The sequence below is a fragment of the Scomber japonicus genome, chromosome 21 (genome assembly GCF_027409825.1).
Source record: "Scomber japonicus isolate fScoJap1 chromosome 21, fScoJap1.pri, whole genome shotgun sequence".
In the NCBI taxonomy this organism is placed as follows: domain Eukaryota; kingdom Metazoa; phylum Chordata; class Actinopteri; order Scombriformes; family Scombridae; genus Scomber; species Scomber japonicus.
This window is the reverse complement of record NC_070598.1, coordinates 28226946-28299034: the sequence shown is the minus strand read 5'-3', so window position 1 is coordinate 28299034 and position 72089 is coordinate 28226946. Positions and strand designations below refer to the sequence as shown.

Below are 72089 nucleotides of genomic sequence, written 5' to 3'. Positions count from 1 at the left end.
GGGCAACACACTGAGTGGGTCTAAATCAAACACACAAAATCTCTGTTATAAATGATTAAATACAATAAAGTATGCACTATAAACAAAGGGATGAATGTGTTTCTTAAAATCAGTTTGGAAAAAAGAAACATGGTTGAAATTGAAATACCTACTTCATGGAGGAGTTTCTCCAGTTTGTTCTGGAGCTCTATGAAGAACTGAGGACAGATCAATTCTCTCTGGACAGTAGTCTCACAGTCCATAGACAGCTCCACCAGCTGCCTCTGGATGAACTTCAGAGCATATGAAGCTTGGAGCAGACCGCTATCACTAAACTCTGCTACTGTGTTCATTTTCACTGAGACTGAACAAGGATGGAAGAAAGAATTTAAAATCAGGATCATTATTTCTGTTTTAAGCACCAGTTAAAAATGAAAGACTGTACAAGATACATGAGACAATTTGAAAATATGAAACCTTAAAAAGTCTGAAAATGTTTTAAGTTTAGTTTTTGATATTGAAGGTCTAAAAATGTCTTAAAATGTCTGATATTGTAGGAGTTAAGGTCTTAAATTTGTTTTGAGTGTAATTATATTTGGTCAGTTATTTACGTTATTTATCATTAATATCATTATTTTCTGATTATTTTACATAAAGAAAGAAAGAAATACTTACTACTGATAGCTGCTGCTGAGGTCTCAAGATAGAGTTCAACTCGCTAAAGTTTGTCTTTTTAGCTTTGAACACACACACACACACACACACACACACACACACACACACACACACACACACACACAGAGTTACATTCATTTTCTGCAGACTTACTCTAACCATAATCACTTTTTACCAAAACTTAACCTTTACATTAACTTGAACTATTGACCCAAAGATCAGCATTTTACCACTTCTACCACCAACCTTTCAATAAATGCATCACACTACTGTATGTGTAATATTAATTTATTTTCAACCCATATATTTCTCCATAAACTCTACTTATAATTGCAATAACCCTGTTTTCACACACAGCTGTGAGGTCATGAGGTCATGTCTCTAAAATCATATTTTCTCGTCTCCTCTTTCCTCAAGTGGTTTCCTTGCATCTCTCCAGGCATCCATGATGGTAGGGACTAAGACATAAGGGAAATATGCAATTTAAGAGATTTAAGAGACACCTTAGGAGACATGAGATGTATCCAGCATCACCAAATTTAGCACAAAAAAAGCCAGAGCAGCAACAATGTAATCACTCAAAAATGGTCTGCAGTAGTCCTGTACAGATTCTAATATGCCCGGCGCCCCCTGGTGGCCGGAGTCTTCTTTTTTGTTTTAAAAAAGATAGATAAATAGAACTCTGTAACACAATATCAATAAATACAAACTAACTCAATAAACATAAGAAATGTAAATCCACAAACATATAGTCTCAGTGTACTGCTGTCAGAGACAGAACAATGACCTGATATACATATATAATCTCAAATAGACTTTGTTCTTAAGATAAAAAATAAGCTTCAGTTAACAGTTATTAGCAAAGGAAACAGAATGAAAACATTTCATAGTAATGAGATGTATTTAAAAACATGTTGAATGAAGGATTGAGAGATGAGTTACAGAAGCTGGTGGAACAGAGGATAGTCAGGACTTTGCTCCTCCATACACTGTGTGTGTGTGTATTACGCGGGAACACACCGAAGCCGCACTTTGCCGCCACCGTCGCTAGTTTCCATAGAGATTACATAGCAACTCGCCGCTCTTCGGTGTGTTCCCATTATGGGAGATTGTTAACTGGTGTTAGATCCCATTTTATAGCCAGCAGAGGGCACTCTTCGTCTTTGAGTGCATTTTCTTGTGCAAGTTAGTCTGTGCTTTGTGTGTCTTAGTACAGATATAAAGCAGTAGCAGCTGCAACATGAACTATGTACATTGCTTTCTGAACCTCTATTAAGTATTAATAATAAATAAAGGTTACAAGGGTGCGATATATATTGATACATCTATAAGCTAATACTGTATTGATCTAATAAGGGCATTTAATACAAAATTGGATGCAATTGTTCAATTCCATATTAATGTGGGCATTTATAAGTATAAAACTATACAGGGTATCTATTTAAAGCTGCTAACAGCTTGCATTGAGACATTTTTATAATCCATTCATTGATTATGATTTTTGTAGGTTGGAAAATGCAGAAGAGAGTCTACACACTGTAGCTCCCAGTGTAGATGTAGTTGTAGTGGGATAATAAATTATGATTTGAGCACATTGCTCTTCTTCAGATGGTCACCATCTTAAATGATGTGTCAATCCCATTCCATATTTACAGGTGTACATATAAGTGTAAAGAAGATAATGCAACACATAATAGTGTATACTTTAAAACAAAAGAAAAGATGACATATGATCTAAGAGATCCATACACATATCATAACATCAACATGACTAGATTTTTTTTAAAGAAAAAAAAAGAAAGGCACCACTATATTCTAAAATTGATTTTCAATATTTAGAACATGATATAAATCCACAATACAAAAGGACCCAAACAATGTAAGGAGAACCATGTGACTGATAGGAAAGATGATGTGGATCAGGAACGCAGTCTATCTGACAACAACAGTAAGTTGAAAGTCACAGGAATGATCTCACAATGACCCTTAATGATATTCCCTTTCCATCTTTATAAAACCAGTGTGGAAGTGTTGGAATGGCCTGCTGGTCTCAGCAATTCAACAAGCATGCGTTAAAATGTGACACCTGCTATACTATGTATCATATTTATTACATGTTCATGCAGTCACACAAGGAATGTTTGCCTCACATCAGTACACCGCCTGCCTGTGTGTGATTAAAGTAGATGTGTGACAGCGAGGGGTTTGTGGGATGGAATGAAAGCTCTTATGTACAATATGCACATGGGGGTGGATGAAGGGATTCGTGTTTTATGAATACAGCAGTTAAAAAAGCTCCTGATTTGTATTTCTGATCATTTAAATACCTCTTTCTGTTCAGACAATAACATACCATGCTCTGTAGTTGGTTGATTAATTTTAATATGATTTAGTAGATTTTGATGTTTCCAATTATATGTATATATATGTTGGTGGACAGAGTCACTAATTCTTCCCATTTTCACCTGAATAATAAACTGGGGATCAGTGCTCCGGGTGGATCCACATGGAGAGCCAGTGATAACTGCGACTAACACTCCACTATGTAATTTCACATTGGTGTGGGTATCTGTATGATGCATCACTAAATGTTTCATGTCAATGCTCCTCTGGGATAAAATGAATTTGTTGAATACAGAGGCTGAATGACTGGCTGTGGACTTGTTGAACATAACTGTAAGGAAGAGAAGATCTGGCTGGGTGCTAGTTCTGATTGTATTACTAGGTTCACACACGAGTGTTGGCCAGAACACCACTTAAGGCCATTTCCAGAGTATGGAGGAATAAAGGACAGAGAGGCTGATCTGCAGTTTACTCTCTTTACTTCTTCTTCTTCTTCTTTGCAGCAAACATACAGAGCTTCCAGAACAGCTGGATATTACAGTTGAGATTGTGTTTTTTTCTATAAAGAAAGAATAACAAATACAACTCAATAAAGGATAACCACATATGCATACATTAATCTTACACATATGAATATAAATAATATTACCAACCTAATTGGGGGAGGTGTTTGCAGCGTCTGACCAATCACAAACATGGAGAAACCCCAGAGCAGACTACTTTACCATGGAGGAGCAGACAATTATTCTTCAACAATATGAAGAATTCAATCACATCATCCAGGCCAAAAGCAACTCTGATGCAGCAAAAACCAGGAAGGAATGCTGGCAGAAAATTGCCGAGTAAATTCATGAGATCATACAACACAGCACAGACGTTTGGGGCAGAGCGCTTCCTCAGTGCCCTTCCTTTCATAAGAGACATTAAGTTAGTTTAATATTCAACATTCAAAATACAAACCTATTATGCGCTTCAACCATTTGAGTGAATGATTTCAAACCAACTGTATAACATACAGAATAATATCCCCCACGTGCCTCAATGATTATTTTTTAAATATATATTTTCGTCAATTTTTTACAATTACAATAAATAAATACAGTTATTATGCTCCCTGACACTTTGATCTCAAGATGTCAAACCTACAGAATAATATCTCTCACGTGCCTCAATGATTATTTTTTAAATATATATTTTGGCCAATTAAAAAATTGCATCTATCCCTAAAAGCTCTTTCTCTCCTAAGCGCTCCTCTCGCGATCCGCGCACCAATGTTGACAGGATCTGTTAAGAATGGGCAGGTCATTTTCTAAGAGAACTGATTGGTCAGGAGGTGGTGCTTTTATACTCATTGATCTCTTATCCAGAACATAACCTGCTCCGGAGCAGGTTAGCCGTTCAGCATAAGTTACCATGGTGATTTACCCCGGTAAGAAGTGAACCAGCTTTGTAGGACGGAAAACCCAGAGTTAACCCTGAAGTTACCTCGATAAGAGAAAATCCAGCTTCGTAGTACAGGCCTCCGGTGTCTAATCAGCCTTAGCTTTCATTTCGGCATGGAAACGACACCCTACATCAAACAATCTGTACCCCAGCGCAATCACAAAACACACGTAACAGCACTACAATAGGTAACACATGTATAAACATAGTACGGACTCTACATGATATATTCTGACCCGATGTGCAAGGTCTGGTTAGCCAGGCTGTTAGCTAGCGTGCATGGCGGGTAATTAAACTCCAACTTCTTCTCCACATTAACTAATAAACTTATCCACAGTTACATCAACATAACGAGACGGAAGAAAAGGAGATATACTATAACCACATACCATACATACATGGTATGTGCTCCCAAACGCTGTGGGTGTGCCCATCTGCCGGCGGACACACCCACAGCGCTTGGGAGCAGAGAAAGAGGCTGATTTTTACACAACTTTGAAACCTAATTACATATATTTGGTGATTTTTTTTATCATTCAAATTTGGCAGGGTGGTTAACAACACACTTTTCTGTAGTATGTCAAACTCAGAACACATATTTATTCTTATTTTACACACACTTTAAGTAATCAAGTAATTATCTTACAAATACAACACTAGTAATGTAGCAGATAAAATACTCTTCATTCACGCACAGATCACTGGTACTGAAGCCATTGCACCACACACCGTAGTCCAACTGAAGCGCACACCCCTCCTCACTGTGTACCGCCACCCCAGATACAACCCCATCACATGGGCTGGCCCACCTCAACAATATCACCAAACTGAATGAACAACAAACCGAACACAAAAAGCACACATGACAACAAGAATAAACTCTCAATAAACCTGTAACGTTGGGGCCTTTTCTACAATAACCCTTCAGATGAACTTGGTAAACATGAAAATGGAAGATGTTGATGATCTGCTGATTCAGAACCAGAGTGAGGGAACTTTTTTTTGTCAGGTTCCTATTATGTGCTATATAGAGCTTACTGTAGCCTATAAACAGGCCCATCGCAACAGCACAGGCAAACCAAGCAATTGCCAGACAACGACTGGTTCTGAATTGAATGCAACGACAAACTGTGTGCGCGTCCCTTTAAATGCTGTGATGGTCAATGCAGGAAAGTGCAGCGACACTGTTATCGGAATCCCCCTCAAGGGGGCCCCCCACACCGTACCTATGTTCCCCGGGTCCTATGTTCCTAGTTGCTAGCTCAGCGGCTAACTCCGCTGTTAGCTCGACGGCTAACTCGGCTGCTAGCTCGGCGGCTAATTCGGCAGCTAGCTCGGCGGCTAGCTTGCTAGCTCGGCGGCTAACTCATCTGCTAACTCGGCTGCTAGCTCGGCTGCTAACTCGGCGGCTAACTGAGCTAACAGAGCTAACAGACTAACTGTAGACGGGATCATCCCTATGTTCCCCGGTCACATACAAAGCAGGGAACATAGGACCCGGGGGAACATAGGGATGATCCCTGTTTATGTTAGCTACCTACTGACTCTCCCTGTGACTGTGGCCTCAGGTGAGAGGAGCTTTTCAGCTTTGAAGCTGATAAAGACATATATGAGGTCCACCATGAGCCAAGAGAGGCTCACAGGACTGGCCGTTACGTCAATTGAGCATGATGTTCGCCGGTCTTTGGACATGGAGGACATTGTGGTTGCCTTTGCTGAAGCCAAGGCTCGCAAACAGCAGATGTAGACAATTTGCATATTTTTTAAAGGTTAATCTTATATGTGTGTGTGTGTGTGTACTTTTATCTATGTTGGATTTTATATTTAATACCGAATTTGCAGTTTGTTTATATGTTGATTGCAAATGTTCAAATAAAATAAGTAAACATACTTTGTGTGCAGTAGCCTATATGCAACATTTGTAAGCAGTATTTGCACTATTAAGAAATATTTTATTGATATAATGTGTGGTTGAACTCCTGTAGGCTTTGGGCGGGGGCGGGGTGGGATGGTGAGGCGTAGGTTTTTTTGCTGTGGTCCAGGCGGTGTCGGCGTCGGCTGGCGGTGGTGGTGGGGGGGCCTCCAAGTCCATTTTGCTTGGGGCCCCCAAATTCCTTGAAATGGCCCTGCCTATAAAACACTGTTGATGTTAAAAAAAGCAACAACATGTGAAGTATAACCATGGGCTAGCCTCACTTACACTGAAGCCTAACTCCAGCTCACCCACTCTCATTTCAAGAACACATGAGCTGACGTTTGCTCAGGATGAAAGTAGAAAAAACTGATGGACATTTAGCATTCAGAACGGTAGCCAACTTTTTACTCACAGAGATTCCTTCTACATATTTACATCATTAATTAACCACTTTAAGCTCTAACCTTTAAGCAACTTTATGTCTGAAAATAAGGGGAAGTATAATAGGTCCTAATTAGGCTATTACCTTTGGTGATCATATGACTCCAACAATTTACTCCAACAAAAAAATCCTTTGACTGGGGCATAGCTCAGCGGGTAGAGCCCCATGTGTTGAGGCTATAGTCCTCGTTGCAGGCGACCCCGGTTCGAATCCTGCGCCGAGCGGTCTTATCCTGCGTGTCATTCCCCCTCTCTCTGCCTCCTGTTTCCTGTCTATCTCTACTGTCCTGTACATTAAAGGCAAAAAAGCCCCAAAAAATATACTTTAAAAAAAAAATCCCTTGACATGGGCTTTTGTTGTAACAATAAGGGGTAACAATAGACCCCCTCCAATCCACCTTCAGTTATTTGGACAGCTAACCTAGAACACAATAAAGGAGGGCTAGCAGCTATAGCGCAGATAGTGAGATGATTGTTGATGACATCACTGCATAAAACAGTAACTAATCTGATAGATGATGGTCACCTAGCAAAGCTTACATTACACTTGTAACATTAAATCCATGTGTAAATACATTTTCTTCACCAGTATTGTTTATTTTTATTGAGAGACAAATAAAATGGGAAATAATTATTTTTTATTATAAGTATAATGATATAGACAAGTCTTGAACTCCATGAGGACATCATCCCCCCGCTGCATTGACAACCTGGAATTAAGTGTGCATGCAAGAGAGAGTAAACTGGAGTTAGCACCACTGTGTCCATTCTGAGAAGAGCGTCTTCCTGGCTGATCTTTCACTAAGCTTCATTTAACTATTTAAACACAGTTTTAGTACAGTGTGCTGTGCTTCCTCCCAGTGTGCTGTGAGCTGGACTGTGTCTGTAGTGGATCTGGATACATGTTCAGCTTACTAATAAATGAGAATTGCCATTTAGGCGGTAGAGTAGGGCCATACTACCTCAAAGCTAAGCTCTTGATGACAACTGATAATGGCTATTTAATGGGCTCATAACATTTGTAGCGGGTGGAAAACTCAGGTCTTTCTCCTCCTACTGCCAGACAGAGCTGCATGGAGCTATTAATGTGCCAGCAGCAGCTTGATGTTCGGCTGTGTTCAGTTGAAGAACAGATCACCCATCTGCTGCTCTTCTATTCATCCTCCACTCTTGACCATTTCTCCATCTATCTGTTCATCAGTGTATCCTTCAACTATGCTCTTGGCTGAACAAACCTTTGGATTTTCTACAATGAGGCAACTGGCTCAACATATTGTGTTTCATCCTTCACAGTTATTCACTTTATAATTGAGTTTGACAGGATTTCTTGAGGCTAGTTATTTTTGTATTAACCTTACCTTACTGATTCATCTAATAACACCATTGTGCCTATTAGATGTGTTCTACACTCTGACCCGGTGTGCTGTTATGTATGATGTATCTGTTTTCATCACATAGAAATATTGTGTGATTACTGTGAGAGAGGAGACAGGAGGAGCCACATTTGTCTTCACTGTCTAGTGTAAATATCAGATTGGAAGCTTGTTAGATAATAAAATAATCTGTAACTATAATATACAATAATGTTAGACAAGATAACAGAACGGCTGTTTTATACACTTTGTACATGGAAAATCGAATTATTTTTTTTAATGCAAATTTGTGCAGTTGATGTATTTTGTGTTGTAGTTTTAATCAGATGATGAGTATGGTCTCTCTGGTCTCTGTAGATAAGGAGCGGGGCTTCTGTCCATGTGATTGTATTGTTTCTTCTGGTTCAAATGTCTCCAAATGTATGCTTTTAGTTCAGATCATAATTTAGGTATTGGTTAGAAATGGTCTCTCAGGAGTTCTGGTCAATCTCCATTTTGTCAAAGTGTTTAAATTACATCAGTGTCATATTGTTAACCCCCTAACCCTAACCCAACTTCAGAAAAAAAATGTCATTTTGGGAGAGTCAGCTATATCTGTAGAATTCACTTCACACCTAAAATTAGGGGGGTTGTTTTTTTCTCATGTAATTAAAGAAAAAGCTGCAAAGTGTTCAACACATGCCTTGTTGTCCCTACACCTCAATAGCACTGCTATAAACACACCGTCTGCCTAATGTAGTATCATTACAAGTCTGTTCACTTTGTCATTATCAAACTCTTCTTTTGATAAGCAAATATATTTTTAAAATGAATTTCATGATACCTACAGTGTCAAAAATGTTTCTTATACTAATTGGTTGAGGGATGTGTGGAGCAAACACTGCATTAAGAAATGCTCTCTGTAAAAGTTACACACCAAGTCAAAAGAAAAAAGTTGTATTTGGACAGGCACATACTGGGAGAGGCAGATGTTTAGAATTTTGAGCACATTTTCTGCCAGCAGGACCTGTTCCACCCTGTTCCAGAACAAAATGACTTTGGGTACATCTGAAATTAGTGGGGGTGCATTGGTAGCTACAGTGCAGGCTGGCAACAGCAATGAAAAATAGTGTAGGTGTTGCAAGCATGGTCCCTGATGAACAGATTAAACTGGAAAAACAGCTGCAAAATGTTGTAATGTAAGCAATAGTTTGCTGTATGAGCCAGAATGGCACACATACCATCAAACTAAATAACTACCACCTGACATAAAAGAGCATAACATGACATGAAAAGGACAACCTGAACAATACTACACCCCAAATTTGTCTTTGTCCCTTTCTTTAAAGCAGTGCAGTGTGTAGAATATAGTGATATCTAGCAGAAAGGACTTCGTAAAAACTGAATATAATATTCATAAGTATGTTTTAATCCCTGTCTAATCAGTTGAAGATACGGGCTGTTGTGTTTGTGTTATTTGAGAAATAGCATTTTAATCTACATACGAGGGGGTTGGCGTTCACGGAGGATGTCATGCTGCTCCACCATGATGGCCTACAGTAGCCCTGAACAGACAACTTATGCTGGCTCTAATAAAAACTGTTTCTACATTCAAATGTAGTAGGCGCATGACCATAGTCACTACTAGACAGGTCAGAGTAATGACTTAGTGTGAAAGATAAGCTGAGGAGAAGTCTGCTCATCACAGTTAATAACTTCTGTGAATATTTTTCAGTGATCCGTAACTTCTTTGTGCTGCTATTTTTATGATTTAGAATCACATACATTGGGGGGAAAGTTATTTACTCAAACACAAATACAAAACACATTTTCATCATTTCTATGTTGAGCAATATGTCAATGCATATATAACAAAATTTCAATTTTACATTTATCAGTCAACATTTCTGTCGTTTCTTTTGGTAATGTTATATTTATCCAGGTGAGCCAGGTAATTGATACACATGTATTTGCCTTTGTAGTATATTAACTTCCCCTGTAACTCCCACTTTGGATAAACAGCACTATTTTCACATGTATAACTGCATAAAAACTAGTCAACTAACTTCCTGTGTAATGTCACTGTCTTCAACAGAAGCAGTTTTCTAGAAGCTGCTCTCTTACACACAGCTCCTGGACCAGATGAGGAGGAGCACTCAGTGAATAACGGGTTCCTACTCAGGCAGGCCTGAAGTAAACAGGACAGCAGAGAAACTGTACTTTCTGGCTGTGGGTCACTTCCTGCTCCTCCAGTGCTTCATGTCTACCATGGCCAACATCTAATACAAGGAGATCTTCAAAGAAAGAGACCAGCTCACTCAGACCATCTTCATCCAGAACAGTAGACTTGATACCTTCGGTGAGGTATATAATGGTCAGAGACAACATCTACTCCCTGGGTCTCATCAAAATATTTGTCTTTTATTGTGCAGACTGTTAAAGGATGTCCAAACATGTTTATGTCAAATAAACATTTATATTACAAATATGGTTATTCTTATTATCTGTTTTCATTTTCTACATTTCATAATATTTTTTTTGTTCAAACTAGTGAATTACAGCTTGCATAACAGGTGGTAATAATACTGATCTTGTAGGGAATTACTGGTTTATGTTAATATGCATGTCATTGTAATAATTGCAGCATGTCCATCTGATCTGATTTTAATTGAACAAATGTGAAATATAAACAAAATGTAAACATTATCTAGCAAATATATATAATAATAATACGTAGATACAATGATTTGATGCCTTCATGATGAACACACAGGTGTGTGTGTGTACTTCAGGTACTGTGTGAACATTTCAGAGGGTCTGGAAGGAAACTCGGAGGCCAGGTGTGAAACCAGTGTACTCCACAGCAGCTGGGGATGGCAAAGCAGTGCCTACAGAAACATGCTGTCAACAGATGAAATGTCTATAAGTAGCATAACGGTACTCCAGTTGTCATCCCTTTATTGTCTGTTAATGCACAAAAAGCTTCTAGGCAGTATTAGGTCCACACAATGTGCATGTCACAGCATTTCCTCTCCTGGTCTGTCCACACAGTTACTGTAAGTACACCATGACACTCCTGACACTCCAGTGAAAGGTGAGGTACAATGTCTACACTGATGCATCATCATGGCATCAAAAATTAATCCTGGCTGAGTTCACCAGTGAGCTGCCTGTGCTTAACCCAAGATCATCCCTTGAAGAAGTGTCGGTAAAGATAACACAAAGGAGAAACACAGATAAGGTATCCTCAGTTATAAGTTTCATGATATTATATTGGAAATATGGTAATATCACTTCATAAGGCCCTGCCTGCGGCTGCACCTCTACCTGTCCCTCTTCCTCTCCCTCTAACCTCCGATACTTCACTCTGCAGACGGATAATAAAACGTGTATCCTACCAACACTATCTCATTATCAACAACACAAAACCTTACAATAAAATTAACCGTTTGCTTTGTTTAGCATTATAAGTTAACTGTGCTGGAGGCTGGACTGCCGTGTGGCTGCTGCCAGTAACTGCTTGTTAGCCTAGCCTAGCTGATGAGCCTTAGGCTAGCTCAGTTCGGCGCGGTTCAGTGGGCAAGATCTCGGCCGGCTGACCCCTCCTGACCCCGGCTGATCCGTAGAGTTACCACCTCTCCTCCAAATATGGAAAGTACACGCCCACTAAAATCCGAGATGGCGCAGTCCAAATGCCCATAGTAGAGGCACAAAACAGACTCCCCCAAACCAAGGGGTGACGTCACGGGTGCTACGTCCATTCTTTTTACAATCTATGTTCAGAACACAATTAAAATAAATTATTATTTTTTAACAACCAGCTGTAACATAGTCCCTTAATGAACTGACTTTTAAAATTTTCTTTATATCACCTTTCAAATACATATGCTGCATTTTTTAACCCTTTACATTATCTTACGTGAGATATAACTTTTATAAGCATTATAAGCATTATACACTAAATAGCTAAATACATCTTTACCTCATCACTTAGAGATGCTAGAAGCCTGAGCATCTCTCATGCTCATCCATGGGCTCCTACCTTTAACAAATAGCTTCTTGTCCCCAAAGGCCACCGTAGCTTCAAAGAGTTTTGGGAAAGGGAGGGGTTAGTGGCAGTGCTGCAATCTAGAATTTCCCCGCTGGATACCGCTAAAAACAACACATGGTACCTTTAAGACATACAGAAAATAACTTTTTATATTAATTATTTAATTCATAAAATCCACTGTGTTGAACCAGGCTGCTACAGAATAACCATACACACTTCTACACACATTAGACTGGTTGGTTATAACTCAGTGTTTTGCTTTTTCATAAAGGACACGTTGGGTTAGCAGAACTCATCATAACCTTTTTTCTAACTTTACATGCTTATATAGTAACTAACTAACTGATGAAAAAGGGACTTCCTCTGTCTTGGCTGCAGATGAATGGTTATGTGTTTTATTTTGTGACACTCTGAACTATCCAGACATTTCCTGAAACAAAGCATTTTGTTTGCTTGTTTGTTGAGCTGTCAGTATCACATATAACTGTGTTTGGCTCAGCTGTTTCAGAGCTATGAGAGCAGTGACTGGCTGAGAGAGTATTTAATTATCACTACACCCGCTGGTCTATATTCACCTTTAGTCAGCCCTTCAGCAAGTTGCACTGCTGCACAAGAACCAAAATAGAAGTTGCCAATGAAGTCGCCCACACAGTCCATGTGTGTGTAAGACCTGGCATTTATTATACAAATTTCAACTGAGGGTGCAAAATATTAAACTGAGGGAGCGATACATGCTTTTGCAACCCTTGTAGAACTAGGCCTGTCCACCAACATTATTACAGTAGTATTACTGTCATCCAGGAGCGGTGCCTGACATTGTAGACATACCCTGCTTAAGCCCGGTCTTACAAGGGAGGTTCGGGGGTATGCTCCCCCAGGAGAACATTTTGAAAAACAACCCCTTAAATAGTGACTTTAGGGGACTTTTAAGAGACTTATAATGGCAAATGTAGCCTTTAAATATAATACATTCAAGTTACTGTATAATCAATGAAGGGCTTATGCCTAATTAAGTTCAATAGGCCTAGTAGATGGCTCACTGGAATTGAAGGTGCTCGTGTAGTTCTATTTCAGGTACCTTTTTTATGCTGTTGCATTTGTTGTCCACTAGGTGGCTATGCCCAATAAATAAAATGCATTTTAGCTAATGTAGTAGAAACCATAGCTCTTATATGAAGTCTAAAACACCTTCAAGGTTACTCTTCAACATCCCTGTTCAGTTTCATTTTGTCTTCATTCACTAAATGATTATGATGACTATTGTTACTGCTGTTTTCATGTTAATCAATTGACATTAAATAGAGGTATTAAGAGGCTGTTAGTGCAATGCAAAATTATTTAATGAAAAAACTAAAAGATGCAAGTTATGAAAAGGTATCCTTGCTACATCACAGCTCTGCTGCATCTTGGACAAAATGAGTGAATGAACAATGATGATTACAAACTCTCACTCAAATCACTGCAGGAGATACTTAATAAATTCTCATAATGGTACCACATGTTGGTAACACGACATGGCTGGATGGAGTTTTCTTGAAAAACTTTCTTAAGTCCATTCTGACTGATGAGCACTCAATGACTGAAACAGATCAGTAGGCTACAGCAGACGTTAGGTGGCGCTGCTTCTTTATAATAGGGTTATGATGGATAGCTTATTTTCCCTGTAATAAGATATATGTTCCTGAGCCATTAATCGGTCAGAGGATGATTTAAAAATAATAATAATGATAATGATAATGATAAATAAATAAAGCTTAAAAAAGATCCGGGGCTTTTGATGGAAGATCCGGGGGTTAAGCCTCAAAAGCCCACCTCCTGCGCCACATATGCTGTCATCCCTTTTGACAAGTGAGATCAGCATGGCTAACCTTTTGCAGGCAAGACCATCTCATCTTAAAGATATCTCAGTGCTCAATGGTATTTCAGATTTTAGTGTTTTCAGTGTTGTATGGCTGCTCAGCATCACTGATCCAATGCAGAAGAGGTGTCATCAGCCATTTTCTGAGAGGGTACCATCTTTTCAGATATTGGACTGGTGCAGAATGAAGCTCTTACCACTGTATTTGCATTGGAGTTGGAAAATGTCCACAACCAACATTTCATAGAAATCCATCCAACAGTTTTAAAGATATTTCAGTCTGGGCAAAAGTAAATTAAAGTATTACTAGACTAATAGAGACATGCCATGAGTATGGCTAAAAGTAAACTCAAATTATAACTGAACTATGAGATATGACTCAGGTGACATCTATAACGATGCACTCACTGTATTGAGTGTTTGGTCATTGCTGAAGACAGACAACAGCAAGGAAGTGTATGTGAAACCGCTGCAACTGCTTCCTTTTGAAGCTGTGATCTCCATTGTACTACTATCTTACCAGGAGGACATGTGTTCACCGGACCCATGACATCAGAGCTATTTCTGTCAGCTGATGCCAACTGGTTGACAATGTGACACGAGGCTATGGAAATAGGAAGCTAAAACTGACAGTGAGGCGAGATATGCTGTAGCTAATAACTGTGATAGACAGGCCTGACACCAGCTACACCATCCATCAAACGCACCTGCACAACAACACATCACCGTCAAAATACAGTGCAGTCATTTATGTTCAGCACTGGATTGAAGAGCAGAGCTGTGCATATGTTTTTGTTGCATATCAGGCAGTGGTGGTACATACACTGTATGTGAGAGCTGTTCAGGGCCTTCATCTTTTTTCTGTTTTCTTGTAAAACCAGCAACAATACATGTAACCGTAATGGTAAATGAAGGTGAAGGTAATCTGCAGCACAGACTGCAGTGTTGGACATTCTGACTTTAGGTACTTTGGTGCAAGACAGAAGAAATACAAGGTGTTTAATGCTATGGAAAATCTCTGGAAGTGTCTTTATATACAGACCATGACCAGGATTTTAGAAGTACTAAGACCGAAGGCCTTTATCAATCTCTGTTATTGTCTTACCTCTATTGTTTTCAGTGTAAACACGATGCCAGCTGTGCCACCTAGGTCTAAAATGGTGGCCGCGACAAGTAGAGGGAGGACAGTTATGCTCGTCGTGAACATGCACAGCTCTTTGCTGCTCATTGTCTGACCATAGCAACCACAGAAACCACAGTGAGGGAAGCACATTGGGAAGTGATACAGGAGCTGATTTTACTGTTACATTTACTGAACTATACACAGGCAGTATCAGAAACTTTGGAGGCTTTGGAACACTCTGATGATCTGATCTGGGATGATAAACAGCATTTCTGATATTTACATAGTTAGCTAAATTTATTAAATGTATTATATTGCTCTTTCCATTTCCATTTCTATTTTAAGCTACCACTATTAGTTATATTTAGTGTGATGACATTATACTTGGTTGATGGCAGCAGCCTGTGGTGTAGCCTTCAAGCTAGTTGAATGAGAGGTAGCCAGGAGCCAAGGTGGCAGCAACCATGCACAGTCTGAAAACAAAAGACTGCTATGGATGCATAAAGAGGTGGTCAGAATGTCTCCCAGAATGAAAAACAGCCATATTTCAGTCTGCTATCAGTGACACATGATAAACACCTACCCTCCTCCCACTATCCATGAGACTGAGAATCCACACTGAGAGCAAGTCATGGATCTCAGTGAAGCAGCATCATTGGAGTGCAGACACCTGCCAAAGAGGACACAAGATTTGTACAACGACTGTGGAGGAGGCAGCGCTGGACAACTCCCCACCAATATCCCTGGTAGAGGTCTCTGAGGTAGTCCAGAATCTCCCCAGTGGCAAAGCTTCAGGTGTGGATGAGATTTATCCTGAGAGGCTGAAGCTTAAACCAGGGCACTGGGAAGGAGGCTTTGACTGATTGTTGAACATAAGATTCTGGAGGAACAATTCTGGATTCCATCTTGGTTGTGCAAGCACAAACTGCAGCCAAGGAGGAGGAGAGTGGGCCGCTTCCACCAGGTTGGGAGTGAGTTGCTGCCCCAAGTAGTAGGCATTCAAATATCTCAGTGAGGGTAATGTGGAGTGTGAGGTTGACAGGTGGATCGGTGCATGGAAATGGGCGCATTGCACTGGACAGTTGTGGTGAAGAAAGATCTAAGCCGGAAAGGAAAAATCCTCAATTTAATTCAATCTGCATTCCAACTCTAGCCTATGGACACAAGCCTTAGGTATTGACTGAAAGAATGAGATTGCAGATCCAAAGATCGAAATGAGTTTCCTCCATAGTGTCATGATCCTGTCAAACATCTGGCTCTATATTCCTTAGTAGCCGAGCCACTCTTCTGTAGCCTCTGTGTGACACTTTTGAAGAACTGCATCATCATGAGATTTTAAATAAGATAATTGGCAGGTTGTAGTGTACCTGTGTATTTAGGTTATATTCATGTATATTCTAAGATGGGTTTATGTAGGTCAGTTATTATGTGGGTTTTTCTACCTGTATCTATTCTGCTTTTCCCTCCACACCTTTTCCCAGGTTATCAGCTTTTTCCTGTTCTCCTGTTTCATCTCTTCATTCCTCTCACTTGAGTTTATCTGCCCACATGCAGTTCATCTTCGCGTTAGTTCAGTTAGTATGTAAATCCAGTTCAGTTTTATTGGACCCTCTGTTTTGTTTTGTTAAGCTTTGCTGTGCCTGCATGTCTGTATCCTTATTAAAGAGATATTCTTCAGTTCATACTGTCTGTCTTGTCCTGCTGAAAAATAGTGTTGGGGTGTGGGTGGTGGGAGAGTACGGATCACTGTGGAGAGTCCGGTCAGGGCTCTGGTGGGTCTATAACCAGACCGTGGAGTGCAAAGAGAGTTTTTTATTTCTGCCAGAGGTGGGGGTTCTTACAGAGACTTGGAGGTGTGTGGTTTCTAGAATGTACAATGATATATAACAGAAAAGACCACACTCAGGTAAAACGTCCTCATAATACAACAAAACATTAAAGGTTTATATTATTATTATATTAAAGGCTTAAAAGTTTACCATATTAACTCTCTATTTACTACTTTAACTCAAACTAATTATATTTCACAATATCAACCTGAAACCTACTTACAGGACAAATGGACGCACACATTCTTCTTGAACTGGAAAACTAGACCTGGAACATCAAAAAACCCAACTGAAAGCTCCTACAAGCATGTTTAATGCTCTCTTCTTTCTTACTGCTAGCAAAACTGGCTTTGTTGCCATGCAGAACAGCAACACTGTGCCCTCTACTCTGCTCAGCCCTAGACAGCCCTTTCAACACCTGCTTTTGGCTCCATCTCCTGCTGCTACCATGACATGTAGGGTGTCTGGTCTCAGCCTTAGATACTGTATATGACGAGGAGCTAGGACATCCAGCAGGAGCTCAGCATAGAGCTGCTGCTTCTCTGTGTCGAAGGGAGCCAGTTGAGGTGGAAATTTGGTTAGAATGCCTCCTGGATGCCTCCCTTTGGAGGTGTTCCAGGCATGTCCAACTAATAGGAAACCTTGTAGCAGACCCAGAATCAACTAGATGGTTTACATATTTCTTCTGGCATGGGACGAAAAGGATGTCTGAATTACCTTAGTCAGTGTACTGCCTCCTACCCGCTCCCAGATAAGATAGACAGAAAATGGACAGATGGATGGATGGAGGGAAATACACGCATTAACATAAAGGAAAAAAAATGTGGGAACACTGTGAAGTAATGACCATGCAAATAAAATCTAAGCCAAGTGACAGTTGACAATTCAAACTTTATTTTTATGTGATTATGTTAAAAGCCCTAGAAAAAGCAAGTAAGAGGGACTTGAGTTAAGATTCTTTTGTCATCCATCCTTAAAAGTACCTACATGCAGAATGGAAAAGGGAAACATGTTGGTCTATGGAATAGCAAAATGCTTCATATTCAAATCAACTAAACATGTTAAGCTATGTAATTTAGCAGCTGAGCATTCCTGATTCAATGTCAAATAGCTGTAGGCTCTGTATGTTTGTCTCCTGTAAAATCTTTATCATTTCGTGAAAGCTTCACTGCTTTGTTGCTCATAACTGCATACATAATTCCTCTCCAGTACAGAATGTGAGTGGGTGGTGTGTTATAAAGGCCTCTTTAGAGACACAGGCTTTCTTACATCAGGCCCAGTTAAGATACTCCATACATTACCATTCATTAGAGAGCTGGTGGAGAATGTGGCATGGTGATGTGGCCGGGAAGGCATGCATTTGGCTAATGAGGTTATCTAGTCGTCTTTATGTACATTTCTGGTAATTTCATGTTTGTCTAATTGCTGTTATTTTACATATTATTGGGTTTCTATTTCATAGTGCTTTTTATGTTTTACAAAATACACACAGAACACAGCTGTGATATTTGCATACTGTAAAATTCATTAAATTTAAATCAAATCAGATGAAAGCATCCACACCACTTTCTAACTTTCTATGACTGTGGCATGAGTTTATTTGTCCCTGCTTTGCAACACCTGTGACCAGTAGGGAATGGAATTATTATTGTGTTAATAAATGTGTTAACTCATTCTATGTGATCATGTGCATGCCAGAATGACACATAGCACCATTTTATAATCTGCTGACCCTATTGGTTGTAATTAGCTTGGTTGGCTTTTTGGAAAGATCATGGTTTGTGTTCAAATGAAATGTAGAAATGTGATACTTGAGGCTGGAGAAAAAGAAACAAAATGAAATGTGTGAACTTGTATGTCATCTGAACTGTGCTACTACCAGTTTATCATACTAGGCTGAAAACGGGGAAACTGCCAGCATAGCTCCTTCAAGAGTGGATGTAGAAATTTGAATACATAGGTAATAAATACGCACTCTAATTAGTAAGACATTCAATACTGGCAGCTTTTAGAAGATGTAACTTATACGACTTGCACTTCTTGGTGAGGAGAGTAAGGTAATGTGTAGATTCAGATATTTGAATCCTGATTTGGACAGATCAGTGATGAACCTCCCTTGATAACTGGAATCTGTAACCCTAACCCTAACCCACATACCACAGTGATAATTATGTAGGTATTATGTAGGTTATGTAAATATATACATACCATATTATATATATATAATTTTCCAATGCTGTGTTTCCCAGTGTGTGCCACTTAACATTCAATCTCATTCATTCTCTCCTTTAGTCACTATAGCTCTGTCTTGGTTGAAAATAATCATGTGCTTGTGCTGGCCCAATGTGTGTGTACATAAGTGCTCTATCTTTAGCCTGGAGAAGCTAAAACACTGCACTTCACTTCAGTGGTTGCCATGGGAACGGGAGTACCGGCCTAACAGCAGTAGAGTTGTCCTGGTGTGGTTATGGTGAGAATAAGGATAATGATAAAAATTGTGTTACAAATGACTGACTATTTTTCGGGGGGGAACCCAGCTTGTATTTTTGGTGGCTTGATGGTGTCTTTACACTGGTTTCTGTTGATCATGTTCAAATGAAGCATGGAAAGGTTACTATCTCATCAATAAAGCTTAAATACAGGAAGTCCTTTTAAAGGAATTGTTTTTTAGAGGAATGTTTAGGAATTTAATAATTACATTTCTACATAAAAGAATGGGGTACTGAGTGAACCTTGTTGTGAGATTGTATTGCCAACTGCTGTATCAGCCATCCCTTGTTGTATTCTAACTAGGCTGCAATACTGAGATTTGCCACAGATTGGGTTAAATATAGTCAGTCCTCTTTTGCAGATTTGGGAAGTATAGACCTGGACAATATATCACTGTTAGACCTTTCTTTGTATGTACCAAAAAGTTGCAAGCTAAGTTTAAAGATCATTTAACAAATGTCATTGAACCACTTACAAAAATATTTTGTAATTAGCCTATTTTAATTCTTGGCACCTGTTGCCAAATCCTGACTATGGATATATGTATTTATTACTGTACTACTATAAAATGTTATAATATTTATGTGGGATTTAATCCTTGGGATTTAAGCCTAGATAAAGAATAAACCTTAGAAAATTGAAGGAGTGAGGTCCGAGCTCTGACTATTTTGATTGGCCGCTTATCACAATAACAAATACACAATAATCACAGGAAACTTCTCTTTAAATCTATAACAATTTATTAACAACAATCAATTAACAAGTCAATCAATATCAAGTCAGAAATTGTCCTAGCACTATGCAAAATAACAAACCATAAAACAGTCGTGTATGATTAGGCTATACAATTGGGCAGGCAAGTGTGTATGTGTGTGTATGTGAGAGTGCGTATGAGAGCAAAGGGGTGTGTGTGTGTGTGTGTGTGTGTTTGCGTGTAAAAGAGGGAGTGTGAGTGTGTGTAAAGGGGTGTGTGTGTGTAAAAGGGTGTGTGTGTGTGCGAGAGAGGAAGAGAGTGTGTGTGAGAGAGGAAGGGTGTGTGTGTGTGTGTGTGTGTGTGTGTGTGTAGGCGAGTGGTCTTGTCCAGGAGTGTGGGAATTCAAGATGGCGGACTCCACAAGGAAATCTCATCATACAATAACAAGGGAAGTGGATATGGTAGCCGTTCCGCTACTCAAAAGACACAGTAGCGCTGACTAGTGGTCGGTCCTTCAAACACACCCAACTCAGCAGCAACCCACGTGCCCGAGGTCGAGGTTTCCTAAGATACAGTGTTACTATACCCCAGACTACCTCATCAACAGCCGTTTGATACAGGTGTATGAGTGTATGTGTGTAGTTAGTAAAAGGAGAGGGAAAGATGAGAACAAAGGGAAGCCGACCCACAGGGGAATGGGGTGGGGGGGGGGGGGGGTCTTGCAATGGGAGGGAGTGAAATGGCGGTCTTATCCACAGTTAAAGTGTGGTACAGCTAAGTGGCTGTGCCCACGGTAGCTGCTCCTTTAACCTCATAAGCAGCCACACACTCACTCAGATAGCGCTAACACACGGTCCTCCTAACCCACAAGCAGCTTGAAAGTATAACTGAGGTAGTGTGCCGGTTCAGCGGGTCACAATCGTAGAGGAGAAGCAGCAGCAACTTTGCTTCCAGATAAGGCACAACACAGTGAAGCTCTGGTGGCTTTATCTACTCAGTAGATAAAGCCGCCAGTAGATAAAGCGGCTCACCTTCCCCCACGATAGTATAACACTGAACTCAGCGAAATAACACAGCAGCTTACATACGCTAATAACTTATAATGAAAGACCTGTTACTTTGAGATGATTTGTGGCCATGGTCCCTTGTTTCTTCTGCAGGTACAAGGTGAGGCGCTAGTCGATAGCCAGTCAGGATCCTATTTACTGTTACCTTCAGGTATAACAGCTGAAATCTCATTTAGCAAGCGAGGTTTGACATGCTCCTGAGATAACATAGAAGGGGGGGGGGGGGGGGGGGGGGGGCGATTATTGGATCCTGAGCTTGATTTGAACCCAGACCAGTTAGGGCTGTAACAGTAGACTATGGGTAGATTACAACTTAGTTTGTTTGTGATGGATTCTATGTGACAAAAAAAGTGAAAAGAAAGCAATGGGTCAATCCAGAGGCCAAGATATTTAAAGGAAGTAACTTGATCAAGTGGTGAACCATCAATGAAAGAAATGATCAGATCTGAAACATCACTAAGCCCTGACCTGTTGCCAAACAACATACTACATGATTTCTTTTTATTCAGAATTAATTTGTTCAATGAGAACCATTTCTGAACTGAGGCAAACTCGTGTTGTAAAGTATTTTCTATAACAGATTTGTTATCACTAGTTGTATATATTATGGTGTCATCAGCATATAAATGTACTTGACAAACAGAGCAGATTTTTGGAAGGTCATTAATAAAAATGGAGAAGAGGAGTGGTCCTAAGGATGAGCCTTGAGGTACTCCCTTTGAGACAATTGAATAGTCAGAATGATTTCCATTAAAACACTGTTGTCTATTATGAAGATATGAGTTGAACCAAAGTGAACTATGTTGAGAAACACCAATGAAATAAAATTTATCAAAAAGCTACTCAAATCCATACTATAAATGTGGTAGTAAATTAAATAATCTTGTTAATCTTATTATGAAAGCAGCAGCACTTATTAACAAAGTGATGACCTACATATACAATAATTATACTATATATAATAATGAATATTAAACACAGCTGGGAACAGATTTTAGGGCATGGCACAATGCCAAAAAAATACAAAACGATCAGGTAAATCACATTATCATTCCAAATTATTCAAATTCTGAAAGTGAAACGAGCCATTTTGCGGGTGTTGATGCTCAAAACCTTAATTCAACCTCAACTTCTCAAATTTAAAAGCACGTCTGCTGAATAAAAATGGTTGCTGGGTGTGTAATCCAAATTCAAAATGTAATCCAATCTGAAATATGCAACCAAGGCTACAGGGGGGCTCTTTCATACAGCCATCACCTTGTTCAACACCACTCCCAGTACCTCCCACTCCCACTAATGTATTGTATATTTATTGTGTATTGTGTATATAGTATTTGGAGATTGTTTCAATTGTTTATTTTATTTTATCACTGTTGATAAAAAATAAAATCGCCCTTGGGGATCAATAAAGTGACCTTATGCCCTATACTCTATACTCCCTATACTCCGTATATAGAGCAGAGGGTTTTTTATGGGCATGTGTGACGAGCTGACATCAGCAGTACAGTGAAGATTTTAATGTGGTGTTTGGTTTGACATTCCTGCTCATTTTCAGCAAGGTAGAACACATATTGCAATGAAGCATTCAGAGCAGGTTGGTCCTAACTTTTGACTTGTGGTGAGCAGTTTAACCTCAAGTTCGGGAACTTTGACCATGTCCAGCATAGATATCTAATATCATTACAGCACATTAATAGCAGAAAAGCACAAAAAACATAATATGACCCCTTTAAATAGAGTCATAAAGAAAAAAGGATGAATTAACCATGTCCAGCTGCAGTGGGAGATGGGCTCTGATGTGTTAAACAATAACAGTAAATAACATTAAACCTATACGCTCATATATTAGTAACTGCCATCTTGAAGACATACTGCCTGAAAAGGAGCTCCGTGGAAGGCATTCCTCCTTTCTAGTCTGTCTGCCAACCATGTACAAATTTGGAGTGGGAAATGTTGCTATGGTAACACCAACCTCGACAATTAAAGCTTTTAGGTAGAGCAGTATTTCAAAAGCAACTCAAGAATCAAACACGATTTCCTTACAATGATGTTGAAATTAGATTGACTGATCGCTCCTGCAGGAACATGTGTGCTCATTTAATACCCTCATAGCTCATGGTGAGCCTGTCCTACTCTGTTCTGCAGCTGTATTGTTAGCCCATGATAACTGGAGTTGAGTCACAAAGAGAAGGGCATGCGAACAGACAGATATATGCACATCCACACTTCACTGCTCACACTCTTTGAAGCTAAATATGGAGAGGAGTGGTACACTAATTGTATGTCAGCGCTGCTGTCTGTGCATGTCTGTCATGGGTATGGACAGCTGAACACACACACACATGCAGATTTTTCCTGTGCTGAACCAAACTGTATGCTTGGCTTGAAAACAACACAAATGTTACATTGTTATGGGATGGGCACTCAGTGGTTCATTACTAGAGAATATCTGCATTGCCAGAGGAAATATCACACATCTTGCATTCTAAAAACAAGAGAAAAAACTTAATTCCAAAGAAATAATAAAGCAGTAGTCATGTACAGGCAAATAGAAGCTAACTTGACAGCTCATTAAACTGCCTCAAAGCCAAGCACTGAGGACAGCACAGCCAGAGAGGTGAGGTGGTCTTCTTGAATGAGTTCCATGGTATCAGTGGTGATGACTTATAACCACCAGACCCAGCTCTGGTCTTCAGAGAATTTATGGCTGTCTGGAAACAAATATATATCCAAATCAACTTGGCATCTATGGAAAGAGTTTGGTGACAATGCAAGCTGTTACATCACCACCATTGAAATATGAACCCTGCATTACGGTGAAGGTTACGTCTGGTGATCTCTTTTTATTGTCAACAAACGCCATGAAAACCAACAATGAATTGATATACTAACAGAGCTCCATTGTTTCCCAAAAAAAACCTATTAAAAACAGAGTGAGTCATACTGTTGCACAGGGTCTGGGTGACATGTTCTTCATTAATATGAACACAAACACTGTAGCTGAAAAGATTCCCTAACAATTGCACCCAATCCTCATGTTGAGTATCATTTGTTAAAAACTACTATAAGCAGCTTTAGGAGATTATTTTTAAATGGTTTTTTGTTTTTTTAGATGAAACTATATATTTGTGACCTGTTTTTTAAAGGTTTATGTCTCCAATAGGGCTGAGAACCACTGACAGACTAGATAAATTATAAAGTTTACACAGGCCAGACTAACACATTGTTAATTTTGTGCTGTGTCTGAAATCACTCCATACTTACTGTCTGATATTGAGTGTCCAAATTCTGTATGTAAAATGTATTTATAGTCTATATCAGGGATCCTCAAACAGCACACTCCGGACCGTGAGACAACTATCTGCGGACCCTGGTCTAATCTAAAGAAAAGAAAAAATCTTGCAGTTGCATATAAAATGCGAGTGTTCATGCGAGTCGGAATTATCCATTTCATCTCTGGTATTGATGTGTGACTCCAGTCCTTCACCATGTGTATTTTGGTTTCCATGCCAACAATGCGCTAATAGGCTGTGACTTGACGAAAAATAAGTTTTGTTTTTGAGTATTTATTAGATTTTTGTTGTTTTTATGAAAAGGACATTTTCTGGTATACAGTGAACCCTCGTTTATCGCGGGGGTTACGTTCCAAAAAGAACCCGCGATAGGCGAAATCCGTGAAGTAGTCAGCTTTATTTTTTACAATTATTATACAATATTATTATTATATTATTGTTGTATAATAATACTGTACTATAGAATGAAACCAAAGATCAAAACCTGTTTTCAGGCCCTAGCATTTGTTTAAGAAATAAAAATATAAACGTTTTCTTACAAATAACTATGATAGTTTTTAGAAATACTGTAAAATAATCATTTTAATAATCAATACGAAGTTGGACATATTGTGACTGACGCTATGTCACAGTTCCTCTGACTGTGCCTCTTCGTCCTGACTCCGCTCCGCTGTAGCGTCTTTTTCTACTGGAGGCTGTGGTGCAGGTGTCTTTTTCTACTGGAGGCTGTGGTGCAGGTGTCTTTTTCTACTGAAGGCTGTGGTGCAGGGGTCTTTTTCTACTGAAGGCTGTGGTGCAGGTGTCTTTTTCTACTGGAGGCTGTGGTGCAGGTGTCTTTTTCTACTGAAGGCTGTGGTGCAGGTGTCTTTTTCTATTGAAGGCTGTGGTGCAGGTGTCTTTTTCTACTGAAGGCTGTGGTGCAGGTGTCTTTTTCTACTGAAGGCTGTGGTGCAGGTGTCTTTTTCTACTGAAGGCTGTGGTGCAGGTGTCTTTTTCTACTGGAGGCTGTGGTGCAGGTGTCTTTTTCTACTGAAGGCTGTGGTGCAGGTGTCTTTTTCTACTGAAGGCTGTGGTGCAGGTGTCTTTTTCTACTGGAGGCTGTGGTGCAGGTGTCTTTTTCTACTGAAGGCTGTGGTGCAGGTGTCTTTTTCTATTGAAGGCTGTGGTGTAGGGGTCTTTTTCTATTGAAGGCTGTGGTGCAGGTGTCTTTTTCTACTGAAGGCTGTGGTGCAGGTGTCTTTTTCTACTGAAGGCTGTGGTGCAGGGGTCTTTTTCTACCGGAGGCTGTGGTGCAGGTGTCTTTTTCTACCGGAGGCTGTGGTGCAGGTGTCTTTTTCTATTGAAGGCTGTGGTGCAGGTGTCTTTTTCTATTGAAGGCTGTGGTGCAGGTGTCTTTTTCTACCGGAGGCTGTGGTGCAGGTGTCTTTTTCTATTGAAGGCTGTGGTGCAGGTGTCTTTTTCTATTGAAGGCTGTGGTGCAGGTGTCTTTTTCTATTGAAGGCTGTGGTGCAGGTGTCTTTTTCTATCGAAGGCTGTGGTGCAGGTGTCTTTTTCTATCGAAGGCTGTGGTGCAGGTGTCTTTTTCTATTGAAGGCTGTGGTGCAGGTGTCTTTTTCTATTGAAGGCTGTGGTGCAGGTGTCTTTTTCTACTGAAGGCTGTGGTGCAGGGGTCTTTTTCTATTGAAGGCTGTGGTGCAGGTGTCTTTTTCTACTGGAGGCTGTGGTGCAGGTGTCTTTTTCTATTGAAGGCTGTGGTGCAGGTGTCTTTTTCTATTGAAGGCTGTGGTGCAGGTGTCTTTTTCTACTGAAGGCTGTGGTGCAGGTGTCTTTTTCTACTGGAGGCTGTGGTGCAGGTGTCTTTTTCTACCGGAGGCTGTGGTGCAGGTGTCTTTTTCTACCGGAGGCTGTGGTGCAGGTGTCTTTTTCTATTGAAGGCTGTGGTGCAGGTGTCTTTTTCTATTGAAGGCTGTGGTGCAGGTGTCTTTTTCTATTGAAGGCTGTGGTGCAGGTGTCTTTTTCTACTGAAGGCTGTGGTGCAGGTGTCTTTTTCTACCGGAGGCTGTGGTGCAGGTGTCTTTTTCTATTGAAGGCTGTGGTGCAGGTGTCTTTTTCTACTGAAGGCTGTGGTGCAGGTGTCTTTTTCTATTGAAGGCTGTGGTGCAGGTGTCTTTTTCTATTGAAGGCTGTGGTGCAGGTGTCTTTTTCTATTGAAGGCTGTGGTGCAGGTGTCTTTTTCTACTGGAGGCTGTGGTGCAGGTGTCTTTTTCTACCGAAGGCTGTGGTGCAGGTGTCTTTTTCTATTGAAGGCTGTGGTGCAGGTGTCTTTTTCTACTGGAGGCTGTGGTGCAGGTGTCTTTTTCTATTGAAGGCTGTGGTGCAGGTGTCTTTTTCTATTGAAGGCTGTGGTGCAGGTGTCTTTTTCTACTGAAGGCTGTGGTGCAGGTGTCTTTTTCTACCGGAGGCTGTGGTGCAGGTGTCTTTTTCTATTGAAGGCTGTGGTGCAGGTGTCTTTTTCTATTGAAGGCTGTGGTGCAGGTGTCTTTTTCTATTGAAGGCTGTGGTGCAGGTGTCTTTTTCTATTGAAGGCTGTGGTGCAGGTGTCTTTTTCTACTGAAGGCTGTGGTGCAGGTGTCTTTTTCTACCGGAGGCTGTGGTGCAGGTGTCTTTTTCTATTGAAGGCTGTGGTGCAGGTGTCTTTTTCTATTGAAGGCTGTGGTGCAGGTGTCTTTTTCTATTGAAGGCTGTGGTGCAGGTGTCTTTTTCTATTGAAGGCTGTGGTGCAGGTGTCTTTTTCTACTGGAGGCTGTGGTGCAGGTGTCTTTTTCTACTGGAGGCTGTGGTGCAGCTGTCTTTTTCTACTGGAGGCTGTGGTGCAGGTGTCTTTTTCTACTGGCGGCTGTGGTGTAGGGGTCTTTTTCTATTGAAGGCTGTGGTGCAGGTGTCTTTTTCTACTGGAGACTGTGGTGCAGGTGTCTTTTTCTACTGGAGACTGTGGTGCAGGTGTCTTTTTCTACCGGAGGCTGTGGTGCAGGTGTCTTTTTCTACTGAAGGCTGTGGTGCAGGTGTCTTTTTCTACTGGAGGCTGTGGTGCAGGGGTCTTTTTCCGAGAGAAGAACATAGTTATGGGTAGTTGTTGGCGCTTTTTTTTCTTCTGGGCAAGAAGACACTTATAAACAGACATGCCACCCTTGTCGACATTGTGGGTTTTGTCATGGAGAAAATTTGCAAACGTAAATTTGGCGAGCTGTACAGAGACGAGGCACGGAGACTGTTGACATTGGTCTACAGTCCCTTTGCCAATCAGGATGCAGAACACAATGCACTGTAAAAAAAGCATAAAAAAACTGCACTAAAAAATCTGCGAAACAGCGAAGCCGCGAATGGTGAACCGCGTTATAGCGAGGGTTCACTGTATTATATTTTGTTTTGTTGTTAAAATTAAAAATACATTTTATAGTTGAGTCATATATTCTATTTTTCTACTAGACACCACTGTATTGTTAAGTTAGTTGGTGGTACATTGATTTGTTGTGGCTTGACCGACTAATAAACGGACCTTTGACTCATTGAAAAAATTCTTTGTGAACCTTTAAGATTTGTATTTGAGGAACACTTGTCTATATAATGACCTCAAACATCCCACACTGCAATAAAGAAGTATTGTCCATTAGTCTGTACTAGCAATCAATATGTCACAATGCATTGTATCTGTTTATAGAGTGCGATGGTATTCCTATTTAAATTTTTTTCTTTGAACAATATCATCAGTGTTAGGGAACATAGAAACTCCCAGATGGAGCAACAATCCTACACTGTAAAAAAGAAAAAGTTGAGAAAATGTAAAATATCAAGGCAACATGATGCAAGAGATTTTTGAGTTTTCTCAACTTCTGCCAGCTGTTGTTGACTTAACTAAGGTTTTTAAGTTTTGCCAAGAGTTCTTCCAACTCAGATCTTTTTGTTCACCTTATGAGGATACCGTGAGAGTAATAAAGAACTTCATGCTTGAATGCAATGTATTTCTACCTTCACCAAACACAGATTTTTATGTTGTATAAATATACAATTATTCCTTCAATGGGATATATTTCTTGATTCACCTAACACAAATATTCTTGTTGAATAAACATATTTTACATTTATAAATCAAGCTAAATTTATGTTGCTATAATTTTATTTTAAAACTGCTCAATAGATGGATAATTAATAATACAGACTACAGCTGCATGTTATCTGAAATGTTTTATTCAGTTTACCAGTGAACACAGGAAAACCATCATAAATACAATATGTGTAAAAAACAACATTACATTTGGGGTAAATCTTCCTCCATGCTGAGTATTTGAAACCTGAAAGAAAGTTTTGGATAATCAATGCTGAGGGCATACAGGAGGCCAAAGAGGTATGCCATGGCAGTAGAGAGGTTTGGAATATTATGAAGCATAATGTCCTCTTCCAACACCACCATCATGTAACACAGTGAGGATGGCAACAGACACACCTTACAGCACTGGTGCCAAAGTGTTGGTGTCCTGAGGAAGAAGAACAGATACATTATTAAGAGCTTAGAAAAAGTAAGACAAACTAGAAAGAGCATTTTCTGAAAAAATATGTGAGTGCTGAAAAGGTTCATGCTAAAGCTGAAAAGTACAACTTGTAAGCAGAGAGATGATTGGCTTCATAAGGGCTAAAAGAAGTTGAAATGTTAAAAAGGCAGAAGAAAATGGGCATCTATAAACTGAAATCTCAATGAAAACTGATAAAGCAATTTTAACATAGCTAAGAATAGATTTAGTAGTTTAAGGAGGGTGATTTACATGAATTGTAAATCACCCATTTAACTTGTGAAGGTATTAACCAGAAAAAGTAAATCTCTTTCTTTAATCAATGGCTGTGTCTCAAATGGCGCACTTGCACACTTCAAGCACTATGTTTTAGGGCATAGTGCGTTCACACTGAAGAACAAGCGAAAACTCAGTGCTCTGAAAGTACCCGGATGGTGCACTTATAACGGACAAAAAATCCAGTGTGAGATGATGGACACTACTCACACTAAACGGACGCCATTTTGCCTACGTAGCGGAAGGGGAGGGACTTTTTGCCCAGTTTTCTGATTTCAACAATGGCGGCCAGCAGCGACATGCAAGCCCGTCACTTCCGCTAAGTGCAAAACGCCAGTGCTCCATTTCAGACAATACTTACCCACGACAGTGTGCACTACAGAGGTAAGGGCTCAGTGCGCACTACGCACTACATTCTGGAGCACTCACGTAAGTGCTCCATTTGAGACACAGCCTATGTCACCCACCAACCTTGTGATGAAACACTACCCAAAATGACCAACTGTTCCCCTCAGCAGAAAAAAAGGGATCTGAAGTGGAAAACTGCAACCCTCACCCCAAAATTATCTGGACTGATAAACTGTCCTGGGGAGGTGTACTTTTACATTTTGGATTAACTACTCCTTAAAAACATCTCGTGGGAATGAGGAATTAGCTGCATGACCTGAATTATTTGTCTTTCCTGCAGTTACTATTACTTACCGAGCACTTGGTTTCATCTTCGCGGAGGTAGATAGGCAGGCCTCTCAGTGCTGCTGTTTTCTGGTGGGACACAATGTCGGATGTTTATAAGTATCCAGTGGAAAACATGAGTATTTTAATTAGTATAGTACTGTAATGTCGTCATTCTAATAAGAAATGTGACCCACTATGTGCCACAGGGTTTAGAATATATGGACCAACAACTAGGTTCGTAGGAGGGTTGAAAAGAGGAATGACAGACACAATAGATAAATGGAGCCACGAGGTGCGTTTAAGGTAAGTTTACTGTATTGAAATATATAAAAAATAGAAAATAAAGTTCAGTGCAATAACCACTGGTTTATCGATATTTCACAGTCTTTCATAAACATAACCCAACTGAGAGTGTTCATATGGAGTGTACTGTTCTTGAAGTGTCCGTGTTGATATCAGTCAACACGCTTAAGTCAAAAGAGTTTAAGTCAAGTCAGGGGGGATTTCAAGTAGTCAATTGCGTGGTGGTCCTACCACACTGAGACATGGGTGAAGGTGAAGAAGGAATGTGGTGTCCTCTTCAGCCATTGGTTCTTCATTCCTCCGATTAAGGAAAGATCTCACTGGGGGCTCGCCATCTCCCCTCAACAGGGAGAATCCAGATCCAAATCTAATGGTTCTCAAAAACCCAGCCTGTATAAAGACAGGACTGTTATTTATGTGACATCACTAAACATTTCTTTTATGGCCATATGTATATAAATCTCAACACATTACTGTAACACAATAGTGATTAAATAAATTATCTTTTTAACTGTACAGTTTCTTTTTAACTCAATGTAAGTACATTTTTACACATTTTTAACCAACATGAATCATTTTAGCTGTTTAATCATGAATTATGATGGGTTTAACTTGTTTTTGTTATGAATGAACATATTTAGCAGTCCTTATAATACCACACATCATAAACAGTGCGTCTCAATATAACCACACACACAGCAGCAAAATAAACATTATACCTCACTTTCTATCAGATTATCAGAGTCGAAATATGCAGCGTTAACTCTTAACATACACAGTAGCCAGCAGTGATAAGCCAGGTTCAAGAGTCCCGGAGCAAAGACACGTTTTCTGCCACCTCCCGTATCAACTCACAGTGTGGCTAATACACTTAGCTAGCGCTAGTGCTAGCTAGTTCGAGCAACTCACCAAGACACTGCCAAATGTTAAGTTACTCCTGGCTGATGGATATTGAACCACCTCTCAGTCTCAGATAAGTATACTTTAATGGTTATTCAGTGTGTTAACAACCGTTGTTCTGACTTTCTCATCTGTATCTCTCGTCTGCTCCGACCGCTGCTCTCAGTCTGCTACTTTGACTCTACTGTTTTGACTCTGCTGTTTTGACTCACTCAAACCTAGCGTGCAGAGGGTGGGACTTACTCCATCTGACCAATCATATATCTACTTTATGTACCGTCACAAATAAAGGCTGAGTGTGATTGACAGACTGATTAACAAATGAAAATATGGGTTGCCTGCCAGGCAAAGGTGCGTGCGGATTACAAACATAAACTGTGTAAACGTTACCAACAGCAGACAATGACATACAGTAAAAAAGTCAGTCTGCACAAATTCAGCATGATGAAAGTAAAAACACACTTAGCTTACCTGCTAGAGCGAAGGTTTTGTCAGCTCCCACCACATGGTTTTTGCTCCACAAAATGTCAGATGGGCGCACACCTTCACAGGTGCTAAGAGCTGTTAAAACCGGTTCAAACTGGGTCAGGCTTGCGTGCGCATGCGCACATGAGCAATCGATGGAGTTAGCCCAACTTAACTCAAAAATCTGCTCAAAGATTTACAAATTCTTGTTGAGCTGATTTAAAAATAGTACTTAAGTCAACAATGGGAGAAATGTGCTGGGCAGACAAGAGTTTATAGATCAGCAATCGCTAGTTGTCATTTTTACAGTGTATAGCTTTATGTTCTAACCAGTTTACATTATTTCAGCTTTGTTTCTGAGAAATACAGTTTTCTGTGATTTTGGCAAGCAGCTAATAATACTATAATAGCCATGAGCCTCAGCCACCATTGCTATGGAGAAGCCATTAGCATGAAATCTAAATGCTTCATCACTGAAGTTGTAAACAAAATGTGTCGCCGTAGTTGGGGAATTCACTCGAAAGTGAGCCAGAAATGAAAAGTGAAGTGATTTACTCTTCAGATATTTCCTCAGAATTGTTCTCTGTAGCTTCTGCCCACTGTTAGCGCCACTTCTGACTGAATTTAAGCACTGTGATTGGCTGCTACTTGCAGAAATACCATAAAATAGTCAGAGTTCACTTCTACCCCAAATTTTCCGAACAGGTATGTGTGTAAAGGGGCGAACAAGTTTTTACTTCCCAAACCAGTTTGCCCAAACAGCTCCTTCCACTTTGCAACTCTCGAGAGCATTATTGAGAACTAACAGGAAATAGTGAATGAATGAATAAGGGATTCATTGCAGGTACATCCAGTCTGTTTATATATACATCACACAAAATGGATGCCTCATTCAGTCCATTGTTCAAGGTAATTAAACCTGAATTTAATGGATAATGCTATTTAACCCCCCAAATTATAGAATGTTTTATTTATTTATTTATTTGTATTTAACCTTTATAATTCCAGGCAAGACATCAGGAACAGTTTCTTCTTCTACTTCTTCACAATGACAGTCTGGCAGGTGCCAGAAGACACATGAGACGGGGGAAGGAAAGTAGGGGACAAGATAAATGAACTTTTGTCGCATGCCATCTAAATAGTGGCCTCTGGTGGACAGAATACTCACTACAATTGACCCTAATCATTCACCAACTTACTGGCCAATTACAGATGGGTGTCCCTCAAGCCACTATATACGGCCCTCACTTAAAACCTCAGATCTCTCTGCTCTGTATGCAATCTCCCTGCCATGAGCTCCTGAGAATGTGAGCATGTTTATCTGTATTTATTTTAATAAAAACAATTTGAGTTAATATTGCAATTCAATTCCAGCTGAAAATTGTTTGATTAGTATTTTGTTTGTATTACTTTTTCATTATGTCTTGTTTGCACTGCAGAAACGATGCTTTTGTACGGTGGCTGGGAAGTGCAAAACAACATTACAAAGTGTGAAACACTTAGTAATGTTGTTTTTGCATTGCAGTTGGTTCATTCATTCATTGTATAAATTCCACCACCAGGTGCTGCTGTAGAGTCAGTAAGAACAAGTTATGAAAGCATCGAGAGGAGAATAAAATGTTCAGTGTTGTACGCTGCATGAGAGTAGCAGCTAGTTTATTTCATAGACATACATAGGTAAAATATCTATATACACATGTATATATGTATATATACTTATATATGTATATATGTCTATGGTAGCTGAGGAAACATACTGGTGGAATGTCGCTCACTTAATCACTTCTGCGTCACTTCCGGTATTTGGTACATTCCCTTTCTGTGAAGATTGTGTCATTTGTAAATGTGTTTCAGGACTGGTAAAAGTGTTTTGCTCATGTAATTATTTTGTATGATATGTAAAAATGTTTTCCAAAATATAAATTTGTCTCAAGATTTTCTAAAAGTGTTTCACATTTTGTAATGTTGCTGTGCACTTCTTAGCCACCATAGTTTTGGATGCAGAGTAAGGCCTTGCATCATACCGGGTGCGGAAGCACCGCGATTAGCTGCGAAGCACCGAGGAGCGGAGCTATTTTCCTTTCGGCACCCATGTTAATCAATGGTGTCGTTTGCATAGGAAGCACCGTGGCGCTCTGCCCTGCTGCCGGCTCGCGCCGTGCAGCGATCATTTCGGCGTCTGGTCTATTTTCTCCGCGTGCCACGGCCGAATGTGTCAAGCCGGGCAGGAAGTCATACAAAGCAACAACGAGACAATCCGGTTTTCTAAATAAAGCATGTCAAAATAAAACTATTTTTCAATAATTTGATGAATGATGTTTGATGAATGCGGTGTGTGTGTATGTGTGTCTAATCAGAGCATGAGATGAACACACACAGGCAAGCGCGTGCATAAACACATATATATATATATACATACATACATACACACACACACACACACAAAAGAGAGAGGGACACAGATTGGGCTGGCTTTAAGGGGTGGGATGTCATACACACGCAAACACAGAGACAGTGAAAAAACAGCTCAGAGAAATACGCTTCTGGTGTGAACTGAAGGGCTGTGGCACACGCGAGAATTTCCAAGCGTGGTGCTTCGCGGCCGGTGTGAGCCAGGCATAAACCTTCAAAATATGCTATCACTGTCAACATCTCATTAATTTGAGAAGCTCAGGTGCTAAGCGAAGCTTCCACAACCTAAGAAGTAAAAAAACTGATAAAGACAAATGAAAAAACGAAGACAAATAATCAAAAAAATAATCAAACAGAAGTAAAACATTTAAAAGCATCATTAATCGGCCTTTAAAAGTAGTGATTAAAATAATAATAATAGTTTTGGTGTTTTATTGACAACCGATGATGTGAATTTTATAACAATACAGGAATTCTTTTGCATATCTACCTTCCATCCCAGAAAACATGAATGTGTACTTTTTGACAATGAGAAAAACATGTAAGATTCAGTATGTCTGTATGAGAGATAAATTGACATACTGTATGTGTGTAAAGATATCTATATTTATGTACAGTATCAGTATATGCTGGTTTTGGGGTAGAGGCATGTGTGTGCACGCGAGTAAGGACATTTGTGGAGCAATTGTTTGGCAGAGGTATTCTGGGCACATGGTTGGGCTCAGTGACAGACTCACAGAGAGCAGATAAAGACAGAGAGAGTGAGAGAGAGAGAGGGAGAGAAGGGGAGGGAGTCTTCCCAGTCAGTCTGAATCTCTCTCAGCCTACACACTCCTCTGACACAACCCTGGGCTCAGTAATGTTGGATACGCTGTAAAAGAGAGCTCTGCCTTCCACACACGCTCTGCTATTACCTGCTTGAGGACACACAACACACACCCGGTGAGTAGATCTCAGTATCATTGTTACAGTTTGCATTTGCCTCTTCCACACTACTGAGGAGCATCTGTTTGAAAGCTGAGAGGCTTTCACAGGGTAGATACTCATGTCAGAACATAGATTACTGTCTACAGAGATACACATACTACATAGTTTTTACCATAAGTCAGCTATCCAGAGCTAACTTGTAGTTGTTAAGGAGCTAAAATGAGCCATGAGGGTCTTTGAAATCTGTAATCTGTTAATTCCTTTAAGCTGTCGGCTGTTTGCAGCGTCCCAACAGGGGTCTGGCATTAACTAACAAGTACTTTTACTCACAGGTGGACACACACAAGTGTAGAGTGGTTGAGGAGTCATTAAGGCATCTCATTATATTTCAATACTCTTCAGAAATCACATAAATAACACATAAATTAACATTTTGAAAAACTGGTATGTGGGTGGAATCAATGTATATATAGACACAGACATGCAACATATACAGTGCATGTTCTTGTGCATGGCTACCTGCAGATAACCACCCACCAGTCACCCTGCACCCCAGTCTGATCAACATTTCATCACATGAATCAGCGCTGGGGAGGGAAGACGCTAATGAAGTAGAGAACTCATTTTGACACCTTTAGCAGAATCTGAAATCACACCACTATTGTCTTCATATAAAGTACACACAGTATACACAAGTTCAGTTGACTCATTGCTTTAATAAATAAATGCATTTGCTATGGAGGTTTCACTGCATAATCAAGCATTTTCCTCTAGTTTAAAGAATATTTCAACATTTAGGGAAATGTGCTTATCACCTTGTTTCTGAGAGTTATGAAAAGACTTATTCATTCTTTCATTCATTCAAACCTTTCATTTAGGCATTCAATAGGCCAAACATAATGATTAAAAGAGCTCATCCAATGTAACTATCTTGTGTGGAATATAATATTTAAAAGAATATTTCCCAGTTTCAGTGCTACAGTGTTCATTTTCAAGGATCAAATAGTCTTGGGAGCTAGTGCAGTGTAGTTTAACTATAGTTGATAAGACATGTACTGTAGGATACCCAGCAATTTTGCCAAAGAGAGCTTTGTATATAAATAGAATGCAGTGTTCTCTTCTCACTACGCATTACTGCCACCCAACTTTCTGATCCAGAATGTAATGATGTGTTCTAAAGACATCCACTGTTATGAACACTGGGGTGAAATGATAGACTGCATTGAGAGGTTTAATGATTAGACTGAATTTTGCTTAATTTTTTAAAAAGAATGCCAATTCTGCTTTTATAGACTTATTCATTTCATCAATATGATTTTTGAAGTACAACTCGTCATCTATGCAGAGACTAAGTTATATTTATAAATGAATATTTTTTCAGTTGATGTCCCAAGAGTAATAATATTTACCTCCTTGCTTCTGTTTTCTCAAGCAACAAGTTTAATTGAAATTTGAGATGAATTAGTGTTTGTTTTACCCCACAGAATCAATATGCAAGTTTTGAACCACCTGAGTAAAAGAAGGTGCTATTATATATATATATTACATGAATTGTGCTGTTTTCACTTTTTTCACCTAATCTCATTTATGAAAATAAATGTGGGCCTAAAATGAAACCCTGTGGCACACCTTCAACACTCTTAAAGCTTGACATACAGCCATCAGCCAAAACAGTTCTACCACTGATGTACAACCCATGGTATGGTTCGTTCCGTCATTATTCCGTTTCAAAACAAAATCAGAAAAACAAGCAACTGGGTCAGTCTTTCCGTTTTTCCGTTTACAGAAAAACAGAAAAGTTGAAAATGAAAAAACGGCGTTTTCTGTACATGTGTGACACCAAACATGGCGAGCTTCTCATTCTGATCCATGTGTAGTTTGTGGCCCATATACTCAGTATGATAGAGGATGGGATTCAGATTACGAGCACCCTTTAAAATAAAAAAGAAATATGATTAAAAATGATTCCTTCCTCTGTGTCACATACTGAATGATATGGTAATACCAAGAAAATATGTTTTCTCACATCTGGAGAAAACCAGAGCCAGAGCAACTTTGAAATATTATTATTCACACGGACACGTGCGCTATACACACGATATGTAGGCCTATTACTATCAGTGGAAAGTAATAGATTTTTTCATGAAATGCAGTGGAAAGGAAAAAGCCTATACACTTTATAGGCTATTTCCTTTCCACCGCATGATGCTTTATAGAAGAAAAGCATAATTTGATGCTCTTATAGTACAAGTACCCTAAGAATGTAGGCTACTATTTACTTGTTACTACCATGTGCATAGGGAGTGATAAACAATGTTAAATGTGTATTATTTATATAATTGCGTACGTTACTTACATGTCGTTGCAAATCATGGCAAGGCTGATGTACTTCTCGTAAGACTCTCTCAACCATGCTTTCACCAGCACGCAAGCCGATTGAAGACAGGTATCCTGTCATGAATTTACAGCCATATTGGACCTGTCTATTAAAACGCATAATAAATTCATATTCTCCAACATATAAGTAGGCCATGTTCATTTAAGATTTTAATCTCATACCCTGTAGATTTAAGAAATGACAGCCGTTTCCAACTCAATGTCAGACACATGATTTCATCTTCTTAGGTTGTGTGCCATGTAGAACCTCCTAACAGTCATGGCAGAGCTGATTTTGTTTTGAAACGGAATAATGAAAGAACGAACCATACACAGATTTATTGCCAAAAGAGGATGATTTAGTTGTTTGTGCTTTGTGCCAGGTAGCTTTTCCTTTGATGTAAATACATTTTTAGATTATCAGAAGCAATCGTCAACCAGTTAATGCTTGTATCACTCAGGATAAGAAGTATTGTCATAGCTGGATATGAAATCAGGACATCTATCACACCCACAGGTGCAGAGGGTGAGTGATAAAACTAAATAACTAGCACTTTCCCAGTATCATTTTTCTCCAGACAAACACTTAAAATCAATAGATCAAAACACCAGGGGTGAACAGGAATAATCATTGAATGGTGTGTAGTCCAAAGCTGTTGTGGAGCAGATATTGGTTAGTTGGTGACATGAAGTTGTATTTACTGTGTGGATGTTTGGATGCTGAAATGTTTGTTAATAGTGTATATGTTCCACAGTGTGCTACAGTGTATGTGGACATATTTTATATACATTTTCAGGCAAATCTTTTTGTTTATTTATTTATTTTTTGCAAATTAGTGTGCCAATGTATCCAGGTATCTGAAATCAATTTCATTTGTGACTATTTGGCTGGAAGAAGATTAGCTAGAGGAAGTATTGCTGCCAACAGTTATGTTCATGTAAGAATAGAACAATTTTAATTTTGAGTTTAATTGAAAGGCCACTTTAACTTTAGCAGACCATGCTGTAGACTAGTGAAGGCCTTGGCTGTCAGCCTGTGTGCTAATCCATCATAGATCAGATTAAGGAAGGGCAGGCAGGGATTAGAAGTCAAGAGGACCTTGGCTGAATGGCCAGACATACAGGGAGGTATTGAGGTCATGTCACTGGGACTGGAGGCTGGGAAAGATCATGGATAGAGGGAAAGATCATGGATAGAGGGAAAGATCATGGATAGAGAGAAAGAAATACCTGGGGGGGTTTACCCAAACTCTATAGGCTGAACAATGTGTTACACAGGTGTTGTGAATGAGGAAGCCCTTGATTGTGCAATTGCAGAACGTACATGAGCAAGGACATATTTAAACCATTTATATTAAGAGTGTTTGGTACAACCCAAGCAATGTCATTTCACACAGTAAAAACTGACAAAAAAGAGACTGTCCAAATATAGGCACTCATTATTTTTATGATTCATTGTGACATAGCCAGTGGGATGTTAGATTTAGTCTTATAATTTATCATACATATCATTTTACATGTACACTAGTTTCACATCAAAGTCATGCTTCTAAATCGAGCTAACTTGTTTGTCTACAACATTTCAGAAACTCTATCTACTTTGTTTGGAATATACTGAGAGGTAGCTGTTCAGGAAGAGGGGCAAGAAGTGAAAGACTGCAAGGTGACAAGCTTGGGAAATTTCCCAAAGCAGCTCTACTGTTGGTTAACTAGAGACTGTAATTACTTTAAGCACCAGTGCTGTAATGGCACATACTGAACCATCTTGGCTTCAGTAGCATGCACCCATCACATTCATCACCAACTGTCATTTCCCCATGGTGTTTCTGTTCAATAGGATCATTACATCACTTGTAGGAAAACGTCCCAGGTTCATTGATGTCATGTGACCATATGATATGCAAGACCTGGAATAATCTGGAGCCAGAGACTGCTAAAAAATACAGATATGATTTACAAAGCATTATGTTCATTTTCAACTCTACTTTAAAACAGGGACTCAACTAGAGTAACTTATCACGATTCTTATCATCATTATCAGTTTGAAATAATGTTGAGGGGAATAGTCCAAGTAGAGACAGCCACAGTGATGATGATGATGATGATGATGATGATGATGATGATGATGATGTCTGATAAAGAGCTGCAGACAACCAGCACACCTCCGACAGGTAAACTACTTATTCTACTTTGCCATGCTGTGTAATGGTAAAACACTCACAGCATGCCAGCTCCACTTGAGTTATGCCTGAGTGTACACACCCAAAACAATGGAAAAATGCCATACTGTTGGTGGAGTGGAGTGGAACATTGTACATGTGCTCTGTGTGTGGAGCAGACAAAGAAATCTGTCTGGAGCCAACATCAGTCTGAAGCCTGTGCTTTTGCTCACAGGGAGTACTTCTGTACACATATTTACCTCATTATTTGACACTTTGGCTAAGTTTAATATGACATATTTTGACATAGAATAGAATAGAATAGGATAGAATAGAATAGAATAGAATTGAAAGCTTTAATGACATTATATATAACATATAATGAGATTACAGGTGCTACTCCATTTGTGCTTTAAAAACAAAAAAACAAAACAAAACAAAACATGATAACCAGATAAAAACAATAAAATAAAATTTAAAAAAACCATTTGTAACATCATATAAATATATAACTGAAAATAAGTAAAATCATAATAGGTCTATTAAATAAAAAACTTTTTTTCATACAATTAGAATGGAGCAAGGCAGTGTCAAGGCCTAAATACAGTTCACGATAAAGGATGGATGTAAAAAACTGCTACAGGAAGTACAGAAATCAAATCAATTATAAATAAACCAACAACGAAAAATAACACTGTGGGGTTAGACTGGAGTGTCTGGGAGGTTAGTATTTGCAGATTTACAGACTCACAAGCTACAAACCACACAATGTATACCCATCAGTCAGACAGTATGGCACATCTATGGTTACACATTACACACAAAACAAGCAAACAAACAACAACAATGAACCAAAATTGTAAAAAGGCAACAGTCCATGGTTCTACAATTTAACAAGCTTAGCTGACCTGGGTCCTCGGTCTAAACTACCTGATATCTTTCACATTGTTACAAACTAAACTAAACTAAACTGCTTGTCCCACTTCAGTCCATATATCCAGTCATGTCAAGATTGTATCAAATTATAGTTATGTTGGACACCTTCTCACACTTGGTATCATATGTTCCAGCTGTGCAGGTTTGTCAGTGCCATCGACATGTGTTGAGGGTTTGTTCTTCCCTCCATCAGCTTTCCTTGAGGAGCACTAGTGTAAACACACAGGCACACACTGTCCTGCATACAGTATCAGGCTGCTCCAGCTGTGAGCCAGGCTGCCTCTCTATTTTCAGCAGTGTAGGATCAGACTGCCATGGTGTCAACAGGTGGACAAGCTAACCAACAGCATGACCTTCAGTAGCCTCTTCTTCTTCCGTCTTCACTCTATCACTTGAAGGGGTTTCCCCAACACACATGCTCTGATTTCCTTCCTTACTTAAAGTCTGTGTAAAGTAAGAATGAATATGTGTTCTTCTGAATTTGTCATACCACAGAAAAGTGTGTTTTTAACCACCCTGCCAAATTTGAATGATTCAAAAAATCGCCAAATATATGAAATTAGGCTTCAAAGTTGTGTAAAAAGCAGCCTCTTTCTCTGCTCCCAAACGCTGTGGGAGTGCCCGCCGAGTTCACTGAAACCCCGCCCCCTACCAAGTGTCACCTGTCAATCAAAGTCACCATCTCTACCAGAAACATGGACGCTACGTCTGAGAGCTTTCTGCTGCTAGCTCAGCGCCTAGCTCAGCGCCTAGCTCGGCGGCTAACTCGGCTGCTAGCTCAGCTGACTCCGTGGCTAACTCAGCTAACTGGCTTACTAGACTGTAGTAGTAGTAGTGTGTGCTGACTGTATTTATACTTCTACAGCAGCAGGGACGGGTTTATGATTTTCAGACCCGCCCACTAAATCCTGAACACAGAAATGTTGAAACACAGTTTGTGAAGCCTAGCTCCACAATTCAAATCTAAATGGTTGAAATGCTTTTTACACCTTTTTTAGAAATACATTTATGACCTATTTAATGTGTTTAGAAGAAAATGTCTGAATTCACTTTACACAGTCTCAAACTAACTATTGAACCTCAAACATACAAATTGCACCACTCGCCATGTTGATTGAAATAAAGCTGCATGTCAACCACCGCAGCAGTATCACTCATTCATGTGCTTTGTAGTTAAAGACATGAGCAATATTAGGTTGTTGCTACAGAAACGAGCCTTCATTTATTTGGTGAATCTATATTCTGGTTGATCTTTTATTTATAGTGTGTGATATGTCTGAGTGAATGTGTGGAGGATGTGTTCTTTTTTAACTTGCAGCACCTTAGTGGAGTAGCTCTTCAATTTTGTTGTATGGGTTTTTTTTTAACAATACAAAGACAATAAAAACATTCAAATTTCTGATTAAAAGTGAATTGTTAATAATGCAAAGTTACTAAAAAAACAACCTTTAAAGTTAGAGTCTGACCAGTACTAGATTTGTGACATATGGCTGCTGATATTTTCATTAGAAAATTAATTTTTTAAAAAACAATAATTACTTTTGAGGGGGGATTGGCTGCCAAGTTTCAGGTTTATTATCATATAAAAAACATTATTTTGCTTTACAGAGTGATAACAGTAGAAAATGAATAAGACCGCATGAATACATGGACACCAATACACACATGAACAAAACTTATTAAAGCTAAAGTAAATTAAAATTGGTGCAAATCTTAATTCAGAAGGTAGGATTCCAAGTTGTACAGTATGTGCAAGCTTTTTGATTGCACTCTAGGGATTTGGAGGGAATGGTTGATCTGTTTACTGAGATATCTGCCAGGTTGATACACTGAGAGCACATCAGATCTGGAGCCAGAACATTCTGTGCTTTGTAGACCAGGAACCAAACCTGTCCATCATGAAATGAACAAGTAGTGAGCGGTGATATGATACAACTCCTTGTCTGGATATGATCAGCTGCAATTTGAATGAGCTGAGGCTATTGGAAAGCTTTTACAGGATGACAAGTGAATTTCAGAGTTTCAGAGTGACTGAGGTAGAAATCATTTCAATTCCCGAAATATTCCTGAGGCGATAGAAGGCCACTTTAGTGATGTTACAGAGAAATAATACAAGAAATTCAGTTCAGCATTCTAATAAAGGTTATTTGAATTAATTTAGAAATTCTGGACAAGACTTTTCTCTAAGTCATGCAAACATGTTTCAATTACACTCACTAAAATTTGTGCTTATCCCAGAACTCCAAGTGGAGCTTGCCTGAACCATCTCACACCCACATACACACCCACATACACACACACACACATATGCTATACATGTTACTCACTATACAGTCTGTACAGTGAGTACATTCACCCAAATAGTTAAATTAAACGACAGTTAAATTCACACACATAACACCTTAACGTTGTCATTGTCCTCATGAGAATGAGAATAGATAGTAGGACAGTATGAGAGGACAGTCCTGCTCTGTAACATAGATGTTGACAGTTGCCTTACATGCTCTTCTTTCCTGTAGCTCCTCTTCCTCTCTCACTCTATGTTTCTTTTCCAAACTGCAGCACTCATTCATTCAATACTGTTACATCAGTACATGTTGTTGGAGCCTGGCAGAACTGCCAGTGAGTGACAGTTGGTTGTTCAAAAGGCGATGTCTGTGTTCTCTTGGTGGGAACCTCTAGTGGCTGTTTGAATGATAAATTAAAGCCTCAGCAAACATTTTATGAAAGGGATGTATGTTTGGTTCAAACAGTGACAAAAACATCTGTGAGCATTAATATTACTCCTATTTAGTAGCTTTGTATTCTATGATGATCCATTTTAAGTATCTGTAACTGCATAATCCCCAGCAGTCATGTTGACTCTCTGGGGTAAACAGTATATTGTAGTGAGGAGTGCATATGTACCAACCTCTGTGTGTGACATTCATGATTTGAGTCGGTATGCGTGTGGGAGTGTGTGGGGGCTGAGCATTAATGTGTAAAAATAAAAGCGCCTACTCTCTCATACAATATGGTATTTAGAACAGACTTGTACTGACATGACTGCAGTTCATGTGAAATCTCCATCAGTGTTCCTACCTACTCACATAACAACAGTGTGAACCTCTCAAGGACATTTGGCTGCTGTTTGTCACCACAATGCATCTGTGTGTATGTGTGTGTGTGTGTGTGTGTGTGTGTGCACCATATTGGAGCAGTGGAGATCTGCTGGTAAACAAAGACAGTTAGTATTGAGAGATGCAGTTTTCATTATAAAATTAACTGTAACTCGTTTCATTCTGAACTGTTTTGTTGGAAAAATGAGAAATTGAGCATGATATTGGTTACTTGTTAGAAGTGCCAAAACATTATTCTTCTGACATGCAGGTTCTGATCCATGAATAGGTAACATCAGTGTAAATGATTAAGAATTTCATGTGATTTTTTGTGAGTTTCTTCAAAAGATTTATAAAACAAGCAAGACTGTTCCAAAAATGTATAAAAAAGATAGCACATATCAATTTCCTTGTCAGAGAGGACAAGGTACTAACATTTCACTTGTTTATTTGGCTCATGTCAACCAAGACTTTTTAGTTCCTCAGACTCCAGTTAAGAGAAGAACATTCAGGCAGTTCATCCAAACACCCAACACACATACACACAGTCACTGTCACAAATACTGTAAATCTATAATATTTTATTTTAATGTTTCATAAATATAGATGTATAGACACTGACACAATACAATACAATACTCTAATATAATATTATAAGATAATATAATCTAGATCAGAGGTCAGTAATAGGCAGACCGTAACTGATGAAATATTAAGGATTGTTAAATGTTGTCAGAGCGTTTCTATTTTAACGAGTGCAGCTTCTCCAGTTATTATGGTAAAAGTGGAGCGGCCCTTTTTTTGATATAAGAAAAGAAAAATGTATCTTATTCTTTTTTTATTCATATTTTATTAATTGTATTATTGATTTGAATCCCACAAGTAGAGTGTAAATACTAATAAATGAGTTCTACTGTATTTATGGGACAGTGTACAATCTAGCCACTAGACACAGATGCTGATGGATCTACAATGCTACTTCAAGATACTGAAAAACAACACACACATTATGATTCTGGACCTTCACTTGAGAACATTTTCACTAATTGGACCTCAAGTGTTTGAGACCAGTGTTCATATATACAGTACAGTCACATGTAAATATGAAATAACTGGGCTCTACTGCAGCTAGCCAAAGTAGTTCCTGTCTTGCCCAAACCCAGTTCCTCTCCGTCTCACACTTTTCAGAAACGTGAACACCTTTTATTCTGAAAATGATTATCATTGAAACTGTTAAGTCTTACAGAGCTTCTTTCTTAAGTTTCTACTTTGCAATTGCAGAGTGTGAAGGATGGAAAGGTCAACAGGTGGTAACTTTCAGAAAATGATGCTTGTACAGCATCAGACACTGTTTCAGCACACATTGCATGAAAGCTGCTTCATCAAACATAAATCCAGACTGGGAAGTGAGTTGGCAGTAACTATGATCCTCAAACTGAGAGGAGGTAGTGTCAGTGCTATGGATAACATGTCCACAGTAGACAAAGAGACTGTCTCATTCAGGCCGTCACATTGCCAGTGTTTCATGGAGAAACACCACAGCAGACCATTACATGGTGAACAAATGCTCTGGAACTGAACCAGACTTCCACCAACATGTCATCTGCACATGAAGTGACATTATAGTTCTGTATTGTATCATCTAGTTCTGGATTCATCAAGGTTAAGGTGTTGATGATAATAATGAAGCCATTCACAGATAAGTACCTTTAAAAACTGAAAATAAATCAAATTAAAATAGTAAGCTGGCAATACCATAAATCATTCTATCACCATCTCAGCCATATTTCCCCATTTCACACTGAGACTATCATGTAAACAGAACAGATAGCAAATGTCATCTCTGAGAGGACACACATGACATTTGCTCTCATTGAATACTGCACTGATGTCGAAATCAGCTTTAAGTCTTATATGTAAAAACTAAAAGAAGCAGCTTACTGTATATGTAGTGTGTAATGTTTATTTACATGATACCTGAAACATATTTCATTCAACATATCAAATCACTTGTTTTCTATAAGAGGGAATGGCATGAATCCCTGTCTACTTAACTTACACCAAACAGACCAATTAGATTCAAATATTTGAATATAAAAAGTCAGCTGATATAAAACAAACAAATAGAAACAATTTTAGTAATTAAAAAAACAGTAAGAGTATTGATAAAGAGCTGGACTGATTAGGATACAATTCTAACTATATCATCCCTACAGCTGTAGTTGTTATATTGTGGTCCGACCCTCAATATAATACAATAAAGCTGCTGCTACTACTACTAGTGGCTTTACCCTGTCTATAGGTTTAAGGCCCACGGTGTGCCATAAAATGTATTTTTTTTAAATGAATAATAATTGTATTAATTGTTTAAAAGTCAAAAATTATGTGAAAGTGTGTAGTTTTTTTCTGTTTTTCCTTTTTTCTGCCTGTTTTTGCTGTTTTGAAGAGTGTGCATATTACTGTAAGTAGCATTGGTCTACAGTGGTCTGGGTAGGTGTCAGTAGTTTTACTTAAATGGAGGATGGTTACCTCAGCTTAAGTACAATCTTGGGATATTAACATTTTACTTTATTTAATTAGCCTAAGAGTAGGATTTTTTCAACATGACACAATGACACAGTGTGGGGCAGGCATTGAAAAACAGTTAAAAAACATTATGCCCTTACTTTGTAAAATATATAATATATGTCAAATCTAATCTAAAAGTCTTCCTCCACTGGAGGAGTTATACATGATTCACAGTTCAAAAAGTTCAGAAGCTTATTTATCTTCTACTGGTGCTAAGTTCCCCTCAGTTCAGCCTCTGTGTGAACAGGTAGTCACTCTGTTATGATTGGCCAGCTTTCCAGAAACTAGCTGAGGGGCACATGTGTCAGAGGTGTGTTCAGTTACCTCTGATGCAAACCCAACATTTCCTTCTTTACTACTTCAAATTAAAAGCTTTTCAATTACTAAATAATGGGAGGCTTTTATTGTGGAGAATTTACAGGAAATTAAACATGTTACTCACCAAACTGGCAGATACAAATCCACACAACAAGATATTTGGAGCTGTTTGTTGCACAGATCAGTCAGGGAGGAATATTGCAAGAGGAAACAGCCACAGTGATGATGATGATGATGATGATGATGATGATGATGATGACAATGTTTTATGAAGAGCTGCAGATAATCAGCACACCTCCAACAGGTAAACTACTTATTTGACTTTGCAGTGCTGTGTCATGGTGCAAACTCAACTTGAATCATGGCTCAGTGTGACTGTCCCCAAAAATAATGGGAACATAATGTTTGTGGAGAGGATCAGTGAACTTCTGTGATGAGTGCTGAGCAGATGACCATTTAAAGAAATCTGTCTGTAGAAAGATGAGTTGGAAACAGAGTGATCAGACAGTGTGAAGCTACTTTTTTGCTCATATGGATTCATTCTACACATATTTACCTCATTATTTGACACATTGGCCATGTTTAATATGGACATTCAATATATATGACTGAAAATAAGGAAAAGCATGATATGATAGGTCTAAGAGGCAACCAATGTTAAAATATTAAAATGGGTGTAATGTGTTATGTCCTTGTTCTCTCCTGCACCAGACTTCTGAATCAACTGTAACTGAGATTAAATGTGTAAATGGATTGTCTCAGTTAATGTGAGCCTGTTCTGGTCTTTTACCGGCAGATGAACTTTAAAAGCCTTCAAAGATGTGTTAAGTAATCTCTTGGTATTATTATTTCATTTCATGGTTAATATGCCACATAACTGCAACATCTGCAGTATGATTATGGAAGTGGACCTACTGTATGTTACACGTCTTTCCTCATCTCTGTCCTTCCCCAGCTGTCACCTCTCTACTGTTGCTATAATAAATGAGAGAGAGAGAGAGAGAGAGAGAGAGAGAGAGAGAGAGAGAGAGAGAGAGAGAGAGAGAGAGAGAGAGAGAGACTGCAGCATATATATCTCGACTTGTCACTGACATTATGCAGCATGCACAGTAACCACTCAGCTACCAAGGTACTCCCCAAAATATATTTAAGAATAAATTCATGTTTCTACTATCTGATTGTAGAGCAAAGTTTCCCACCACTTGATTATATAATTAGAAATATGAGAGAGGCCTTTTACACCATCGATTCATGTATCTCAATGATCTTGACAATGAGATGCTGACAATGCCACATACACTGTACCTCAAAGTGAACCCTACCACCTTTTCGTTGTACTGCACATGAACCTTTAAAGTCCTTGTAAAGTAAGAATAAATGAGTTTGACATACCACAGAAAAGTGTGTTGTTAACCACCCTGCCAAATTTGAATGAGTAAAAAAATCACCAAATATATGAAATTAAGCTTCAAAGTTCTGTAAAAATCAGCCTCTTTCTCTGCCTCTTCCTACCAAGTGTCACCTGTCAATCAAAGTCACCACCTCTACCAGAAACATGGACGCTACGTTTGAGAGTTTTCTGCTGCTAGCTCAGCTGCTAGCTCGGTGGCTAACTCAGCTAACTGGCTAACTGTAGACTGTAGACTGTAGTAGTGTGTGTTGTATTTATACCTCTACAGCAGCAGGGGCGGGTAAACCCACTAAATCCTGAACACAGAAATGTTGAAACACAGTTTGTGAAGCCTAGCTCCACAATTTAAATCTAAATGGTTGAAATGTTTTTTACACCTTTTTTAGAAATACATTTATGACCTATTTAATGTGTTTAGAAGAAAAAGTCTGATTCACTTTACACTGTCTTTAAATCTCCTCTGATGTCAAAAACGAAGCAAGTAATGGTGAACCTGGACAGGATGACATTTACCCGGCTCAGGTGCTACTAGCAGTGTGAACACTATCAGCACATGAATAAACACGTCCCTGCTTATCTCTCACAGAGGGTCACATTACCTGTACAATATGTATCTCCAGCAATGTCACATTTCCTAATGATCCTTTTTATAGCACAATATATATGTACAGTATATAGTCACCACATAAATAAACCTGCTCCCTACTTATTCTGAGGATCACATTACATCTACAATAGTATTTCCAGCAGCTTATGAATACATATGAGGATATGTGATTGTGTTGTGCTGAATGATGTCAGTGTTCCAAGTGCACTCATGAGAGGTTACTGCTTTTATTTTAGTTTGTCATTGTTTGTCCCAAAGTCCTTTAGTCGCCACATGTTTCAATGACTTTAGATGATCAAGTAGCCATGATTGATGATCTTATCTGGACAGCACTGGCATCACAGGTGTGTGCTCATTTGCTTGGCCAGGCCTGCCAGAGTTATACTGTTTGTTTGCTGCTGATGTGTTAACAAGCCAAAGAGTCAGCTCCCTGACGTTTATTTATAACTTCAAAACATTAAATCACATCTTAATAACAAGCTTGCAAGCAGCTGATTTTGGCATTTGGGATTGTTGGCGTTTATGATTGCTACTCAAAGATGCTTAAATGATGTTGATGACATGTTGCTGAGCTTCTGCTGAGAAGATAGAGCTCTAAGTTCAGTGTATATACATATTCATTGACATTACAGTGCTCAGTAGCAATCTGATGACAATGAAATAAGATAGAAATGCCCATAAATAAAACTAGACATGATAACAATGTAAACATGTATTTTTCCAGTAATAAGAGCTGAGCAGTGGAGACAGAGAACGGGTAGAATAGTTTTTTTTTAAATGCATATATTTATTTAAACAAGTGTACATCACAATGTATACAATCACTTCTTACTTCTCTTCTACAGTGCATTATTACAGGCCGTCATGTTGAGCTCTCTCTCTCTTTCTCTCTCTCTCACTCTCTCTCTCATAAAAAAAATCATCATAATCTCTGTAACTGTTGATGTTCTTTCAGTAATAAACAGATTTCTGAGCGCTGCAGGGATGAGTTGAATTTGAAATCTAGAATTGAAGCTTTGTGATTGGCTGACTGCAGGACCTGCTGCCCTGTCACTGTTTCTTTAATGATATATTTAACATTTCCCAATACAAAAACATGAAAGTATCCTTGATAACTCAACAATATGATAGATCAATTTCATTTGATTCTGAGAAATAAAGATATAAATCCAGTTATTATGGAGCAGTCTAGCTATTAGACACTTTGATGAGGAGAACTATGAGATGTTGCTGTCCTCTCTGCAGAGGCTTATAGAGCATCTTAACCTTCACTGACTCACTGTTCTACTTTATTACACACAGCTCTAATATAGCCTGTTACATTCCCTACAGTTGTGCCATTCATCAGGGTTAAATCAATCATGTGTCTGACATGTCACACAGATATGATACCTCTATTTCTCTGTCTGTCTCACAGCTGATATACGCAAATCCATATTGTGTGTTATAATGTCCTGCAGTAAATCACTGGTGACAGGGACAAACACTGTTCCAAAGTTAAACTTTCACACAGTATGCTGCTGACCTTTCACACTATGCTTCCAGTTACATTATAGCTGTATGGAACTGTATACAATACACCACTTTATAAAGATGCAACAGAAATCATGAAGTCTCTCAAGTCTCTACAATAAAACAACTTTCTAAGTTACAAAATGTCATATTCCTTTGAGGGTAAGTTTGACTATTTGGATAGTTTTCTTCCTGTCAACAAATCTCATGTGCAGAGCCAAACCCAGAAGGAATGGATCCACTATGTGTGTATCCAAAGTCTGATGTGATTCCTCTGTGCCACAGACAGACCCGGCCCTAACCAATGTGGCGCCCCCTGGATGGACGGCGCCCTTAGCATTTGCCTATACTGCCTATGCCACGGGCCGGCCCTGGCCACAGAGCTCAACAACACATCAATTAAACACAATATGGCACTGCAGCATGAACACACGCACACACACACACACACACACACACACACACACACACACACACACACACACACACACACACACACACACACACACACACACACACACACACACACACACACACACACACACACACATTTCAGACACACATACACACATAAAGTTAGGCAAGAGAGATTGAAGGGTTTTTTTCACTTGGACCTGGGTAATGTTTCCTAGTAAAAACCTGAGCTGTAGTGCCAGAAAAAAAATCTGGACTTTAGTTTCTGAGGTTGAAGTTATGATTTCTCTTCCAAACCATTTACTGTCATGTACTGTGTCTGTTGTGCAGCTCATCATGGAGGAGGCTGACCTGCTGAAGGAGAGGCTCCAGGCCATCACGGTAAGGATCAGCTATTTTGCCTCTGGTAATATCAGGAGGGAGATAAACTCTTTATGATTCCAGATTATATGTGTAGAGTTCTGCCTGAATTGGTATTCTTATTATTTTTGAGATTATATCTATTTTTAAGTGAATATATTTGAATTTATATGAAGAGATTATGTACTAGTTGAAATAGTTCTCCCACCTTTAAGCCAGGTAAACCTTCTCAAATCAATGCTTACATCTGCAGTCGATGTGTTAGGCTGTGAGTATGACTTGTGTGTTAAATCCAGTCTTTACACACAGTTATATATCAGTATTTAACTTACTTTGATCAGGTCATGTTTATTTGCAGTGTCTGCACTGGTTTCATATTGTAACTGATGTGTTTACTCATTCTGTTCTACAAATTATCTTCACAAGCAGATATTTGCAATGACAAATATCTGAACAAGATAATTCTGTTTTATCCAATATGGAAACAACCAGCAAGCTGTCAGCTAGAGGAGGATTAGGCTTAGGGTTAGGGTTAGGGTTGGGGTTAGGGTGCATCCTTCAGGTCTTTCAGCCAGTGCTAGATTGGTGGCTGCAGAACTCCTCCATCACACCAGATGGAGCCACCATAATAATGGCAGAGGATAAACGGCCATACTGCTTTCAAACCAAAATATAAATAAGTGGCTTTGTAAAAGAGAGCTTTTCAAATGCTGTGTGATGTCTCTGTAATTTCCACTCTCTAGATGATTCTAGCTATATAACTAACTGCATGCCAGTGATTCAGCGCTGTAATATTAAGTGGAGAGTCCAAACAGGATGTCATGATGCAGCTGACACAGGAGAATTAAAAAAAACAAAAACAAAGTGTGGGTGTGTAGTTGCAGGATAGCAGAGCTGTAGAGGAAAACCTTCACAGTTGTGTCTGTAGATATGTAGGTCAGTTCCCCTGATAGAGTGGAAAGACACAGCACAGGTTTCATCTGTGATAACAAGAGATTAACACAATGCAATAGAAACGAAGACAAACTGAGATTGATTGAAGATGTACTTTTGGAGCTGTGAAGTGATCATCAACATTTCTTTAACTGTGTGAATTTCAAAGTTTTACACAGACAGGAAGTTTTGGACTTACTATGCACAACACTATATTCCATATGCTGCAGCCATCTTTGAAACCTCTTTCAAAGTCTTTTGCAGCCAAAAATGATAGATGATTGTCTATTGGTTTATTTGCACATAATAAATCATATTACGCACAAACATTGTGTGTGTGTGTGTGTGTGTGTGTGTGTGTGGGGGGGGGGGGGGGTAACTTTATGTGTATTTGTATTTATAAGTTGAATACAAAAGAAATAAAATAAATAAATTCACACTGCACTAGTACCCTCAAGGGCCCCTGGACACTGAAGCTCATGTCCCCCAAACAAACTTTTATTTTATTCTGATTGGATAACACTGCTATTATTGGAAACCTTGTTTTGTTTTGGACATATGAGGTTTCTGACAGTGACCATAATTATCAACATCAAAAGAAGCCCGTGTCGTATTTCTGTACAACTTGACAAAAAAAAAAAAATCTCCCTTTCTGCTCAACGGTCCCTGGGCACGTGATCCAGCCATGCTTGCAACAGCATCATCTTAACTTCAATCAGACTCCCACAGGCAGGAGAGGGGGGGGGGGGGGGCTTAGTGAACTTTTAGACTCATCTTAAAACCCCTCCCATTTCCATCTCACCAAACATGATGACTAGCTAGCATGTGCATGTGTGGCCACATTCTCCTGATTACAGTGCTGATCCTGGTACCAGTTGTCTCGGTCAAATGGTTTTCATTGTCCAGACATTTCAGTGAAGTGACATCAGTAAGTTTGACAGTGTGAGACAGACAGAGACAGGACCATAAATACCAGCAGACGTCATAAGGGAGATCCCCTTTCACTGAGGCTTAGTGCTGCATTGATCCTGGATCCAGGAGCTAATTTTAGTCTATAGAGTGACCCCCACCTTCCCCCTCCTGCCTTCCCACCTCCCCCCAGTGTGACATCCAGGAACACAAGGCTTGCTTTTTGATGCTGAGTTAATTATTAAAGCCATTAAGCAGTTTGTTTGTGATTATCCAGGCAAGGTTTAAATGCTATAGTGAACAGGTGGACATACACACACACACACACACACACACACACAAACAAACACACACACACACACACACACACACACACACACACACACACACACACACACACACACACACACACACACACACACACACACACACACACACACACAAACAAACAGGTAGGCTGGATGAGGTCATGAAGGTTGTGTTGCTGTTTATTGCTGGCTGTTGGTGTGTTGGTGTCCAGTTGTCAGCTCAAGGTTGAAGAGTCAGCAGTAGAGGACAACAGGTGGAATAGTTTCCATGCTGTAAAGTGTTCACATGTAAACATGTGTTTGAATTTCTCCCACAGGACAAAAGAAGAATCCAGGAAGACATCGCCAAGAAAAGAAGAGAAATCGAGGAAGAGAAACTGAAACTCCAGTACATAAAGGTAATGTTTAGTAACAGTGAGGGAGATCATTCACCAGATGTATGAAGATCTTATTCAAATGATCAACACTAAAATAGAAAAATGTAGGCAGACACTGAACATAGCCTGTAAAGACTCCCTGGAGGAATTCTGGGATGAAGATGTTATAATTTCATTTACTGTCTCAAAGCTAATAACACAGCAACAATCTCACTTCCATCTCTGAGCTCAGACATCTAAAGCTTACGAAGCAAAGCCAGACCTTCATTTCACAAATATTAACTGGGATAATTTCACAACAGCTGAACCGCTACATATTATAACTTGTAATATTGCTATTTCACTCCCACACATATGAAAGTGTTCACATTCTCATCTGCATTGTGTACTGCAGTTAGAGAGAGGGATGGAGCTGACCACTCATTCAGGAATTATTGTTTATTATCCAGCAGAGAAGAGGAGATGCTGTTTGGCTGTAGTGATTGGTGGAGAGAGCATATGTTAGTGACATAATGCTGGACTGTTTATATTTACTACACTACCCATCATGCTACATCCTGTATTCCCTCCTTGTGGCCACACCATGCCACCATGTCAGCACATTCAGCTTGAAATGAGAGGCAATGACCATCATTTTCTATAAGGTGAGATGGTCTTAAACTTTAGAACAGGTTCAGCTACAGTGGAACTTGCTGAGATTAAGTTGGACGTGTTAGCTGTGTCAGACTGAGCAGAATGTGCCCCCCCTCTAGGAATATACCCGCACCCCCACCTACCCTCTAACCCCCTCACATCAGTGGTGGTCACTTGTTGACATGCACCAGCTGTCAACATTGAACTGAGACATGCACTTTCTCTCCAAATGCAATAATGCACTGTGCTGCTAATTGTTCCTTCTGTTCTTTTAAACATGTTTCAGTTTAGTGAGTAACATGTATAGCAACTCTGTGTGTGCGCGTGTGTGTAAGTACACAGGAAAATGACAATAACCTAAATCTTGAGTGTTAAACAGGTTCAGCTAAACTGCAACTTGCTGTGATTTTTAAATTTTATTCCATTTTCCCTTTTATGATTACAGACTGGACATACAACACGAACAATACATACAAAAACGTTGTAGAACAGCATATATGCACAAGAGTAAACAAACAAAAAGGGGAGGTAGGCATCAATTAATAACATACATCAGTACAACTTGCTGAGATTAGAGCCCAGCCAATATATCGGCTGATATTGGCCTATCACAGATATATTGGTATCAAATTCTTATAAGTTATATAGGCCACATTTTAATTCAAGTTTAATATGTGCAAGGTTTTTTTCTCAGTTTTTTTATTCATAGCTAATTATAATCGATGAATTCCCAGCTGTTTACTGTCATTTTATACAATAGTGTTTATTTTTAAACTGTAATACATCAATATCCAGTGTTTATATGAAGTGTTTGATAACAATATTTGAGGGCTCACTGCAAAAAAATGTGTGTTTATGTATATATTCTGTACATATAAGATTATCAGCCGATATATCGATATGCTCCCTAATATTGTTATCGGCATCGGCCCCTAAAATCCAGTATGGGTCGGGCCCTAGATGAGATTAAAGTAGACATGATAGTTTTGTCAGGCCGAGCAAGAAGTCAGATGAACAACAGCTAAACTGCAGCTACAAGTTACCTTGTGAGTTACTTTGTAAGCTTCACTCTTCACAGGTGAAGCAGAGGAACACCACACAGCTGTACACTGTAATTCAGAAAAGTGGAATTAAGCATTTAGTTTTTCTGGTTCTGCCAATCATACCACTGACTCCTGAGTAAAGGGAACAATATACAGTACAGTGTATTTTATCAGTCCAGTTGCACATTATCAAAAATATATTTTATTAGTCTAATAAAGTAAAGTAATACTTACAATTCACAAATATTATTATATAAGACCGAGAGTCCGCTCTCCTCAGTGGTTAACCTGCGTAGTGGGGAGTTATTGTTACTACATCTAACATTACTACCAATACAGTCTACAGTTAGCATAGCTGCCGAGCTAGCAGGTGAGCTAGCGGCAGAAAGAGCTGTCGCGTCCATGTTTCTGGTAGAGGTGGTGACTTTGATTGACAGGTGACACTTGGTAGGAAGAGGCAGAGAAAGAGGCTGATTTTTACACAACTTTGAAGCCTAATTTCATATATTTGGTGATTTTTTTAATCATTCAAATTTGGCAGGGTGGTTAACAACACACTTTTCTGTGGTATGACAAACTCAGAACACATATTTATTCTTACTTTACACTGACTTTAAAAATACAAATATATGCAAAATACTATACTACTATATACTAATACTGTAAAACACTAATAGTGAATACTGAAGCTCAGACTTGTGTGTGTTGGTGTGTTTGATTGACAGAAGAAGGCTCTGAGGGAGCAATGGCTGATGGATGGGCTGACCCAGCAGTCAGAGGAGGAACAGCAGGCCCAGAAGCTTCAGGCTCAGGATGAACAGCAGCAGAGTGATAAACTGCAGAGCAACATCCACAGGTAACCTCTCCACTCCACACACCTGAATGGGACCAACACCCCACTCTGAACACAGGAAGCCTCGTGCAGGGACAGCTGACAATTATATTTTCTTCGTGTACATTGAAAGATGTGAAGACAAAGTGAGACTTCATTGATTCCTGTGAATAAAATGAATGTGTTGCAGCAGAGAGTATAAATAAGAGACATACTAATATACTGGATCACACAAGCAGTGAGGAGAGATGAAATGAGGGAATTGGGACCTGTAAAGGATAGATTCCACATTGATTTGGCAGCCATCTTCTTGTCCTTTTGTAATGAAATAGCTGAAAGCCTGCTGAACAGAGATATACCACCACCTGCTGGTCACTTTAAACCTAACTGACAAACCAAATAACAGCACCAGCACTAGTGATGGCTCTAGTCTGTATTCACCATTCAAATGAGATGAACACAAACACTGTCTCAACCTGTGCTGTGGACATACTGAGACACGCCTCACACCTCCCACCTGCTCATTATCATACAATCAATAAAGAAACTAGAAAATGTTTTATGGGCAAACCGAAAAAACAAGAACAAAATTAAACTAAATATGTACTGGCTGAGAAGAGAAGAGGAAATAAGAAGTTAATTTATCAACTGTCTGGAGATGAACAGAAATAAAGACAGTAACCAGTGGGTCCATTATTATGTCTAACACTGGACAGGAAGTGCTTTGTTGACAGCTTCCTGTTTGAGATTGTTTGTTTCTATGACCTCATGTCTGACTCTGTGCATGAGGTCTACACAGTGGGAAGCAGACAGGGATTAAGACCAGAGTGACCAGACGTGAACTCTGTCAGGAGCATGTGTGTCAGTCAGACCACAGACAGTGATTACTTTATTACATCACAGGGCGACTTAGTCGTGGCTTAGTGTGTGTTTGTACACACAACACACACAAGATCTAACCCTTTACATAATGTACACAAAGCAGTGCACTGCTGGGAGAAATTATTTTCAACAATTTGTTGTAAAGCATGAAGGATGGAAGTGTCAGGTTTCAAAATCCTTTTGATAATTTCTGTTTTCTTCTTTTTCTTTAAAGTCTTCAATTAGTCCAACATATAATAATATAGTTGTGTAAAAGTACATATAATTCACAGTTTGGTTTTGGGGTCACAGTTCAGTAAGATAGAAGCTATTGTTTCACTATTGAGGTAACAGAGCATATTTTAACAATAGTGTTGCACTCGGTCAGTTTTATGGGTCATGTGTGTCATTCTGATGGCAGCAACAAGTAGCCATGGTAACCATCGTACATTGGTTAAGCTGGCTAGCATCTAGCTAAGTGGTGTGCTGCCAAAATTGGCAAAATTTGCACTCTAGAATTATTGTTCTCTATGCAGGAAAAAATACAGTAACAGTCAAAAGTTTGGACACACTTTCCCATTCACATCAATGAGAAAGTGTGTCCAAACTTTTGACTGGTACTGTATTTTTTTTGTATATATTATTTATTTATTTATATAAATTCCCTCCAGCAGTATTTTACCATGCAGATAGTGTTGGTGTTATTTCTACAGGTTTTGAGATAACTGGTTTCTGTCTCCACCCAAACACAGTGAAGGTGATAGAAATGTAATGTTCTAGACAAGCCAAGGCTAGGTCAAAATGATTCTCAGTCTAATTGGTCGCTTTCTATTTCTGTGGGTCTGTCAGATTTTCTACTCTCGGAGGTGTTAGAACTGTGAAAGCCTCTATTAGCAACATCTCCTTTCAGAATAAAGCTCCTTGATATTCCACAGACTGAACTGTAATCAGGTTTCATAGAGTCTATTAGTGAATAAAGTAGTTCCTTATCTCAGAATATGGGGTCTCATTAATAAAACAGTTGCTTTATTCTGCAACTATGTTTAAGTTATGATTGCTTAACTGAAGTTGTTTGATGTCATTTTGGATGACCATTTCATCAGTTAGTTTATGTGGTTGAGGTGAAAAGGAATCAGTATGTGCATGCTTAATATTGGGGAATGGCACACCAGACTCTCATGAATCGTGCCACCTGCCACATCTTGACATCTTTGATTTCAGCAGCTGCTGTGCTGCTCTGCTAGTGACCTTCTACACTCTGGGTGACGCAGTGCTGATGAAATGTTGAGCAGACTTTGAATTAAGATTTGAGGTGACTTATATCTTTACAAATTGAAAGATGCTAATGAAATAATTATGGCTCACTACAAACACAAGTAAAGATAACACTGCTGGTTTGAATGTTTTGTTAACATGGATCTATAATGAATGTGTGATATGAAGGGAAATTAAACATGTGACAGGATTATTAAACAATCTTGCTTCAGTTCACCTCCTTATCATCTACGTCGCCAATTTCCTCTGTCTCCAAAATGTTCATACACATGTGTCAGAGTTTACACACAGGGTTAGAGTTTCATGCCTCCATGCACACATTCCATGGGAAGAGGCATACTGTGCGGGAAGTGGTGTGTGCCTGTTTCAGGTCCCATTTTGTGCATATGTCATTACATTACAGGTCATTACAAGTCTTAAACCAAAACCTATATTTACTTACTGAAGTCATGTAATGACATAATGAATATATAACCTGTATACCAACAGCTGCCATCACATGACAGAAGTTCCATGTTTAAATTACTGAATGACAATTGGGCCAACTCATGAGCCTCATGAAGAAGCTCCTGTCAGCCAACGTCTGTCTTTAGTCAATAAACCATATGAGCTTATCTGCTCAACACTATTCTCCATTCTGAATGAACCTGCTCACTGAGGGACCTCTAATATGTGTTGATGCTAGAACAGGACTGAACTTCACTCACCGTTATTGAGCAGCCTGACAGCTCTGTATGCTGAGCTGGATCAAAGCTGGCTGAGAGAAGGCACACAATCTGTGGACAAAAATCCCTGTCTCAAAAACCCATCAGCACTCAGGATGGGCTCTGATAGAACCCTGACCTCTGTGTGATTGACAATATAGTGCTCTCAATAGGCCCAAAAGATCTGTTGTTTATGAACATGGACTCTCTAGAGGTTTAAGAGTTTTAAATGGTCTACTTTTCTCATTGAAAGTCCAGTTGGTTCTAAATGTGTGGAATAATGAAATAACTAAATATACTTATTATTTAGTTTCATAAAACAGAACTCTAGTGTGTTTCCCCCGTTGGTGCATTTAGTTTGGGCAGGTGTGAAAGGAGTAATCACACTTGGATGCAGACCAAAACAACCAGACTGAGACCTTGTTGAACAGGTGATCTCAGTCTGGTTAGAAACAAAGTCAGGTGTGGTTCATTTGTGGTATGAATGTGAGCTGACCTCAATCCGACCCAACTGCAGGAAACATTGTGCATTTTGGGCTGTGCTGTGCTGAGGAAGAGCTTTGTAATGTAAACATGAATCAAGGGTTGCCCTCTCCTCATCAGCTAACTGTAGGCAGCACGTCTATGCATAACATGAAGCAACACATTGTTTGTGAGATGTTGCCTTGAAGTTAGCTTGGTGTATCGGCCAAATGATTTCCGCAACTATACAGAGATGCCAGTTCTGCTGGTCCATGTTGGAGAGCTATCCCAGAAGAGAAACAAACTGTACTTTCTCCACCCGCCAGATTTCTGACCAATGACTGGAGTGACAGCTTCCAAGCAGCTTTTGGTGATACATTTTGGGTCGCTTGAAATTTTGCCTGTTTGACACCAAACCAACCCAAAGGCAAAATGTAACTAAGTAGCAACTCATCCACTGATTCTGACCAAAGTGAACAAACTATAGGTGTGAAAAGGCCCTGAGATTTGTAACTGCCAACATGGTGACACATTATTTAATCTGGTATGCAAACCCTCACTTCACAGGAGAAACATTCATAAATACAAAGCCGTGTTTTCAAATAATAAGGATGTTACTTAAACTGATGAACTTAAAGTAAAAACTAACATAAAGTAAAGTGTTGGGTCACCATGTAGCACCAGAACAGCTTCAGTGCTCCTTAGTATTGATTGTACTGTCTCAGTCTTCATTTAGTGTTTTAATGATGGTGGTGCAGAGCACTGTCTAACACATTCATTCTAAAGTTGGGTTGAGATGTGGTTACAGTTTAGACCAGAGCATATGATACCCATCATTTTCATCCTCATCAAACCAGTCAGGAGCCCTCATGCTCTATGGATGGAGGCATTATCATCCTGGAAGAGACCATTCCCATCAGGATACAAATGTTTCATTATAGGAGAAAGATGATGTATTCATTTGCTGTGACTGTGTGGACCCAAACCATGGCAGCAAAATGCCCCACAGCATAACAGAGTTACCCCATCCCCAAATATTCAGACCTGGACCAGTTTTTCCATTCTTTTATCAAATGTCTGTACATTACAAGCAAACACAGCAGTACTACCATTAATGTTTGACAAAAGAAAAGAACTGAAGTGAGTGTGTTGTGCTTGATTAAAAAACATTCATAAAGTTTGCTGAAAATACAGTTCAGCTGAGATATTGTTCCAATAATCAACACAGTTAACTGCTCTCTTGTACAGAATGGAGAAGGAGATCGAGGCTTTGGAAGCACAGGAGCTCAACATCTCTGCCAATGAAGAAGTTATTCTGAAGCGATTAAAAGAGGTGGAGAGGACGGCTGAGGACATCATCAAGGTAGGCTGAAATAAACTAGCTGATGGTTAACACTCTGCTTGCTTTATTGGCTCTTACACTGCTGTCTCTGCTACTGTATGCAACTTCTTACCCAGAGGCAATGAAGTATGGTGATACATGTATCTGTCAGCTTTTAACAAACAATTTGCTGTTTGCTGTTTCCTCCTTACTTAATCACCAAACACGTTGATTGTCAAAAAACAACAAAAGAACTCCAGTGATTTCACTTTTCACTTTTCTGCAGTGATGTAGTATTACTTTTGAATCATTATTAATCCAAAGATTTGCAGGTTAGTTGAACTGGCAGCTCTAAATCGCCCGTAGGTGTGAATGTGAGAGTGAGTGCTTGTCTTTCTGGACGTGTTACTAGGCAATCATACAGAAAAACAGTACTGCTTATAAAAAATACAAGAGCCTGGGTTGTGCTGCCTCAATTGGATCCAGTCAGTTTTCCAGTCACAGGTTTGAAGGTCTGAAGGTTTATCAGGTGCAGTTTTTCCTTCAACTCCATCTCCATGGTAAAAAATAGAATTATTGCATTTACATTACAAAGTACTGAGGAATCTGCTTTTTTTTTTTGGCCAAGACAGTGTGTTGCTGGGTGATGCTACATTATTAGCGCAAGTTTCAGATTGAAGTCTAATAAATATGATTCTGCATCTGCTAGTGTTTTATTATTTATTAATATATACAACCTCGAAATCTGTTCATACAACATATACATTTTAAGCAGCAAAATTATAATTTGAATGTGAAGTCAATATACAAAACAACAACAACAACAACCAAAAATGAGTGTGCAATGTGGTTCACATTATTGCCCTGCAATGCAATGCATAAAGCAGCTGGAAGAGCTGTGCACAGCTGCAACAAATCATAATACCATCATTTGGGGATAAAAAGCTTCATTGTGAGGCTTAATTAGCAGATTTTGTTTAAATTGGATGGGGCATGCATATTTTCCTGTTAATATATGAATAGAGGACTGTTCATTTCTTTTACACTAACTGTGGAAATAATTAACTATAGAAATGACTGTATACAATGCACCGTGAATATTACAAATAGACGTCTTGATTTATATGTAATTTGTTCTGATTTTATTCAAAATGAGTGAAAATAGATTCATCTCTGATAAACTTCATGTACAGCCTCAACTGAGCTCACAAATGTCCTTTTAAGGTCAGAGAAAGTTTCATTTACACCAATAGGAGAGTGTCACATCTGTTGGTTATAAGGAGACGAATTTTGGTCAACTTACCAAATAGATACTGGAGCTGTCTATGAATATATGCGCTGAATTCAAATATCATTGTTCTTTACTCACTCCATGCCGCCTGAGGCTCTTCTACTAATCTCTGCTGGTTTCTAACAAGATGCACTTGCTGAGGACTGTGTGGGTGTGCTCTGGTTCACAAGAGGCTGCTTTGAGTGAATAAGGTAGCAGGTAAATGGATTGCTCACATAATGGAAGTGTGCAGTGTGTCGGGATTAATATGCATGATTTGCTTTCCGGTTGCTGTCTGTATTGAGACTTTAACAGAGTGAAATAACTGCTGATGCTAAACACCAAAGCGCCTTTTTAATGTGCAGCACTTCTGTGATGTCGGCTTCCTGTTTCTCTCACTACTTTGACCCTCAACTACTCTGTCTTCATCTGTAGGAGATAAACGCAGGGTTCAACGCAGGTAAACACTTTTATGGCATTCTGGTGTGTTGTGATTGGTTTATTAGTTGCTTCATATTTATATATGTTATTGGTAATGTAAAGCAAGGTTCTTGAATTTTAACTTTATTTTGAATTAGTGAAAACTACCATAGTGTGCCAGACCAGTCTGTATTAACATACTAAAAAAACTGACATTTTGACATACAGAGTCATTTTAACCTTGGTTGTTCATCATACCCATACAGACAATCATGGCTTCAAAGTATTTTCTCATAATCACCACTGATATCCACTATCTCACTTTCTTCTACCTCCAAAAATAACACAAATATGATTTTCCAGATTGGAATCTTTTAAATTTCAAGATAATGATGTAAATAGTTATGTCATGAAATAACCCAGGACTAGTATTTTGTGATGACAACTTCATTATCTCATCATTGGGCACAACAGAGGTTGAGAAGATGGATATCGCTCTCAAGTTTGTGTCAGGAGGAGGCTAGCCTTGCTTAGCTTCGCTCTGTCCAAAGTTAAAAAATACACCTTCCAACAAATCTAAAGCCTCGGTATTCATTAATATTGTATAATATTTTGTATCTTGTTTAATTGATCTGTACACAAAAAGAAGCATAAAACAATTTGAGGAACAACAGTTTATCTATCTGCCCAGTATTTCTGCCTGACATGATTAGTGGCTTCAGTACATGTATGATGCTACCAAACCTGCCGACCCCAAAGTTACTCAAACAAAAGAAAATGTTAGATGCAACATACTGTATTATAGAATTTCAAGGTGTATTTTTGCACATTGGACAGAGCCAGGCTAGCTGTTTCCCTCTGTTTTCAGTCTTTATGCTAAGCCAGGCTAACCACAACCTGACTCCAGCTCTGCACTTAACACAGGTATGGGATTGATAACAATCTTTTCAATCATTACTCATATTTTTTCCCAAAAGTCCCTTTTAAAATATTATCTTTGGATAATGTGCTTAAAAACATAACATGAGCATCATGTATTATCATAAGAGAAAGACATACCTGAGTCATAATCACAAGATCATTATGAGGCAATCTTTTAAAATGGACCAAACATGATTGCTCTTGGGTTCAATGGTGTTTTCTTGTACTTAACTGGTCATATTATTCTTCTCAGATGTGACACATCATGCTCCCTCACCACTGCAAGATATCTCATCATATATCCAGCTGACACCAGCAAAAAGCTCTCCCATATGTCAGCCTGATAGTGAAGAACCAAAGAAAGGTACAGACATGATAAACCTGCTGGACATGCTGAAAAACATTGCCTGTCTTGCTGTTTGAGCATACAACCGTCACGATAATCTGTTGGAAATATAGAGAAGTGACAAACAAATGTACAGAAATACAGTGTAATTTAAACTGTGGAGAGATTTTCATTGCTTACCAGCAGTTCTTCTGATCACAGTTCAGTCTCTCAGCTCACTCGTTATGCAGATATTCATTTTTTGCTCTTGAGGCATAGCTGTCTGCTACTTAAGATTGGCTGCGCTGACTGAAAACGCCTCCATGGCTCCATTATGCTATTTTAAAAGCTGTAATTTTACATTTCACCAGATGCAAATTATTAAGCAATTAGTTTTCACTGTGAGGAGAACAGAACAATTTCATGCCTACCATTTTAGGACTTTGCTGAAGTCATACATCAGAGAAAGCAAAGTTTTCATCAGAGAGAAAAAAGGACTAGAGCACACTCCAGCCTTAAATAATGCAAATATATGTATCTCCATTACCATGTCTATTCAGCCAAAATGGACAAAGACAGTAGTCAGATACAGATATAGACAAGTTACACAAGATGTGCACGTGTCGCAGGAGATTAGATTGGATAGGATTTCAAATGTATTGGATAACTGATCCAGTGCCAGTATCCAAGTGCAGCACTTCAATCACTATAACAGTCAACACAGATATACAGTAATGTTACATTCAAATCATTACATAAATGGAAGCAGTGCATTCAAAACTATCCATTACTCTATTTCCCAGAAGGATATGTCTTTCAACAATATGAACATTGAAATACTTGCCCCAGCCAGCATGTCCATGTGGGTTCCACATGGGTTAAATGCTGGCTATGTAGGTACTGTGTGGGCATGGGCTTGAACTGGACACATTTTGTGGGCCCCACATGGTTTCAGTAACATGGGCCCCACATGGGTTGACTGTATGAGCCCCATAAGGGATATAAGTGGGTTTAGCAGGCATGGGCATAAACAGGGGAAATTGTATGGGCCCCATATTGTTTCAGAAACATGGACCCCACATGTGTAACTCACCCAGTTGGGCCCCACCTGAAACCCAGTCAGAACCCACTTGAAGCCTATATGGGCAAACACAGGTGGGGCCACCATGGAAACTACAGACAAACCCATGTAGGACCCATATTGCAGCCCAAATTTAACCCTTATGCCTACATAGACATGCTGGCTGGGGCTTTAATCGTTCCTCCTGTTCATACTGGCCATTAAAAGTCTTAATGTGCTTTCACTGTTTGTTTGTTTTTGTTTTTTTGATTCAGATCATTATGTTAGTTTTACATATGTGCCTAGTTTAAATGATCATATATTTTCAAGCAATATTCAGAAGAAAATTCACTCACCTATATTTATAATCTTTTGTCTTGACCAAGTCTTTTCTCCATTCCAGCTACATTTGCAATGGAGATCAGTGTGGAGCATGATAGAAGAACAGGAAAAAGTCAGGTGGTCTCCACAGCAACTATCACCCCAGAAACCCTTCAGGAGAAGGGGTTAAAGGTGTATGACGATGGGCACAAGTCTGTCTATGCCTTGAACCAAGATGGAGGCAAAATGCATAGTGGAGCAGTTGGTGAGATGACGCACACAGAAGTAGACGAGCTGCTGCGTCAGGCCATAGATAAGAATGTGCCCAGTGAGGTACAGTACCACCAGCCTGTCTACTCTGCACCCTACACTGGAACCAGCAGGCCTTCAACACCCAGGACGCCAAATAAAACACCAAGGCAAACCCCAACACCCAGCCCCAGCCCTTTCCAGAGGGCCATCTCACCTAGAAATGGAGCTCAAAGTCAGTTTGGCCACGAGCTAGAGGGACAGAAAAGCCTAAGCAAAACACCTAGCCCTAACCTCATCCAACCAGACTCCATGTCAAGAGTCCAAAGACATGGGGAAGAAATGAAGCAGGCCTATGTCCACATTCCAGGCCAATTCAAGATTGACACGCCTCCAATTCCACAGCCTTGCTCCCCTCATTTTGGTGCCAAAACTCCTCAAGGTCTAACCAAGAAAAAGATAGATGCAATCAGTCCAAACCAGGCATCTCTAGTATCAGTCAAAGCCACGTCTGATGGAATACCAGCACCCATACAGCCTGTCTACAGAGATTTAGATGGCCTTAGGCCTTCACCGTCCAGCCACAAATCTGAATTAAACCCTGCTGCTCTGATAGAGAGCTCAATCAATTTAAACAGTGCAGAGAGTACTACATCCCTGAAACCTGTCAAAACCCTGCCAGGACAGTCTGACTCCCCAGTCACTATGATCTTCATGGGCTACGAGAATGCAGATGATGAGGAGGATGAAGACATCCATGCTGAGTTGGTGGTCATAGGCAACAGTGATGAAGAAGTTGATGAGGCCAACTATGTTGAAAAAGAAAATGACGAGGAGTGTCTCTCATTCCACCCAGAGGGATATAAGAGCAAGGTGTTCCAACCCAAAATGGGTATAGCCAAAGTTACTGGCTGCAGAGACATTATTGAAGACGCCTATACAAACAGTGATGATCTGGGGCTCCACAAGCCAACGTTCATCCACAAACCGGGAAAGCACAGTCCCTACCTGCAGGGACGGGGCATAGATGAGTCTACAAACACAGGCAGCATTAATATGGAGAAGATGAAGCTCTGCTCAACAGGAAGATAAGAGGAAACTTCACCCATTGCTCAGAATCTGGGTCACTGAAGAAGCATTATAGGAATAGAATGTACATGTAGGTGATTTTAATTGCTGATTTCATCATCTAGTCCTTCAGTATGTTTCATCAAGTTTAATAGGTATTGTCTATATTGGCTGAAATGTCTAACCTGCTGACAATTCAACAACAGTGATCAGCCTTTCTTATGAAATTACAAGCAACAACCTTTCCTCTCATGTCATCTGTTGCAAAATGCTTATCTTGACACAACTCTATCTTGTTGGGACTGGAGGAAACAGCGGACAGCCTCAGACACTGGGTGTCTGGGTGATTCTGAAAGCTTTATTGCCACCCTCTGGCAAATTAGCCTCATTACACAGTCTCAATAACATGAGCAGAGTAAAGCCCTACCAGTGCAGTTTACATGGCTAAAGCAGTACACTTTATATTTGTGTATCCTCTCCATCATAAACTGCTGTTTGTGTGTTTGTTTTTTAAGTTAAGCTTGATTAAGGCCCCTTCAAAGCACAGCTAGCCCACTTACTTTAATAGATTATTGTGGTGTGACAATGAATCACTTGATTTGCTTGATGATTTACTAAACTTTAAATTTCCAAAGCTTACCGTTGAACTTGTGAAAATTAAGGACATACACATTTTTTTCATCAGTTTAAAATCTGCAGTCATGAATGTTCTATGTTTCTTGGTTTGGTTAAGGCCCTTTAATTCCTATGAAGGGAAATCTTAATGCTACAGCGTACAATTATATAATAGTGTACTTCCAACGTATTACTTTTGTCTTTCAACAATGCCCCATGCACAAAGCCACCTCCATATAGAAGCTCTTAACAGTTTGCTATAGAAGATCATCATTGGTATGCACATCAAATGTCCAATCATCCACATGAAGCATGAATACATTGTTTTTAAACCATTAAAAAGGCTTTATTTACAGTTTATAATCATTCTTAACGTGTGCCTTATTTAAAAGTGGTACCTTGTTTCAAATGAAGGTGTAAATCCTGCCACAGTGAAAACTTTAGTTTGCATTTCTACTGTAACCTGTCAACTAAATGATGTGTGTGCTGCTACTTAATCTGTGATTAAAAATGTCCTCCTCAAGTGATGGTGACAGTGTCATTTTTGGAATTGATACATTCACCTTTTTTGTAATTGCAAGTGAATCAATGCTAATATATAGATAAATACTACAGTTAATTGATTATTTGAATCGAGTTAATTGTATTAGTCACCTGTGTTCATCCTCAGTCAGTGCAGCAACCTAAAGCTGAGACCAACACAAATACACAACTAAATACAAATATGAATACGCTTATACTGACACGTGTGTGAGTGTTTATGTGTGTGTATGTGTGTCTGAGCTGTTTTGCACAAAGACAGGAAGGACAGCATGTGTGCTCTCGTTCTAGTCTGCATGGACACAAGGACTGACAGCTGAGTGAAATGAATGTTGTTTTTCTGTCCCTCATGTGAAACACTTGTCCTTAGTGGCTGTCTCTCTCTCTATGTTTCTCTGTGGCGTTATGAAAAACATGGAGGAGGGTGGAATAAAAACGAGGTGGCACTTTATCATGCTTAAAGGATACTGTTATATAACAGCAATTTCTTATATAAGACAAAACCTGAAAAGTGAGAAACCCATGGCCATCTTTTGTTCTTATTGTTGCGCAAATTAAATATTTATTGTGATTTTTGTCTTTCATTTGTTGGAAGAACATACTTTGTATGTACTGTATTTTGGTTGGTAAGATGACTCATATTCCACTCATCAGGGTTAATTGCAGTCAGGATCACATTGTGGATGTACTGTGTTTGTTTACTGGAAAGAAGAAAGATAAATTCAGTAGACCGTGGAGCCTCACTGATGTACAACATCTAATCTGACTGTTTACAGTTACAAACCAGGTGTGTGTATATGTAGACATGATGATAGGAACCTTTGATGCCATCATTATGAGGTTTCCATTATAGCAAAAATGTAATATATAAAGAAAACAATTTAATACAAAAAACTGTCAATTTAGCAATTAATTATTGGCAAATAACAGGTACAACATTAATTAATCTGCATGACTTTTAACTGCAATTTGCCTGACCCCCCACAGTTTTATTTACATATTCATTTATTTTTACTGACGTCTCTCTGAACTTGTTCTCTCAGTGTCCTGCTGTATAAGCCAGGTGAAACACTATAGTAGCAATAAAAATGATCAAATGATATACATAGCACTTTTTAGATTAGCAGTATTTGCTTTTTAAATATATCAAATCTGATGAATGTGTGACAATCAAAGGAAACACTTATATTTTAAAGCTGCATATGTTTGTTTGTTGTTTTTTTACTGCATTGACAATACACATTATACATATGCATATGTACATATTATCACCCCATAAATGTATTATGGCAAACATGTCAGCCAACGCCTGCCTATTTATACATACAGCTGACACATGACATCACTCTCATTTATTTTGAGTTGTATTTGTGTTGACCTGCTGAATTTAAGGCCAGTATTCACTCTTCTTAAATATCTGACTCTTGAGCTGCTAAATGCACCACTATATTCACCTGCTCAGTGTACCTGCACACACACACATACAGTACAGTTAATACTTAACACACTGATAACTCACATATAACATAAATATAGGCAGCTAATATCTGGAGGCAGTATGTAAGACAAATAGATGTGTGTGTGTATATATAGTATGTAAAAAACAAGACAACAGCTTACAATGTCTCTGTACAGTACAGATCAAAGTATTTACTATAAACTGTAAAGTGTATGGTAAGAGTAGCGGAAGAGTGAGGCCCAATAAATAAATGAATAATATGGGTAGTGTAATACTTAATATGCATATACAGCAGCCTGTTTAGATTCACATGAGACAATAATGGAGAAAGTTGACTTGTGATTTGTTTATGAAATATATCATTTATGCAAACTAATCACCAGGCAAAAAACACTGATTCTTCAAGACTGAATTTGTTTATCTTAAAGTTTTATACAATATCTGTACAAGACAGGCAGTGTAGTTAAGGGTAGAAAAAAGAGTTAGTTGTACCATAATAAAAGAGATAGTTGTACCATAATAAAAGAGATAGTTGTACCATAATAAAAGAGATAGTTGTACCATAATAAAAGAGATAGTTGTATCATAATAAAAGAGATAGTTGTATCATAATAAAAGAGATAGTTGTACCATAATAAAAGAGATAGTTGTATCATAATAAAAGAGATAGTTGTACCATAATAAAAGAGATAGTTGTATCATAATAAAAGAGATAGTTGTACCATAATAAAAGAGATAGTTGTACCATAATAAAAGAGATAGTTGTATCATAATAAAAGAGATAGTTGTATCATAATAAAAGAGATAGTTGTACCATAATAAAAGAGATAGTTGTATCATAATAAAAGAGATAGTTGTACCATAATAAAAGAGATAGTTGTATCATAATAAAAGAGATAGTTGTATCATAATAAAAGAGATAGTTGTATCATAATAAAAGAGATAGTTGTATCATAATAAAAGAGATAGTTGTATCATAATAAAAGAGATAGTTGTACCATAATAAAAGAGATAGTTGTACCATAATAAAAGAGATAGTTGTACCATAATAAAAGAGATAGTTGTATCATAATAAAAGAGATAGTTGTACCATAATAAAAGAGATAGTTGTACCATAATAAAAGAGATAGTTGTATCATAATAAAAGAGATAGTTGTATCATAATAAAAGAGATAGTTGTACCATAATAAAAGAGATAGTTGTATCATAATAAAAGAGATAGTTGTACCATAATAAAAGAGATAGTTGTACCATAATAAAAGAGATAGTTGTACCATAATAAAAGAGATAGTTGTACCATAATAAAAGAGATAGTTGTATCATAATAAAAGAGATAGTTGTATCATAATAAAAGAGATAGTTGTACCATAATAAAAGAGATAGTTGTACCATAATAAAAGAGATAGTTGTACCATAATAAAAGAGATAGTTGTATCATAATAAAAGAGATAGTTGTACCATAATAAAAGAGATAGTTGTATCATAATAAAAGAGATAGTTGTACCATAATAAAAGAGATAGTTGTACCATAATAAAAGAGATAGTTGTACCATAATAAAAGAGATAGTTGTACCATAATAAAAGAGTTAGTTGTACCATAATAAAAGAGTTAGTTGTACCATAATAAAAGAGATAGTTGTACCATAATAAAAGAGATCGTCCACTAACCTTAACCAGGATGACCTGGATGGCCTCCCTTTAAAGAAGTAGTAACTTTTAATCAATCAATCTTTAATCAATCAATCTTTATTTGTATAGCGCCAAATCACAACAAAGTTATCTCAAGTCACTTTACACATAGAGCAGGTTCTAAACCGAACTCTTCAGGTTTTAACTTTAAAGAGACCCAACATTCCCACATGAGCAACAGTGGAGAGAAAAAACTCCCTTTTAACAGGAAGAAACCTCAGGCAGAACCAGACTCAGAAGTGGGCGGACATCTACCTCGACCGGTTGGGGTTGAGAGGAGAGAAAGGAAGGAATCCACATCACGTTTCTCTAACCTTAACAAAGTGATCACCATCATCTTTTCAACTGTGCCTACCAGATGATTGATTGATTGATTGATTGATTGATAGATAGATAGATAGATAGATAGATAGATAGATAGATAGATAGATAGATAGATAGATAGATAGATAGATAGATAGATAGATAGATTGATTTGGAAAGTACAGGCAAATGATGTTGTTGTGCAGATAGAGCCATCAGATTAGCACATGCTCATAACCTTCTTAAATTATTCAAATGAATTTGGAGGACTTGTTTTAATGAAAAATCAACAGGGATACTTGCCCATAAGTGTTTTGCTATTAGAGGATTATTGTACAGGGATTATTATCTGACATCACGTGTCTGATTTTACTAATTTATAGTGTGCTGTTTGGTGCTTGTCAGGGTTTATCAGAGCTTTCACTTAAAACAGCTGCTGCCGCTGCCAACAGGGATGATGAGATCACAAAACCAAAACAGTGAATTAAAAAAGAGTTCAAATCCACAATAAAGACCTCTGCAGGTTCATCACTACACTAACATAAATTCACATTTGACTCATCGTTCAATTAAAAAAATATTGATCAGTGCAGCATTAAAAAATAAATAAATAAAATCCCAATCTGTGATTCATTTTATTTGCAATATTGTGCCAATTCATGACACAATATTGCAAAGCCACTATCACTGTCAGACTGTTAAATTCACATACTTATAAGAGATATGTTTGTTTTTTGACTTCAGCAGCTTTAAAACAGGCATAAAGAAACGCATAATGATGTAACTTCAGCTATTTACACATTGTCCACAACAGACTGATCAGGCTTTTAAAGTTTTTCTTTCAAGCAGAGAGAAATAAGCAGGTGGTTCAAAACGATCCCACTGTGGGATAGGATGTGTGTATGAGCACAAGATGAGCTCCTCTCTGGCTCAGTATGTGTTCATCAGAGAAAGCTCAAGTATTGGCTGCCTCTAGTACTTCCCCCCCTTCCACCAGCCGTCCAATCAGAGGCAGAAGCAGCAGCGAGGCAGAGCTGCCAGCGTGAAGCTGCACTCAGAAACAGAGCAGAGCCCTCTGCGCTAGCCTGCCACACTGTCTCAGGTAGGTCCATTAATGCACACACACATTCAAAAGTTTGCAAAGATTTTCCTTCGTGTCAGAGTATAGAGAGCATAGATCCACTCTGCATGATCTGTTGCGGCTGCTAAAATGGAAATTGCGTCATGTGTTTGGTATTGATGTGGACAGGAGGATGCTGCATGCCTCCCAGCAGACCAGTTATTGGCTTCATAGTATGCTGTGTATTGAGTAGCTGCAGTAGTGTGTGTGTGTGTGTGTGTGTGTGTGTGTGTGTG

General features: G+C 38.9%; 1 protein-coding gene across 1 annotated transcript; it reads left to right on the top strand.

Annotated features, from left to right (window-relative positions):
• Window positions 1–50808: 50808 nt before the first annotated feature.
• LOC128382392 (palmdelphin-like) lies at window positions 50809–66151 on the top strand. Its single transcript, XM_053342382.1, has 7 exons — window positions 50809–50856; window positions 53303–53383; window positions 55764–55894; window positions 60421–60535; window positions 62199–62223; window positions 63358–63468; window positions 64893–66151. Exons 1-7 carry the CDS (start codon window positions 50812–50814, stop codon window positions 66149–66151), a joined length of 1767 nt encoding a protein of 588 aa, XP_053198357.1. The 5' UTR covers window positions 50809–50811.
• Window positions 66152–72089: the final 5938 nt, after the last annotated feature.

What these genes read in the sequence shown, in the direction of transcription:
- LOC128382392 (XM_053342382.1), top strand. Translation starts at nt 50,812, where the DNA reads ATGGAGGAGGCTGACCTGCTGAAGGAGAGGCTCCAGGCCATCACG. An exon ending in TGAAACTCCAGTACATAAAG is followed by an intron (nt 53,384 to 55,763) that starts GTAATGTTTAGT and finishes TTTGATTGACAG; the next exon opens with AAGAAGGCTCTGAGGGAGCA. An exon ending in TAGTGAAGAACCAAAGAAAG is followed by an intron (nt 63,469 to 64,892) that starts GTACAGACATGA and finishes TCTCCATTCCAG; the next exon opens with CTACATTTGCAATGGAGATC.